Below are 72089 nucleotides of genomic sequence, written 5' to 3'. Positions count from 1 at the left end.
GCTTCAGTGTATGACTCTGCTATCAGTCATAGAGAGGTAGTACCATTTGTGCTCATTTTGTTTTCTTGTACATTTGGTTAATTTTTATTTTTAGAATAAATGAAGTTAGTAGTGCAGGTGTTGAGGGAAACAAGGGGAGTTGCAGGAAAGATACAATGAGTAGATATGATCATATTTCGATTTATATGATTATAAAGCTCTCAAAGGGTAAATTTAAAAATTCAAATATTTTAAAGCATCCTTGGGTGATTAGTATAACAAAAATTATACACTTTTGTTATCTTCTATCAAGAGCAAAACAAAAGGTGTCATATAACTCATAAATGCATTTGTAGGTTTCAATGAGTCAGTCACAGTGAGCATTCTGTTATTAATTTCTGCCATTCACTCTTTCACACATATATTTTGTGCATTACTAACATACAGAATCCTATTTATTTATATGCTACAGGATTACATTCTCAAATATTTATCGAAGTCTACTGTAACAGTGATACCGTTCATTGTGCTTTCAAGAAGTTATTTTGTGTGCGAGTTCTCTATTTAGATCATTATACACTTGCTTCCTTTAGTGCAAATGGATTTTCTTCAGTTTTTTTATCTCTCTTTCTTCCAAAGTTGATTCTATTGGTAGCAATTTATACTTGACAATATTTTTTCAGCTTTTACATTGTTTCTTGCTTTAGGAAAAGGCAATAAAGACAGTACACATTGAATCATCTTAAAATATAAAAGAATATCAGCTCTAAACATCCGTGGCATGTAAGTAGATTGCATTAACATTTCTAATTTAAAATAGAAGTAACATACCTAAATGTACATGATGGTTTATTCATTTTGTATATACCCCTATAGATGAAATGTATCTATAAGGTATGTGTTTAAAGTGCAAGTATTTAGCAGTTTCTATTTTATGGTACAAGAATTTGTGGTTACTGTTATTGGACTTTGAGTATTTTTAATATCAGTAATTTTCATAGCTACCACACTCTATTTCTTCATAACTAGTGTCTTTTTGGGGAGTATACAAATGTCTATCCATTTACTTATATATGTTTACATATTACTAAAATAGGCATAAAATGAAACATAATAATTTTCCTTAGATTAGAGTATAATTAAAACACAATCATATGAAATTAAACAATTTTCTGAAGCCATTAATATTAGATACAATTAAATTTTTTCTTTAAATTGGAAGAACTCTTTGGAGGAGAGAGCAAGAGAAAGAGATGGAAGACGAGGGAAAGCAAGAAAAAGGCAAAAAGAAAGACGAGTAGGAAAGAAACAGAGGAAAGACAGGATAATTGCCCTAATTATCACAAAATTGGGGGAGTTTTAACATGTTTTTAAGCAGGAGTTTGGGCATTTGTGCAAGGTCATAGTCAGTGTGTGAAGTAATATAGGAGAACAAGACTAGATATTGATGTAAGATAAAGACACATCAGACTTGTTTTGTGACTTGGAATTTGACCCTTTCGTGTAGCAATGAAGCTTTTTACCTTATCTTTTTAGGGCAGAGCAAATCCACTGATGGGAAAGGCACAACTGTCAGAGACGTCATGACAGAAGAGCAAAGCTCCGGCTGATCACATTTCCATCCTCATTCAGAAAGCAGAGGAGGAACATGAAATGGAGCAAGTATCCATATTCTCAAAACCCACCCAGGGTGACATGCTTTCTCCAGAAATGTTTATAATTTTCTCAACAGCACCACCGATTGGGACCTAGTGTTTAAATATATGAGTCTCAGGAAAAAATAATTATTCAAACTACCAGGTTTATCCTCCAGAAAAGGTGAATGTTCCAAATTTACTTTTCTCTTGCTCAGGTAGGTATTCCAATTTTTATTTGCCTAATTGGTAGACAAATAAAAATATTGTCTGAAAAACAAATATATAAAAATAACTATGTGCCTGTTATGGAGATACAATCAAAATTGTAAATCTTATTGTTATAGACAAGTAGAGAAAAAATATCACAACATTGACCTAAGCAGTTACTTGTACATTAATGAAATGAAAATAAGAAAACAATAATAAAAATAACATTAATTAGGAAAGGTATACCAAGAAACTGATTTTTCTGTTATAAAACAGAAAATTATGGCAAATGTGAATCTGTAATAAGAACTTCCAAAGCACAATAGGCATTGTGCTGTGACTTCCACATGTTCACTGTGACATGTGTTCTCTGACAAACAAACACATATGCACACACACACACACACACACACACACACACACACACACACACACACACACACACACACACACACGTCAGACGTTTTCTTGTGTCCTGGCTGACCGGCAGTTGGGACAAATAGGCTTATATTAATTTTAAACTATGGCAATGACAAGCTTCTTGCTAGCCAGTTCTTATATCTTAAATTAATCCATTTCTATAAATCTATACTTAGCCACGTGGCTTGTGGCTTACCTGTACTCTTACATCTTGCTTCTCATGGAGGCAGCTGGCACAGTCTCCTCTGCTCTCCATTCTCTTCTCATCTATCTGTTTGAATTTCTTGCCTTCCTCTAACCTGTCTTGCCATAGGCCAAACAGCTTTAATTATCAACCAATCTGAACAACACATATTCCCAGCATACAGAAAGATATCCACAGTGAGCACACACGTACTAACAATGTCCAATCAGCTAAAATCAGTACAGATAACCAATAATTGATAAGTACTCCAATTCTAAAAACAATAAGGGAACAGTATGAATGAACATTGTTATAAAATACATCTTTCATTTGAACACTTTATTATAGAAACCATTTTCATAATTCAAAATAACTACGCCCTGTCTTCCAGATCAAATTTTAAGAAAGGCTATAAATGATATCATTACTTTTATTTGTGCCCACAATGAATTGTTAACATCACTGAGGTCAAAGAATGCATGATAAAAGTTTACAGACTTAACTCATTGATTTTCTGTCTAACTAAGGGCAAAAAATAAATAATTTTACTCATTTAAAGTTCTCATGTCTTATACCTGGTGTTGCTTATTTTTCTTCTATGATAAAACACCTACCAAAAGTAGGCCATTATTTCAGGGAAGGATGAAGAAGAGAATAACTTCTTGATTGTGGCAGCAAGATATGAGTCTACCTGCTCACATATTGGTCAATTAAGAAGAGGAGATGGCAGAGGAGTGGAGCTGGGAAATTAATAACAAGACTGCTGTCATTAAACTCACTATCTTTATCCCAGCCCTATCTCCTAAATGATTCAGTCTCCCCAAAACGGTATCATCAAATAAAAGCTACAGGCTCAGCACAGAAGACTGTATGGCAAATTTGATATTTAAATCATAGTGCCTAATTAATAACATGCATCCCAAATTTTCTTTGTATCCACAAGCTATTTCTTTAATATGGTTGGGATTTTGACTCTAGACTATTAGGTCCTTATATGGCTTAGGTCTCGAAACCCAGACTAGTGACAATGAGTGAATGAAGAAGAAAGCTAGGATGGTGTGGACTAGGTTGTCTGATGGAGAAGCTGCAGGATGCCAATGCTCAGTTTGTTTATCATATACAGTTTAACATGGAGTCACTGTTACTTCATGCAGCTGAACAAAAATTCAAGTTTAGTTAATTTGGTAGAAGCAAAATCTATATGGAAGCAGTCTTAAGGCTGTAAACATTCAGCAGAGAAAGCTATGGTGGTCTTTTTGTGTACACAATACCAACATTTGCACTTGGACCTGAAGAAGGCATTGCTGTTCCTTTAAGCCACACAGACTAATGGGGAAGCTTTGCTAGTTTCTAATGTGTCTGAAGCTTTGGTCATTGAACTTGTTGGCTCAGGCCAAGAATTCTTCAGTGCAGGATTTCACACACTCAGCTTTTCCTCCATTCTCCACCATAGATCTGTGAATTTGCTGACCTGTGTCTTACTTTTGGTTTGTTTTCTTACTGCTATGGTAAATTGTTGCTGGAGGGCTTCTCTCCAGGTTCCACCAAGCCCCACAGTCCCACAATCCACGTATAAAATAATCACTCAGACGCTTATATTACTTATAAACTGTATGGCCATGGCAGGCTTCTTGCTAACTGTTCTTTTATCTTAAATTAACCCATATCTATAAATCTATACCTTGCCACGTGGCTGGTGCTTACTGGCATCTTTACATGTTGCTTGTCCTGGCGGTGGCTGCAGTGTCTCTCCCCACTTCTTCCTGTTTTCCCAATTCTCCTCTCTCCTTGTCCCGACTATATTTCCTGTCTGGTCACTGGCCATCAGTGTTTTATATAGAGAGAGTGATATCCACAGCAGTAAATATTTTGACAGAGCAAATGAGGCAATGGTTTACCTTACCCCTCAGTTCAGAACATAGTCCATCATGGTACAGAAGCTAGGGCAGCAAGAGCTTGAAGCACGTGATCACATTATGTCAATAACCAGTGAATGCATGTACACCAGAGCTCAGCTCTCTTTTCCATTTTGTGCAATATTACCTACAAACGGAATGGTCTTACCCACAATTAATATGAATCACTCTATACCAACTAACATAATTAATAAAATCCCTCATAGATATTCTTGATGACCTCTCTTCCAAGTGATTCTAAGTTCTGTCAGTTTGTCAATTAACACTAACAATCACAGGTTTCTACCTGGAAAATTCTTTCATAGGCTTTCTTAATTCCCTTAGCTGTTTATTCAGATATCACCTGCTATTAAAGTTTGATTCGTATCAATATCAAACAAAAATGTACTGCTGAACTCCCTCTTTCCTTTTGCAATTTTATTTTTCTTCTAACATGTATCACTGTTCATGCACCATATTTTACATCCAAAATTTTTCCTATTTTTCTGTGTCCAGGAAAAAAAAATATTAATGGAGCAAAGTTTTTTTTCTCTCTTCTTCCACTTTCTCTTCTACTTCCTCTTCTTTTTCTTCTTCATGTTGGTTTTCCTCTTGTTTTTCTCATTCCTCTTCTTACCTTTCCTAATTTTTTGTCTCTTTCTCCTCCCCCTCCTCTTCCTCTTTCTTCTGTGTAACTCTTGTTAGCCTGGAAATCTCGATGTAGGGCAGACTGGCTTGCAACACAGAGATATAGCTATCTTTTTACTTCATTTTTGGGACCAAAGCATATATCACCACGACTGGCAGATTTTTGTTTCTTAATTTTTTTTTTTGTTTTGTTTTTTTTAATATGTTCTGGATTCCTCAGTGGCACCAAGACACAAAATATAGCACATTCAGTATACATATATATTAAATCACATTACATACATTATACAAACCACTCAATCATGAAAAAATAAGTTGTAAGCAGAAGAAATTTAAAATAGTCATAAAACATCATTTTATATGTGTTTTATACATATAATTACAGAAGAAAAATTATTAAGCTAAGTGAAAAATTTCTCTGTTGAATATGTGAATTAGTGTCTCCAAATAAATGCAAAAGTACATTCTATAGATGAAAATGTTATACATAATAAAGATAATTCATTTGCAAATTGTTTTCTTTATATAATCTAATCAATGTACAAACAATGCAAGCAACTTCTTTGTAGCTATTAAAAAACTGTTTCAAGCCGGGCGATGGTGGCACATGCCTTTAATCCCAGCACTTGGGAGGCAGAGGCAGGTGGATATCTGTGAGTTCGAGGCCAAGCTGGGCTACCAAGTGAGTTCCAGGAAAGGTGCAAAGCTCCACAGAGAAACCCTGTTTCGAAAAACAAAACAAAACAAAACAAAACAAAACAAACAAACAAACAAAAAAAAAACCTGTTTCAGTTAATGCCCCATTTTATTTGAAGTCTCAAGATAACAGAAAAAAAATGCGCTGATAATGCAATATCTTGAGATGTATGAAAGTTATGAATGTCCCAGGACCCTAGAAACAAAATAACTTTCATGACATTCTGAGTTCATTTACCCAAGCACTAAAACTCAGGAAGTTGAGAGTACTTTCAAAGTTTCTTCAGCCATTGTGCCAGGCCCACATGAAGTTTAGTTTCCATTTGTCCAGGGATATTTCCAAAGCCTCTCCCTCAGCTGTCCTTGCTGCTTGTCTATGTATAATAGTCTTGTCTCATGAAACATGAATACAACAAGGTTCTTTTTTATTAAACCAGATTTATGTAGATTTGAAAACATTATATAGTCAACAATGTTCTTCCAGAACTAACATAAATGAAACCTCAAATTCATATTGATGAAAATGACATCAAGTATGATAAAACATATTTAATGTTAAAAGAATAGGGAGCACATTTGTATTTTTTTAATAAAAGAAACTCAGCATTATATTCTCTAATTAATGTGAAGTACATGGAGTAAATTTTCCTTTAAGTTCACTATTTTCTTAATTTAATTTAATTTTATTTTACAATATAATTTAGTTCTACATATCAGCCACAGATTCCCTTGTTCTTCCCCCTCCTGCTCCCCTCCCCTTCCCCCCAGCACCCCCCTTCCCACTTCCTACAGGGCAAAGCCTCTCCCAAGGATTGAGATCAAACTGGTAAAATCAGTCCAGGCAGGTCCAGTCCCTTCCTCCCAGGATGAGCCAAGTGTCCCTGCATAAGCCCCAGGTTTCAAACAGCCAACTCACGCACTGAGCACACATTTGTAATTTTTTAAATATCAATTATGGAGTACTTAAAATAAATGAGTGATACATGGGGAGAAATTGTTGAGGAAAATAATGAGCCTAGTATATTGTCATATTTTTATGGAAGCAAATATGTGGTAGAATGCAACACTGGCCCTTAAATATGCACATTTCCTAATTTCTGGAATTTGTGAATATTTCACTATGTATTCAAAGGGAAATTAGTTTACAATTGTGATTAAGTTAAGGTCTTGAGATGAGATATCATCAATAATTTTTTTTAATTTATTATAGCAGAAATAAATTTTGATGGTTATCACTAAATGTCAACTTAACACATCCTAGAATTAATTGGTAAGAGTGTTTCTCTAGAGACCTCTCTAGCACTCTGCTTCTTCCTATTCCCCTGGGATCTTCATTCATCATGGTGTCTCCCTCTCCATTCTCCCACTGCTCTGATCCAGCTGGGACCTCCCTCTCCCTTAAGCTCTCTTTCCCCTGACCCTTGCCTCCATTACCCCAACCCCCACCCCCAGTTTGCTCATGTAGATCTCATCATCTATTTCTCTGTAGTTGGGCAATTCCTGTGTCTTTCTTAGGGTCCTCTTTACTAGGTGGCCTCCCTGGAGTTGTGAGTTGCCGTCTGGTTATCCTTTGCTTTACATCTAGTATCCACTTATAAGTGAGTACATACTATGCTTGTCTTTCTGAGGATGGGTTACCTCACTCAGAATGATTTTTTCTAGTTCCATCCATTTGCCTGCAAACCTCATGATGTCATTGTTTTTCTCTGCTGAGTGGGAAGCCATACCTCCTTTGTAGACTACTGGCAATGGTCAAGAGAGTGCCTGAGCTGACCTTCTCTGGTGATCAGATGGCTGAACACCCTGGCTGTCATGATAGACCTCTTTTTCAGTGTCTGATGGAAGTGGATGAAGAGGTCCATGGCCAAGCCCCAGGTAGAGCTCCAGGAGTCCAATCAGCAAGAGAGAGGAGGGATTGCATGAGCAAGAGATGTTGAGACCATGGTTGGCAGAAGCATAGGGCCAAATAGCCAAACTAGTGGAAGCGCATGAACTGTGAATCAATGGTGGAGGAATCTCCATGGAACTGGACCAGGCCCTCTGGATAAGTGAGACAGTTGATTAGCTTGAACTGTTTGGGAGACTCCCAGGCCGTGGGCCTGGGACCTGTCCTTGGTGCATAAGTTGACTTTTTGGAGCCTGGGGCCTATGCTGAGACACTTTGCTGAGCCTTGGTATAGGGAGAAGGGGACTGGACCTGCCTTGGCTGAGTCTGATAGGCTGGACTGATTCCCCAGGGGAGACCTTGTCTTGGAGGAGGTGGGAGTAGGGGGTGGGCTGTGGGGGAGGGCTTGGGTGGAAGGAGGGAAGACAGGGGAATCCGTGGCTGATATGTGAAATTAAGTTAATTATAAAATAAAAATAAAATACTATTAAATAAATTATTAAAATGTCAATAATTAAATAATTAAAATGTCAATAAAAATAAAAATACTATTAAAAAAGTGTTTCTCTACCTTTGGTGGATCTTTGTGGGGGATTGCCTTGAATTAATTCATGGGTGACAGCCCAGTGCACTATGGGCAGCACCCCTCTTTAGGCTGTAGGTTGTGATCTGTATAAGAGTTCTGATATCAAGGCTGTGCAAGGTGTCTCACCATAGGCAGTGGCCTCCAAAAAGCCATTTCATGCATCAGGGATGGATTCTGATCCCACTGCCATGGCCCCCTTAAGCAGATCAAGCTACACATTTGTCTCCTTTATGCAGAGAGCCTAGTCCAGTCCCATGGAGGCTCCACAGCTGTTGATTTAAAGTTTGCAAGTCCCACTAGTTTGGTTTGGTTGTCTCTGTAGATTTCCCCACCAAGATCTTGATGCTTCTTGCTCATAGAATCCCTCTTTCCTCTCTTCAACTGGACTCCTGGAGCTCAGCCTGGTGCTTGGCTGTGAATCTCTGCATCTGCTTCCATCAGTTACCGAATGAAGACTCTAAGATGACAGATGTAGTGATATTTTGTAGCAGGAATCTTAAAAGTTCTTATTAATAAAATCAAACCCGAGGCCAGTTATTGGGGTGAAATGCTGGAAGGACAGAGAGACAGAACAAGCCACAGCTATCTCACCTCGCCGGATCCTCAGCTGGTCTTGTCTCCACAGACTGGAAGCTTCTGTGTCCTCATCCAGAATGGGTCTCAGCTGAATTACTGCTCAAAAGCCTGAATGCTTAACCAGCCAAAATCTTAACCAGCCAAATGCTTAACCAGCCAAATGCTGCTAGTTTCTGGTCCTCACGCCTTATATATCTTTTTGCTTTCTACCACCACTCCCTGGGAATAAAGGCTGGCTTTCTGGGATTAAAGGTGTGTGTCACCATGCTTGGCTATTTCCAATGTGGCCTTGAACTCACAGAGATCCAGAGGGATTTCTATCTCTGGAATGCTAGGATTAAAGGTGTGAATGCCACCATTTTCTAGCCTTTGTATCTAGTGGCTGTCTGTTCTCTGACCCCAGATAAATTTATTAGAGTACACAATATTTTGGGGAACACAATACCACCACAATATTTTATCTGTGTACCCCAATAAAGTTTATCTGAGGATCAGAGGAAAAAGCCAGCCACTATAGTAAACATAGAGGCCAGGCAATGGTAGTACATGCCTTTAATTCTATCACTCGGAAGCCGGAGATCCTTCTGGATCTTTGCAAGTTCAAGGCCATACTAGGAACAGAGCCAGGTATGGTGGTACGTATCTTTAATCTCAGCACTAACCCTAAAGGTCTGGAGGTCTCTACAGACAGACAGGAAGTGAGGAAGAAGAAATGGTGTAGCTGGGTGGAGAGAGGAAATACAATGGCAAAACAGAAAGACTACAGGTTGGGTATACAGGATATAAGTCTCTTTGGATAAGCATCTCCAAGTGGTGAAAACTTGGCTGGCTTCTTTCTGTTTTTCTGATCTCGGGGTTTTAACCCCAATATCTGGATCTGGGTTTTGTTTGTTTGTTTGTTTAATTAATAAGACTATTTAGCAATTTGTCCTAGAGTTGGTGTATTCACCCGACTGATTACTGGGGCAAGCCATTTCAGGCACCCTCTCCACTATTGCTAGTAATCTAAACTGGGGTCATTCTTGGGCATTCCTGGAAACTTCCCTAACACTCAGTTTCTCCCTGTCCCCATGATGTCTCCACCTATCATGGCAGCCTTGATGCAGAGGGAGGAGCTTGGACCTGCCTCTACTGAAAGTACCAGGCTCTGTGAACTCCCCATGGGAGGCCACACTTTGTTGGAAGAGGAAATGGGGGGTGGGATAAGAGGAAAAGGCTGAAGGGGCAGGAGGAGGAAAGAGGGAGATCTGTGATTGGTATGTAAAATGAATAAAAAGAGAGTGGAGATGTCAAGCTGAGCATGAACAAGGAAGCAAATAATTGTGAATTAATTCATTTCTCTCTGTTGTTTACTACATATGTGGTGGAAGAGCTGTCTCTAGCTCCTGATGCCTCGACTTCTCTGAAGTGATGGACTGCAACCTGAATTGTTAACTGCAATAAGCTGTTTTCACTCTAAATTTGAGTAATCATTCTGGAAAATAAAAGTGTTTTGATTTAGAAATTTGCAAATATTCCCTGATTCCTCAGCTATGTAGTGCTTTGAATGCTGCAAATCTCCCTAGTAGACAGACAAAATACATCATCCCCAAATATACTTTCTCCCAACACGCCTATCTGCAGTGGCATGCTTTCCAATTCACAGACCGCACAGCAGCTGCATGTGCTGCTGTAGCCTCCCATTTATTGGAATAGTGATGGCTCCTTGCTAGAATTTTCCAGAAGACAATTTATCTACTTCTGAAACATGTATATAGACAGTAAACTGATACATAATATGTGTGAAGTCAAGTATTATGCATGTGGAGAGATAGTGGTAAAGAATGCATGCATACTTCCTGTGCTAATGCAACTTGCCCCTTGGAAATTCAGTGTGAACATATAAATGTATTCATATCAATTTATCCTAAATGAATTACTGTGCCATTTACAGAGGAACTGTGCCAGTGATTCATGACTATATGGCTATACTTAAGCAGTGTCTGATGACAAATATTTACCAGAAAGGCTCTCTATCAAATAAATGAAAAAAAATTAAAGAAGGTATAGAATTAAGTGATGTTTTTAATCAGTCAGGGTTATTTTTCTAAATGGTTCTCTGTAATATATCTTCAAGGGAAAATATTCACTGTGAGGCAATATTTAGCACATATATTTCAGGTTTTCAAAATATTATCTATTTCATTATGAGTAAACAACATTTTCCAAATGCTCATAATTAAATAGAGAACCATTATAGAATAATGAATATATTTAATTAAATATGTCAAATTTATTCAGGAGCAAAATTTTGCTTTATGAATTGGAAACACTGTTTTACTCAATAAAAATGCAGTATGGGCATTTCAAGTACAGGAAATTGTTCAGTTTAGTACAGAAGAAATAAACCATTATCATGATTTTTATATAAATTATTCCCACAGGAGATCCCATAAAACTTGTATCTTCTATTTTTAATAATAGATGAATTTCATCTAGGGATCAAATCAAGATTAACTGAATGGGAATATCCAAGTTTAGGACTGTAACAGAAACATTACTTAATTAAAATCGGAATCTCTTAATGTCCTTAAAGTGACACCATAAAGAAATATCAGTAGGGAAGTAGTCAAAATTAATTAAGTGTAAGAGTGAATATAGGTCACATATACCTTTACTATAATAAGCTCTATGTTTAGCAAAACAACAAATTCAAGAATTTTGTTTCATATGGATAAGATAGGCGTTTCATATTGGTGTAAATAGTATAAATTTACACTACTGAACCACATCAATTGTTTCATTTAATTTGTGCATAATTATTTCAATAATGAACCCAGAAGTCTTAAACCACCATATTTTCTATAATTATCCACATATTTTATACCAAGGAATACTTGAGGTTAGATAGGATTAGAAAATAATACATAAATTAATTTTCAGGTGTCATTTCTCAAACTCCGGACCAACATGAGGTTATGTGAATGTATGTGCCCTTCAAAATTTTCTACAATAGACTCTAATTAAGTATGTTAATGCATGCTTGATATTGTCAAGCTTATAAAATTTTGAAAGTTTTTAAGGTTCCTCTATTTTCCTCATCAATGGAAAATATAATGTTGCTAAAATTGTAAGAAATTTATAAACAATATGAATAGATGAGCAATTGAAAAGTTTCATGTGTGTTTGCAGATAATAGGTGTGCTCTCCCTATTCTTCTTTTTCTTTTGAGATCAGTTCTCAAGACAATGTAGAGATCAATCGACTGTGGAGTGCCCAGTACCCATAGCAGTATCTTCAGCATTGCTCCAATGTCTGAGTCAGAGAACATCACAGAAGAGAAAGAAGAAAGATTAAGAGCTCAGAATATCAGGAAATTGGCTGTGAAGCTCCCTTTCTTAGAAATGACTTCATAAGCAAGACTTGAACATTAGCAAGAGTTATGCTCACACTGAAGGCAGGAGATCTCTTAGGATCTTAGACCTAGACAAAGAATTACAGCCAACTAATGACTGCTTAGAAGGGAGAAATAGCATTTCCCAGGGATGAATCTCCTGGATAGTTATCCAATGCAAAACTATCAGCACTGAAATCATGTAAAAATACACAACAAAATGGACTCAGCAGGTTATATTTATATATTTTTACATATATGTGTACAAATACACGTTCATATACAACACACATTATATATATAATATAGAACATTTATATTTGCATAAAATACTATATATATATATATTCAAATGAAAAGAGACTATCAACTTGAGAATGAGAGCACATGGAATGGATTAGAATAAGAAGACTAGTGAGGGTCTGAAGAGAGGAAAAGGATGGCTGGAAATAACATAATGATCTTGTAATTTTAAAATACTATGACAATTAAATTTTTTAAAGCTTTGACTACAGAGGTATGAGAAACACACTGATATCAACTTCTGTGTGACTTCTAAATGACAACTATTTACAACTGATGGACAATGGGATCATTAAACTCAGTAAATAGTTGGTATTGTGTTGGAGTTTGTATAGTATGTCTACAAACATACACACACATATACATATATACAAAATCATATATTCTTTCATAGTAAATTTTTCAGCACTAAAAGACATGTATATTTCTGTTTATCTTCTTTGAAAAAAATCACAATTATCAAATAATCAAAATCTTAAATTATTTGCAATTAATCATTTACACAATAATCCATATTGACTCTACTGAGTCTATCTATATTTAATATAGAGTAATACATCCTTTGTCAATGATTAAATATATATATATATTTCCTAAGAAGCTAAAGCACATGATCAAATATATAAAAGAGCTTTCAGTCTGTAAGAACATGTAATAAGCATACAGATCATTTCTCTTTTGATACTCAGCACAGTGTAAATACACCAAAAGTTCAAATTTCAACTTTATCTCCATGTCTCCATGCCCTCTTTGAAGACTCTTTAAGACAGTTGTATTCTTTCATCATGCCACATATTCATTCCCTACTCTATATTACAGACAGACATCTATGGTTATCTATTGAAACCTTCCTCATTCAGGCTCCTTTTCTTGAATCTATTTATTTATTTTCTTTTCCCATCCTGTGTAAGCAGTTAACATCTGATTCTGTCACCACTTCTGATTTTGTTATATAAATGATCCTCTATGATTACTCACTTCACTCCTTCATTGGCACTGTCTGTTTTCTGCAGACACTGACATTAAAATTTCAGACCTCTGGGTTAATTTTAAGCATTTCTCTATATTAAGCATTTCATTAAATCCTTGGGCATTAAAAACAATTCATGTTATTGTAACGCAAATTTCTATGTCTAACTAGGATATAAGAAATACTCACTTACTTAAAATCTTCCTATGGATAGTTTCTATGTAGTATTGGTTAGGGGTTTGTGTAGATGTAACCAACCTTCTTATTAAATAAGAAACAGAGAACCAATACAAAGAAGAAAGCCAAGAGAACAGAGCTAAGAGCCTTACCCATCTGCAGCTAGCCTCTCAGCCAAGAGGCCTACTTCCTGTGTTTTTGGCTTATATAGACTTTGTGTTCTGCCTTCTCATTGGTTGTAAACCCAACCATACGACTGCCTCATCACTGCCTGTCTGTACAGACTTCCAGGTCTTCTATGGTTGGTATTGAGATTAAAGGCATGTGTCTCCAATGCGGGCTGTATCCTTGAACACACAAAGATCTACCTAGCTCTGCCTACCAAGTGCTGGGATTAAAGGTGTGCACCACAACTGCCCAGCTTTTGCTATGGCTCTAATAGCTCTGACCCCGGGCAACTTTATTTATTAACATACAAATCACATTTTAGTACAAATAAAATATCACTATAGGTTTGTGATAACTTCTGTCATTAATAAAGGAACCAAGTAATGAGATTTACATCTACATAGAGTCTTACTTCAGTGGTAAGCAGAAAGCTTTGAGTAGCTTCTTTTATTTTTTGTTGGATAAAGCAAATGTTGTGACCTCTTGAAAAACTTTATCATTTTGATATCTGACTGATGCTCTACTTATCACTTATAGTAGCCTCATCATGCTGGTCTTACCAATCAGGCTTGTAGAATGTTTATGTTTTGAATATGAAAAACTATTTCATTGAAAGATTTCAGATTAATAGCAAAGAGACAAAAATGTAACACAAATCTTAAAAGGTCTTATTAATTAAAAAAAAAGAAGGAGCCAGATATGGAGATGAAAACCTGAGAGATCAGAGGAATAGGAAATGCCAAAAGCCAATCTCACCTCACTGACATCTCAGCTTCCAAAGAGACCTACTTCCTGTACACCCACACCTACATGCCTTTCTATTCTGCTTTATCATTTGTTCTCTCCGTCCAGCTATATCACTTTCTCTTCCTGCCCAGCTCTATCACTCCCTTTCTGTCTGTACCAACCTACAGACTTCCATGGTTAACTACTGTTGGAATTTAAGGCATGTACCCCCATGCCTGGCTCTGTTCCCAGTCTGGCCTTGAACTCACAGAGATCCAGTCAGATCCCTGCATTCCGAGTGATTAGGATTAAAGGCATGTGTTATCATTGCCTGACTTCTATGTTTAATATAGTAGCTAGCTTTTTCCTCTAATACTCAGATAAATTTTATTGGGGGACACAGATAAAATGTCACCACACAGAAATTACTAATTGTTGTCCCCAGTTGTGTGCATGTGTGTGTCTTCTATTTTTACCTCCTTTCTACTTTTAAGAATCACCTAATGTCAGTCTATTAATCAAATTAAACATAATTAGATTCATAGTCAATGAAATTTACTGGTGTACTAGATACATGGGAATTGATATTTAGTATTCTAAATATTTCGTTCTGATTCAAAGTAAGAGTAGTGTAGATTAAACACAGAAATAAAATGCTAAAAACATTTCACTTGGGAAGCACATCATCATATTCATAAGTCTACCTAAACTTTGATGTATTTGATATTCTCGGGACATATTTTAAAATTTCAACTCTATGTTAACAGTAAAAAGGTATTCATAGTAACATATGATTAAAAAAACATATCACTTTTTTCTAATCACTCAACTTCTGAATATATTTTTAAGAGTCATATTATGAATACATTTATAGATATTTTAATTCATCCAATGTTGATTTCTAAAACACTTGATTTTTAAGACTGAGATTCTATTAAACTTGGTATGCATAAATCCACAGTGATTCAATGACATTTGATTATTAATTGTGTAAAAAACTAAAGACTTTTTAAGGTTAAGAGTTATATATTAAATTTAATTAAAAATAAGAGTAAAGAAGTATAGATCATTGTATGGTCCTCATCACATTGTATAATTAAATAGTTTAAGGTTAATAGTACAAAAATCAATGTATTCACATCTCCAAAACATTATAGCAAAAATATTATTGTATCTTTTAAAGCTTTCTTCATGTACAATCATATGTTAATATCTATGTTAAAATGCATATATTTTGACATTGACAAGATTTGTTAATAGTAATAGTTAAGAAATATCAAACCACAAAGTATTTAAAATTGTATTAGCTAGAAAGTGTTAGCTGAAAATTCACAAACACAATAACTATGTAATTCACAACCACAGTAAGTCTGCACTTTTAAATTCTGACCTTTAATGTGTTAAGCAAGGTAAATTCTCAGGTTACTTTCCACCATTCACACATTAAACAATACAGTAGGACAATCTGGTGTAGAGCATAAAGCATTCTAGTGTATTATTTGTTTGTATTGTTTTGGGGTACATTTCATTCCTAAGCATGTTTGCCCATGCCTGTAATTGGTACCTTCATAATTATATTTTCTTGTGCCCAGTGTGCATGTGGTCAGACTATGTGAATATATTTGCAATTCTTGCTCCTTAAGAAGTTATCACCTACTTTCTTCGTATGAAAACATAAACATACAGGTATTTGAAAAGAAATACAATGTTTAAAAATTGTCCTTGTTTGATTGTCACTTAATGCATAAAAATGGGATAGCCTGAATTATGAATGTTCACATTTTAAAAAATCACTTTGAAGGGCCATGGATTATTATGGTCAGGTTATGTCTTCAGAGATTAACTAGGTGGAATAAGAGTGTATCCAAGTTACCAAAGAAGCTACTAGGATTTGAGCAGAAATTGGAAAAATTACAAATAAAAAATATTGTTAGATTTCTAATCTATCCAGTTTTATTCTTATGAAAAATTACTTAGTTTTTAAGCCTATTTTTACACAAAAAGCAATATCATGCAAAATATAATAATCTAATGATAGTAAATTTTGATAAACTACTTTATAAGCAATAGAATCAGTAAATTTCAACTACATGACCGTGTATGTTTTAAGGTCAGCATGTAGGAGAGAAGTCATGTGAACGTTTTTAGCATCCCTACAATCTAAAATCTGAGAATAATAATTTTGTCATCACTGTCTGGGCAACCTCTAACACATTTCTAGATTTTCATAAAGTTAATACTTCTGCATATTCTTCACCACTGGATGAGTGTAATTCATGTGATTTTTGAGATTCACTGTAGTTATATTATCCACGCTCTTCTGCTCTCATTATTTGTTAGTATTCTAGTGAATATATATGTCTTAATTAATGCAACTATGTGCCATTTGACATTCAGTTGTCTTATTTCTAGTTTTTACTAGTGAACAATATATGACACTACTATGCTATTAACAGTTTTGTGAATGTGTGTGTGTGTGTGACTGTGCACTGTACCGTAGAGTAGATCATTTTAAACTTTCTGAGCACTTCTAAAATTTTCATAAAGAGACACATTCTGACATCCACAAGTATTTAGATAGTTCAAGTTTTTCTATCATCTCCATAGCATTTGCTATTGTAAAGCTTTCCAACTGTAGACATTCAGAAGTTTTGGATACCTGTGAGAAGTGTTTCCCACTTGTCATTTGCATTTGCATTTTCCTCTGTACTCATAATGTTCCCCGTCATCAGGAAGATCACTGTGTGGAAAATGATAAGGAAGCATCCTGTCTTGTAGTTCTATTCCATTGTCACATTTCTTGTGAAATAATGTTGATGCTTTGTTTTTTTAAACCACTTTTTCTGTTTCTAATGAGATTGTGATTCATTTGCGTTTATACTCATTTATGCTGAATCTTATTTATTCTAACAACATTTTAATTTACTTTCAATGCAATCATAAATATTAATGCACTTTATCACAACATATTTGTAAATCTATGGTATTGATCTGTTTCTGTATTTTTCATATGTATGTATGGCATAGCTGACTATTCCAATAGTAATTAAAATAATCATATTGAATTAATATCAAGTCTTTTAAACTTTAAAATAAACGTGAGGCATTATGCTAAGAATAACTTTGGTATTATCTGTTGATATTATTAAACATATTTTTGGACATTGAAATATCATATGTTGAGACTACTCTCATATCTCACTCACCTCATTTTAGTTTCCTTTTATCACCTAAAGAATTCTACTTCTACTTTTATGTCATATGTACATTGCATGATTTTATGTATCTATATAAAATTGAAGAGCCATAAGTTAGAGAAAACATTCAGTATGTTTCTTTGGGAATTGGCATAGTTTGATTAACATTGCTGTCTCTTACCATCTTTATGCAAATGACAAAAATAATAAAAATAATTTGATATATATATATATATATATTTTTTTATATATATATATATATATATAAAATTTATCTGTTCCTCTATTTGGTTTCATAACAGCAACTGTAAATAGTACTGCAATAAACACTTGTGTGCAAGTATCACTGTAGTGTATTGACAGGAAATCCTTTAAATAAATCTTCAGGAGTGATACAGAGTTAGGCCCTATGGTGGATATATTTTACTGTTTTGAGAAAACTCTATGCTGATTTTCACAGTTGCTGGACTAATTCCCACCGCACTAATAGTGTATAAAAACTCCTTCTCCCCAGCATTCACACCAGTGTTGACTGACATTGTAACTGAATAATAGCACAGATTCTACTTGCATTTCTGTGTTTGACCGTAAGGTTGAACAGCTTTTTATGTCTTGATTATACTTGTGAGCATTATCTCTTTATCACTCTATTTATTCCTTGCTTGTTTGGTAGCTTGTTGTTTAGTTTGTCATGTTCATTTTGTAATATAGATCATTTGTCAACTGGTGAGGCTCTTCCTTCACATATTTCTTTGGTTTTGCAGATGGCTTCTCTGTTTATTTTTGCTTTTTATTTTTATTTTTTTGTTCTTTCTTGGGATACTTATTTTTAAATTTTTTTACATTTTTATTTATTTAGTTAATTTTGAAATTATCAAGGAATTAATAAAACATTTACTTGCAAAGATAATCCTTATTTCTACTATTTCATGTTACACTAAATAGTGTGTATGTAATAACAAAAAACTACAAGATTAACTTAAAAATGGCATCTTATCTAGTATCTCCTAAATGTTATAAATTTTTATCATAAATTTATTATAATGTATTGTTACAATTTACATCTAATTTTTTTCTGTTCATTGTTCTCAAACAATACATCCCGACAGCAACCTCCTCTGTCCCTAGATCCACGGCTCCTCCGTTTCCCTTCAGAAAACAACAGGCCTCCCAGTGACATGAACTGAACACAGGGTAACAAGGTGCAATAAGATGAGGCATAAACCCTCATATCAAAGCTGGATGAAGCAACCTAGTAGGAGAAAAGCAGGCAAAGGAGTCAGAGACACCCCCATTCCCACGGCTAGGAGTCCAATAAACACCCCAAGCTATAAAAAGCCCACAGCATGTATACAGAAAGCCCAGCACAGCGCCATGCAGGCTGCATGGTAGGTACTTCAGTCTCTACGAGCCCCTATGCACTTGCTTAGTTGATTCCCTGAGGCTTATTTAGTGTCCTCAACCTTTCTGGCTCCTATAATCCTCCCTCTCCTGCTCTGAAGGGTTCCTGTAATGTTTAGCTGTGGGTCTCTGTATCTGCTCCCATTAGCTGCTGGAGGAAACTTCTTTGATGATGACTGGGTTAGGCACCTATCTATGAGTATAGTTGAATATCATTAGAAATAATTTCATTCGATTTTTTTCTTTTTTTTTTTTTTTTTTTTTTTTTTTTTGCTAGTCTTGTTTGATTCTAAGCTAGGTTTCTAAAACACATAGGTTCTGGATTCTGGCTATCCTATCAGTGTCTGTCATAGTTCCCTCTAGTGGATTGTCTCATTAGACCATCCATTGGTTGGCAACTCCCACAAGCTCTGAACCACTATTGCCCCATAGCATCTAGCAGGAAGGTCAGGTTGTGGGTCCAAGGTAGGTTTTTTGGTTTGGTTGGTATCTCATTGCCATTACTGGTAGCCACGTCTGTTTACAGATGTCCTGATCCGACTTCATATGCACCATTACTAGGAGTCCTCACTAGAGTCCTCATAAGTTCCAAGAAGTTTCTACTGTACTAGGTTTCCACATAACCCCCAAAATGTCTACCTATTCCAGTTATCTCTCCCCAAACTCTCTTCCTCTGTCTCTTTCTCCTCCATCGGGTTCCCACTGTTATTATACTCACCTGCCCCTGGTCCACCAGTAGAATCTATTCTATTTCCCCTTTCCAGGGATATCCATGCATCCTCCCTAGACTTCACTTCTTTATCTAACTTCCCTGGGACTGTGGATTATAGTGTGATTATCCTGTTTACATTTGCATCTATAGGTGGGCATGAGCATTTAGTATAGGTACACTGGAAGACTTCCAAAGAGCTTCAGGTCCCTTGAAACTGGAGTTACTGTTATTTGTGAGATGCCCAATTTGATACTGGGAAATAATTCCTTTGAAAGTACCTCGTGATCTTCAGTTCCAATGTGTTCAAGTCCTATTTTCTCTTCTATCAGGTTCAGAGTAACTGGATTTATGTTGAGGTCTTTGATCCACATTAAGTTTTGTGTATGCTGACAGATATGGATCTATTTGCAATCTTCTACATGTTGACATCAAGTTATGCCAGCACCATTTGTTGAAATGCTTTCTTTTTTCCATTGTACAGTTTTGGCTTCTTTGTCAAAAATTAGGTGTTCATACGTGTGTGGATTAATGTCAGGGTCTTCAATTATATTCCATTTATCCACATGTCGGTTTTTATGCCAATACCAAGCTGTTTTTATTACTGTAGCTCTATAGTAAAGCTTGAAGTCAGAGATTGTGATACCTCAAGAGGTTGCTTTATTGTGCAAGATTCTTTTAGCTATCCTGGGTTTTTTGCTTTTCCATATGAAGTTGAGTATTATTCTTTCCAGGTCTGGGAAGAATTGTGTTGGGATTTTGATGGGGATAGCATTGAATCTATAGACTGCTTTTGGTAAGGTTGCCATTTTTACTATGTAATCCTACCTATCCCTGAGCATGGGAGATCTTTGCATCATCCTGAGTGAGGTAACCCAGACTCAGAAGGACAAACATGGTATGTACTCACTCATAAGTGGATACTAGATTGTAAAGCAAAGGATAACCAGACTCCAACCCACAGCTCCAGGGAGAGTAGCTAGTAAGGAAGACCCTAGGAAGGACACATGGATTACCCAGAGATAGAGAAATGGATGAGATCTACATGAGCAAACTAGGGATGAGGAAGGGGGTAATGGAAGGCAAGGGACAGGGAATGAGAGCTTAGGGGAGCAGGAGGTTCTAGCTTAAACAGGAACAGTGGGAGAGTAAGGAAAGAGATACCATGATAAATGAAGAAACCATGGGAATAGGGAGAAGCAGAGTGCTAGGGGAGTTCCCAGGAATCCACAAGGATGACTCCACCATAGACTACTGGCAATAGTTGAGAGGGTGCCTGAGCTGGCCTACTTTGGTGATCAGACAACTCAGTACCCTAACTGTCCTCATAGAACCCTCATCCAGTGACTAATGGAAGCAGATGCAGAGATCCATGACCCGGTCCCAGGCAGAGATCCAGGAGTCCAATTGATGAGAGAAAGGAAGGATGCTATGAGCAAGAGATATCAAGACCATGACTGGAAAAAGTACAGAGACAACTAACCAAACTAGTGGAAACACATGAACTGTGGATCAGTAGCTGAGGAGCCCCCATTGAACTGGACTAGGCCCTCTGGATAGGCAAGAGAGTTGTTTAGCTTGAACTGTTTAGGGGAACCCTAGGCAGTGGGATTGGGACCTGTCTGTAGTGCATGAGCCGGCTTTTTGAATCCTAGTGTCTATGGTGAGACACTTTGTGCAGCCTTGGTGCAGGGAGGAGGGGCTTCAACCTCCCTGAACTGAATGTACCAGACTCTGCTGACTCCCCATGGGAGACTTTGCCTTGGAGGAGATGGAAATGGGGGGGGGAGTTGTGGGGGAAGACTCAGGGGCAGGAGGAGGGAGAACAGTAGAATCTGTGGTTGGTATGTAAAATAAATAGAAAAATATCTTAATTAAAAAAAAAACTATCTTGTGTACTCTTAACTGCTGAGCCATCTTTCCAGCCTAAATATTTGAATCTTTTTATTTAATGAAGTCCCATTTTTTGATTTTTGGTATTATTTCCTGAATGCACAGAGTCCTTATTCAGAAAGTCCTTGCCTGTGATCCCAACAATGACAATTGTACCATAGCTGTGTTCATTGTAATATCAGAATTATGTTTTTCCTTGGGTCCTTGAGCAGGTATGCATTTACTTTGGATTTGTATTTCCTTACTGGGTAATAATCTTGTGTATGCTTTTGTGCTCTTATTTTCACAGGCACATACACTTTTAATTTTTGTAAACTATCCATTGGACTCTATTTCATAGTTTTTGGATATATTAAAATATCCTTCCTGGAATCACATATTCCCACAGGGTAAATTACTTAAATGTATATTATGATTGACACAACTCAAGTCTCATTTTAAATATTAAGTGATTAAATTGACCGGAGTAGGTTGAATGAGACTGTCCCCTATAGTCTTATGTTTTTGAACACATGGTCCCCAGTTTGTGGCATTATTTAGGGAGATTCAAAAGGACCAGCACTGTTGAAGTATGTCACTAAAGAGAACCCTTGAAAGGTTAAAGACCTACACAATTTCCAGTTTGCTCTTTTACTTCCTGCTTGCAGTTAAAGATGTAAGCACCTGCTTTCTGCAGCAGGAACAACAAGGGTCCATATCAAAATTAAGGGATAGCAGTCATATTACAAAGGGTACATATTGTATCATTGTTCTGTAATAAGTGGGAAAGAAAACAGTTTAGATTGTGATTTGGTAACAATGGATACTGATTGATTAAAAGAATGAAATGTAAATTTGTGGTGCTTTTCTTCATCTGTACATTTGTGTAATTTTACAATTTGCCCTTAAAAATGTGGTTAATTTAGTCTTTTTATTTAAGCAGTCATAAGCCTGCCTAAAACACGGTAAACATTTGGTCTATAAGAAAAGATATAATGAGGACAGTCAATGTTACTGGTTTTAAATATAAAATTAAATTTCCTTTATTTTGTGACAGTGAGCCACAATGTAGACAGAGGTAGGATGATATTTGATTTAATAGATGTCTTTGTTTAAGTTACTGTCCTGTAATTTCAATTCAAAGATTAAAATCAGGAAAAGATCTAAAATATATTCTTTAGGAAGACTTTCTGTAGTAAAATAAGACACATGTTATGTATGGGATAATAGTGTAAAGAATTACAATTTTAGAAGATCCTTTGTAGCATTTCGATCCTTTATCACTCTGATGCAGGACTATGAAATTAAAATATGTTAATATCTCTGCTTTCCAACTTAGCTGAGCTGACTTTCTTCTGTATCATGTAAGCAGTAGCATATTCTTTGCCAGGTTTATATATCTTCTTATTCTAGTTATTTTATAAAATTCCCATTTGCTATTAGCAACTGACTGAAGAGTGAATGTTTAAGTTTCTTCCTTAACTCATAAGACATGCTAAATCTATTTTTCTCCAAAGTTGAAAAAAATCCTAGATCTCCGGTTATGTTGATCAAGCAAAGAACATAGGATCCATAAGAACTGGAAATGAAATATGACAGAGACCTGTCACATGGACTCTGGTAAATAAACATTGCTTTTGTTATTAGAATAAACATGATATAAGCCAGGCAGTGGTGGTGCATGTCTTTAATCCCAACACTAGGGAGGCAGAGACAGGTGGATCTCTGTAAGTTTGAAGGCAACCTGGTCTACACAGTGAGTTCAAGGACAGGCTTCAAAGGCTACAGTGAAAATAAAAGAGAGATAGAGAATAAGCATGATATAGCATAGCAAGCAAAAATTCATTGATATTCCTGAATCCTTGCATGGCTTCTATGGGACTTGGACTTACTACTGGCGGCAAGAAAATTCATGAAAGACAGAAAGACACATGCACTCAGGAAAGCTGGGTTTGACTGAACTGAGCTCTCTGGTGAAGAAAAGTTAAGTACTCCAGATGGACATAGTGTTTATTCTATACAGTTCAGTAGAGGAAGTAGGGTTATTGCTGAACAAGAATGCTTAGGCTAACATACACAGATAAACAAGTAGGAAGTGTTTATGATGTGCTCTGGATGAAGGAGACAGGGTTAGCTAATCTTCGTAGGAGCATTCCTTGTAGGAGAGCAGTCCAGCCCATACATATTTGGGGGAAGTAAGCCATGGTGGACATTTTCTGCACACACTCTCAACATGCACACATGGATCAGAGACAGGCCTTGCCATTTGCCTCTGAGCCTCACTGCATATAAGACTGTCATTTTCACAAGTGCCTGAGGCTATGTTTCTTTCTCTCCCTCCCCCCTCCTTTATCTGCAGTCTATCCTGGAAAATGGAACCCAACTGTTTAACAAAAAGACATCACTTTCTCAAAGATCTTCAAGATCATTTCACTAATATCATCATTTCACTAATATCACAGTATGCTATGAGTCTAAGAAAAGGAAATAAGTTACAGGGCCATGTTTTCTATTACGATAATGTAAGGAACATGTAAGGCCTAGGGTGAATAACCCTGGTCAGGAGTGATAAGCAATAGAAAGATGTAAGTAAACCACAAATGGAGTAGTGATAAGCTATAAGCTATGTGTGGAAGTAGGGATCCTAGCTGGATCAAGAAAAAAGAGGGAGAACAAGGAATAGGAGACCATGGTAAATGAAGACCACATGAGAAGGTGAGAAGGGGAGGAAGCAGAGAGCTAGGGAGGCCCACGGAGATCCACAAAGATACCCCCGCAAAAGATTGCTGGCAATGGTCGCCAGATGGCAGGAACTGACCTACTCTGGTGATGGGATGGCCAGACACCCAGATAGTGGTGCCATAAACCCCATCCAAGGACTGAGGAATCTGAAGGCAGACATCCACGGCTGGGCCCTGGTGGAGCACTGGGAGTCTAATTAGTGAGAAAGAAGAGGGTTTATATGAGCGAGAATTGTTGAAGCCAAGGTTGGATAAAGCACAGGGACAAATAACCAAATGAATGGAAGCACAGGATCTATGAACCAAAGGCTGAGGGGCCCCCAACTGGATCAGGCCCCTGAACGGGTGAGACAGTCATTTGGCTTGATCTGTTTGGGAGGCAGCTGTGCATTGGTGCCAGGTCCTGGGCTCGTTGCATGAGTTGGCTGTTTGAATCCTGGGACTTATGCAGGGACACTTGACTCGGTCTGGGAGGGGGGAATGGACCTGCCTGGACTGAGTCTACGAGGTCAACCCCGGTCCTCGGGGGAGACCTTGATCTGGAGGAGGTAGGAATGGGGGGTGGGCTGGGGGGAGGGGTGGGCGAGAGGGGGAGAACAGGGGAATCTGTGGCTATTATGTTGAACTGAATGGTGTTGTAAAATAATAATAATAATAATAATAATAATAATAATAATGATAATAATAATAAAAGAAAACATTTAAAAAAAAAAAAAGACTAGAAACCTAGCCAGAAAAGAATATAAAAGATGAAGCCTCAGACCTGACCAACAGATCTTGTCAGGCTCTAGCATGAGATGACTCTCCTCTGTCAGAGACATGAGATCCTGTCCCCAGTGCAGATGTGTCTGACCAGAGGAAGGCTGACCCAAGATCCAGAGGAACAGACGTGGCGAGTCCGGACTTATACACCCAGAGAGGTACTCCTGGTTCCATTTGGAAGACGGGATAAATATTGCTTGTAATCTTATTGTGTGAATAAATGAGTGTTATAACAAGTCTGAATCAAGAGTGATTATTCCTCCCCTGTAACCGGGGTATGTGCTCACTACAGATAGAAAAAAACTACCATGGGCCATGGTATGGTCCTAAACATTTTCTGTTGGTGATCCATGTTCTCAAGAGTACTTACAGAGGTACTGCTGGATCACACAGGTTCTTCCTCCAAAACGCATGGTGGTGGGTATGCACTGTTCTTGCTGCTTCTGCTTGCTTTTATTTCTTAGCTGCATATAATCTCCAATATCAGGAAATCAGATAATATGTCAGCATATTATCAACATCAGGGAGATAAAGAGTTCCCTTGGTCTGTACCTGCCATTCTTTCATTCCTTATCACTTCAAGACGTTTCTTGGAACTGTATGTTTATAGGAATAGATTCAAAAGAATATTTCTTTTTTATTTAATTTTAAGGTAAATTTCAAAATTATGTGTGTTTGTAGTGCAATTAAAATATAAAACAATGACAGACACCTGTTTTTGTATTTTTCCAGTTATAAACCATGCTTTTGTTATAATGTGAGAATGATTTCATATGGGATTTGGCTCCTATGAATATCAGGCCTATTCTCCCCCACTGCAGATAACACATCAACATTTATATTTTTATTTCCCGGGAGACATGTAATGAAAAGTTAAAAAAAATGTTCTTGTTTGAACAATAAGTACACATTACTCCAGCTGGGACCATCTGCAGGAAGACAAAGTGGGTCAGCACAGTGTCTCATCAGCATTTCTTTTCTCTTGCAAATCCACCTGACTGAGCTGCAAAGAAAACAATTAGATGAGTCCTTTGGTTCACAAATGCCATCACTAAGATGACTGTTTCATTCCGTGGCCTAGTTAAGTTCTATTTTCAAATTTAATATCACCTGCATCAAAGGACTTTCAGAGGACTATTTTATCGATGATATATTTATTTCCAGAAGATAATAATATAGAATGAAGAAACAATAATGTTTAGAATCAGGCAAATCTAGATTTTAACCTGCTTTGATGCTGTGATTGGAAAGTGTTCTCCAAATTTCAGGTTGGAAACATACTTACCAATGCAATAGTCTTCGGAAGGCAGACCTATAGCAATGATTGGGCCTTCCAAAGCTGTATCCTTATGGGTGGAGTGTTTTTTTTGTTGTTGTTGTTATTGTTTTTGTTTGTTGTGTGTGTGTTGTTGTTGTTGTTTGTTCCTTTGTTGATTTTTTAATTTTAGAATTGTTTTATTCATTTTACATACCAACCACAGATCCACATGCCCCTCTCCTCCCTCCTTCCACTCCCATCAGGTACTGGATGAAGGCTCTATGATGACGGTTAGAGTATTCACTGATCTAAGAACTGGGTAAGCCAGCTCAGGCACCCTCTCCACTATTCCTAGTAGTCTAAGCTGGTGTCATCCTTGTGGATTCCTGGGATTTTCCTAGCACCAGGTTTCTTTCTATGCCCATGATGTCTCCCTCTATCACAGTATCTCTTTCATTGCTCTCCAACTCCATCCCTATTCGACCATTGCTCAACCATCCCATTCCCTGATCTTCTCATCCCCCATCCCCTACCCTCTATTGTCCCATTCATTTCAAGTTTGATCATGGAGATCTCATCTATTTCCCCTTCCCAGGGTGATCTCGTGTCCCTCTGAAGGTCCTCCTTGTTACCCAGCTTCTCTGGAGCTGTGGATTTTAGTCTGGTTATCCTTTGTTTTACATCTAGTATCCACTTACGAGTAAATACATATTGTGTTTGTCTTTCTGAGTCTGGGTTACGTCACTCAGAATGATATTTTCTAGTTCCATCCATTTGCCTGCAAATTTCATGAGGTCACTTGTTGCTGGAGAGCTTCTCTCCAGGTTCCACCAAGCCCCGCAGTCCCACAATCCATGTATAAAATAATCACTCAGACACTTATATTACTTATAAACTGTATGGACATGGCAGGCTTCTTGCTAACTGTTTTTATATCTTAAATTAACCCATTTTTATAAATCTATACCCTGCCATGTCGCTTGTGGCTTACTGGTGTCTTTACATGTTGCTTGTCCTGGCGGTGGCTGCAGTGTCTCCCCGCTTCTTCCTGTTTTTCCAATTCTCCTCTCTTCTTGTCCCGCCTATACTTCCTGTCTGGTCACTGGCCATCAGTGTTTTATTTATATAGAGCGATATCCACAGCAGTCACTGCTTTTTATGGCTATGTAATACTCCACTGTGTACATGTACCTCATGTTCTTTATCCATTATTAGGTGGAGGGGCATCTAGTTGTGTCTAGGTTCTGGCTATTATGAATAATGCTACTAAAAACATAGTTGAGTAAATGTCCTTGTGGTATGACTGAGCATGCTTTGGATATATGCCCAAGAGTGGTTCATTATCTGAAGTGCGTATGCTGTAGAAGTATCCTCAAGTTCATACTGTCTCCCTCTTCATGATCTTTTACATCTAATTTTTATCTTGGAGTGAAATAGATTGAATGAAGAACATTGTCCACTATCAATATTTTAAAATCGGAATATCCAACTCACAGAAAATAATGGATAAATTTCCTTTTATAAAGAATAAATTATGGAGCCTCTGGTACTCTATTGTAGTAACAACAGAACAAGGAGATCACCCATAGATTACCTAGGTAGCTACTCTCTTTTGTAATAGTTGCCATCTACTTATTGTTGGACAGTTGTGTTTTATGGTTTACATATTTTAAAGTCATTATCTTATCCGTAATATGATACTTTGGGTTTGCTTTTCTGAAGATGAAAATCAAACACATGAAAATGAGACATTTGAAATTAGTATGTGTGAAACATTTTTTCTGAAGAGCTAAAGCAGGTTTTGAAGTCAGTCATTGTGAATCTAATTTCTTATTAAACATTCACTGTTAGCAAATATACATCATTGAATTTCTTAACAGAAAGAAAACGAGAAACTAGTTTTAAATTTCTGTAGGAATGGTTGGTATATAGGATGGTAATGTTTATTAGTTTATTCTTTTAAAGTAATTTAGAGCAGAAGGCAAAGTACTTGATAAAAATATTATCAATGTTAAGGAGATCTTATCCTATACTCTTCAAAACAATAGTAGTTGATTTCAGAACAATGTTTCCAACATAATAATATAGCAAGTAAAAACACATGGAAAGATGATAAAAGATAATAAAGGAGTATGCCAAATATAACCAATTTAGTAGATATACAAATGAAATTGTGAGTAAAGTTTTAATATAAATAATATTTTCGAAGATAATATGTTTGTACATGTTAAATATCAGTTTGGTCAAAAGAATGAATAACTTTCTAATGTCAAACTTAAGGAATAATAAGATATTCATAAACATAAAGAAGAAAAACATTTAAATAGTCTTGAAATCCATAGCTTTACATGCTCGACGAATAGATTAGCCTGTAACTGTAGCTCTTCATGTTTACAAGGCATCTCATGAAATCAATGAACATATTCACACTCTGGAAAGGTTATAGTAGGGATGGTGTTATCTACTGGCAATATTATGAGGGTACTTATTACTGATTCTTTAGAAATCAGTTTTCCATTGAAACAATATCCTATTTAAATTTTCATGACCAAATTTGTATCTATTGAAATAGCTCCAGCCCTTTATAAAACTTGTGATTTTACTTGCTCTCAGATTGGTATTTTGAAAATGCATGCTGATTGATATTATTAAGAATCATCATCTCAGAACTCTTCATAATAAGTGTGCTCTTCTACAATTCTATATAATTTTTGTGGGCAACAGATTCATGTCATTGAATATTTTCACCCAATTTATACTATTATATGTTTGATTTCCTTCCTGCCATTTTTGGTAAATGAAAGTGATTATTCTTTCTTAAGCAGTTTGTAAAAATGTGATAGTAATTTTCTTTATTATTACCTTTGTTTTGCTTCAACAGTGAGAGAGTTATTTCTTAAAAACACTTGGTTTGTATTATGTATGGCATGACTCTATAAGAGAAAGTTTGAGGAAATTATTTTTGAAAAATAAGTATATTTCTAAATTAAATGGAAAATAATTCATTTCTTTATGACATTTTTACACAAATGAATCTTATTTTCTTTCCATCCATCCCTTTCCTCTGTCATTCTTTGTCTTATTTTTACTGGTCTCTTCCTCCTGCTTTCCTAATGCATGTAAAGTTTCTTTTTCACCACACCCCTTAATAGGTGACATTTTATGGGAAGACATGAAAACATATTTATTCAAACCAACTAGGTCACTGAGGACAGATTCATTAATAATCCTATCAAGTCCAACTTGGGATACCAATGAGTTGATTGGAATGACTCATAAAGTATGTATGTGAGAGGTGATGACACCTCGGATCCTGCTAGCTGGTCCTCCAAAAGGCCAACCACAGCCTGAGCATTGGCTTCTGACCACGAGAACAGATTCTCTGGCTGGGGTGGAGACTAAACATTTCAGCTGGATGTGGTCCAGCACTCAGGAAGGTAGTACCATCCTTAAGAAGGTAAGTTCGTCTTAAGCATCAACAGATAGGTAGAATTATCCCTTTAATGATAGACTGTACTTTTCATTCACCAAACTCCTAACCCAGTAAAGTTTCTACAAACAAAACAGCCTTGAGCCTCAGCATCAACATCTCCTTTGTCTTTTTACTCTTTTGGAGTATGCTGAAGACACCACATACTTGAGTCACAGAATGTGTAGAAATACTGGTGCTATGACCTGAATGTTTCATCCCTACTAGCTAGCTCTGCATATGGCTAAAAGTTCTTATGAGTGACATCAAAAGTATTTAATGTCTTACTCACCTGTGACATCTGCTAGCTACAATAAAGACAGGTGCAGCAATACATACTCACCTGCCATATTCGCACAAATGTTATGGAATAACCAAACATTTTCTGATTGTGTTTGCAGTCTACTGACCGAGATGGTACTCATGTCTGGTATTATTAGCTGGACCAAAATCAAATGTCTGGGTAGGTAATAGACTATACTATAGAATCTATTAATAATAATTATCTTTCTAAATGGACATAGTATCAAACTTCCTCCTCAGTACTTTTCTTTATATATTCACAGATTAGTACATAACTTTTTCAATCAGAAAAGCTTTATTTTTTAGGATATAGAAATTAATAAAGGGGTCTGCAGTAGTTTGTAATTGGCACTCATAATCTCATAGGGAGTGATACTATAAGGAGTTGTGAACTTGTTGGAGGAAGTGTGTCACTGTGGGGGATGGGCTTTGGGAATACTATCCAGTGTGTCCATCTACTTCCTGTTGCCTGCAAGATGTAGAACTTTTCAGCTATTCCTCCAGAACCACATCTGCCTACATGCTGCCATGTACCCCACTATGATAATAATGGACTGAACCTCTAAAACTATAAGTGAGCCAGCTCAATTAAATATTTTCCTTAAAAGAGTTATGGTATACTTTCATGGACAAGAAAACCCTAAGACAGAAGTTGGTACCACAGACTGGAGTATTGTTGTGACAGGCCTGATCCTGTGTCCATTTGGAGAAATTTGGACTTTGGTTTGGAACTCAGTGGAATACTTTGAGCAATGGTTATTGTGCCATACTAGTAGAAGCATGGAACACAGAGGTGCTAAGAGTTATTTGAACTGTAGGGGACTCACTCAATATGTTTCAGAGAAGAATTCTAGTATGTTGCGTAGAGATGAATCTTGTGATATTTTGGTGAAGAAAGTGGCTGCCATTTGCCCTTGTCTGAAGAGTCCACCTGAGGCTAAAGTGAAGAGTTTTGGATTAATTCCATTGGCAAAAGAAATTTCAAAACAGACTAGTATAAACCCTGTCTTTTGAATATTAGTGTTAACTGTTATGAAGGTTTATAATGAAAAGGAACAAGCTGAGCAGGGTAAATTATAAAAAAGAAACTTTGAGGAGAAAAAGAGCACCAGAAAGTGGAATGAAGCTAAATCCCTAGTCAAATGAGTTAGGTGGATTAAGAAATGGAATGAAGGGAGTGGTGACCCCAGGACAAGATTCTACCCAGAAAACTTTCCAATTTACTGAAAGAAACTAAAGAAAAGCTTAGAGCTGGCTGTTGTGGGACACCCTTAATCCCAACCCTGGGAAGGCAGAGGCTGGTAGATCTCTGAGTCTGAGGTCAGCTTTGTTTACAGAGCAAATTTCAGGACAGCAAGTCTAGGCAATAAAAGACATAAAGATGGTGAAGATATAATTGCTTGAAGGACCATGTTTTAATCCCAATTATCAGCAGAAATTGGCAACTTTGGCTTAGTGGTTCTGGCTTTATAGTTAAGAATAAAAGAAACAGATTATAGAATTTGCCTCCATGACTAAAGAAAGCCAGTGAGGGTAGGCATGTGTCAGGGATGTTCCTGAATGAAGGCTTGCGGAAAGTCCATTGTATGAAGTTATGATGTTGAAAAATGGATTGCCTTCGAGACACCAAGATGTTAGAGATGCTAGAGTCCTGAGATACCTGCTAAGGAGAGCTGCTAACAGGGAGTGAAATAGGCCCAAGAGAAAGAAGTGTGTTGTATACTTTGAAGCTGAATACAGCTGGAGATCTTAAGAGTGCTTTGACTCCACAGCTGTTAGTCTCAAGTTCATGAGTTTCCACTAGTTTGGTTTGGTTGTCTCTATAGATTTTCCCATTATAGTATTGATGTCCCTTGCTCATAGAATCCTTCAACTGGACTCCTGGACTTCTGGAGCTTGGCCTGGTACTTGGCTCTGGATCTCTGTATCTGCTTCCATCAGTTACTGGACAAAGGCTCTACTGTAGCTAAAGTTTTCCTGCCTTGCCTACAGTCAGGACAAATCTCTGTCACCCACCAGTCCCACAGCTGCTCAGACACAACCAAGTAAACACAGAGACTTTTATTGCTTACAAACTGTATGGTTGTGGCAGGCTTCTTGCTTAAATTAATCCATTTCCATAAATCTATCTTGCCACGTGGCTCATGGTTTACCGGCGTCTTCACATGCTTCTTGTCATGGCAGCAGCTGGCAGTGTCTCCCTCAGCCTTCCATTTGCCAGAATTCTCCTCTCCTTGTCCTGCCTATTTCCTGTCTGGCCACTGGCCAATCAGTGTTTTATTCATTGACCAATCAGAGCAATTTGACATACAGACCATCCCACAGCACTTCCCCCCCCCCCCGCTTTATTTTAAAGGAAGGTTTTAACTTTTACACATCTCCATAGCCAGCTTGGTATATTTGGGAATTTGGGTGTAGCTTCTCTTACTACTTCCTGCTGGAGGGGGGCACTGTATGGGGACATGTTTCTTATGGGGACACAAAGAAAATTTTAGGATTATGGAGTAGTCTGTGAGGGTGTATTTTCTGAGCAATTTGCCTTGAAACGATTCTGGATGTTGGATCATCTGGGCCTTGTTGTCATCGGAGACCTTTCAGGGAGTCTTGGCTGGTCAAACCTGATGTATCTTAATCTGGAACAAATCCATAGCCTCTGGCTTTCTGTAGAAACAGAAGCAGAGCCTCTTTTCCAAGGCAACATATCCTTATATCCAAATTTTGAAGTCAAGGTACCTTTAAAATATTCATTTTGGCCTAACTCAACAGCTTTTGCAATCAAAAGTTTTTCTTCAGTTACGAATATCAAAGAGAACATAATCTAGATTCTCTGTGTGGTAGCCATCTTTACATGGCATATTTTTTATATTACCTTGAGCCTATTGCTTTGAACTGTAGCATTCTAAGACTGAAAAGGCACTGTGACTGCTGGCTCCACCCACTTCAGCTTCCCAACGTGGTGGTACATTTGCAGCCAGCAGTCATCAACTCTCAGAAATAGTGGATCTATGCTTCTTTCAAAGCAGCGTGTAGCCCAGAAACCTCTTTTTTTTTTTTTTTTTTTTTTTTTGTACTAGCAAAGGCTAAATCCACCACAAAGCTTAATTTGCCACTTGCAGAGGCCTCATTCCCGCCAAACTGCAGGTCAAGTGCACAGGAACCCGCCATAGTAGCTCAAACATGTAGGCTGCTACTACATTGAAAGAGACAACTAGGAACTGTCTTTATCTCCATTTTAGAATCTTTTTTCTCAGGTTTTAGGTGGAAACTCTTGCCAACACGTTGGGTGCCATTTGTAGCTAGAGTTTTTCTCCCTTGCCCACAGTCAGGACAAATCTCTGTCACCCACCAGTCCCACAGCTGCTCAAACACAACCAAGTAAACACAGAGACTTTTATTGCTTACAAACTGTATGGCCGTGGCAGGCTTCTTGCTTAAATTAATCCATTTCCATAAATCTATCTTGCCACGTGGCTCATGGTTTACCGGCGTCTTCACATGCTTCTTGTCATGGCAGCAGCTGGCAGTGTCTCCCTCACTGAGCCTTCCATTTGCCAGAATTCTCCTCTCCTTGTCCTGCCTACTTCCTGCCTGGCCACTGGCCAATCAGTGTTTTATTCATTGGCCAATCAGAGCAATTTGACATACAGGCCATCCCACAGCACTCTACAATGACAATTAGCATATGGGACTGGACTAGGCCCTTTGCATAAGTGAGACAGTTGTATAGCTTGGTCTGTTCAAGGGGCCCCTGGCAGTGGGATTAGGATCTATCCCTGGTGCATGAGCTGTGATTTTGGAGGTCCTTACCTATGGTGAGACACCTTGCACAGCCTTCATGCAGGGGGGATGCATCAGCTGAATGTATCAGGCTTTGATGACTGCCTGTGGGAGGCCTTACTTTTTTTGAGAAAGGGACAGTTGTGGGGAGGTCAGGGGAAAAGGCAGGTGAAGCAGGAGGAGGGATGAGAGGGGGCTCTGTGGTTGGTATGTAAAATGAAAAAAAATTCTTAATAAGAAAAAAAAAAAAAGAGTGTGTTGACATCAGACATGGAAATGCATAGTTTGGAATTTGCCCAGTTGTTTTTGGTCTTTCTTTAGTCCTGTATTTCCTCACTATGTTTCCTTCCCTGCATTTTGGAATGTTAATGTATATCTTGTGCCATTATATTTTGGAAGTTTTTGGGTTTTTTTTTAATTTTGATTTTACAGGTGATTAGAGTTAAGAGATTACATGAATCTCTGAAAAGACTTTGCACTTTGGACTTTTAAGCATTGTTTAGACTGTGGTAGGCTATGGAGACTTTTGAAGTTGCACTAAATACATTTAGAATTATGATATTCTAACAAGCCTATGGGAGCCAGGGAATGGAATGTGGTAGTTTGAAAGGGATTGGCACCCATAATCTCATAGAGAGTGGTATTATTAAGAGGTGTGGCTTAGTTGGGAAGTAATGATGCATGCCTTTAATCCAAGCACTTGGGAGGCAGATCTCTGTGAGTTCAAGGCCAGCCTGGTCTATAGAGTGAGATCTAGGACAGAAACCAAAGCTACACAGAGAAACCTTGTCTCAAACAAACAAACAAACAAACAAAAAACAAAAACAAAAACAAAAAAGAGGTGTGGCTTTGTTGGAATAGTTATTGGTATGGCCTTGTTCGAGGAAATCTGTTACTGTGGGGGTGAGTTTTGAAGTTTCTTATACTCAGGACACTGCCAAGGCCCAGTATGTCAGTTGACTTCCTGTTACATGCAATATGTAGGACTCTTAGCTACTTCTCCAGCAACACATCTGCTTGCATGTCATGGTGTTCCCCATAATGGTGATAATGAACTGAACCTCTGAAACTATAAGCGAGCCACCCCAATTAAATATTTCCTTGTAAGAGTTTCTGTGTTCATGGTGTCTCTTTCCAGAAATAAAAACCTAAGACAAGGCAAAAGAAAAAAAAAAAAAAAAACTAGAGTGCCTAACTATAAATAAAATATTTATATAACACCACTCACTACAAGGCTTAGTAGTCATTATAGAAAGGATAAAAAAAGAATGTAAGAAAAGGTAGCAGATTTTAGCAGCAAAATAGCATTTGCCATATATAACAGGGCCAGAGTACACAGGAATTCATAGTAGCCATGACAATATCCACATAACCTATGTAAGACCAAACCAAGCAATAAACCAGCAGTGGTGGAGGAGGAGTTTTAAATTTAAAGTCCTAGCTCAGGGAATATTGGCATCTGATGGATATTTCTAAGGCCTGAATGTGGAAGATATCAAGTACTGTCTAGTTTCATGTCAATTTGACAGATGGTAGAGTCCTTTTAGAAGAGGGAACTTCAATTGAGAAAAATGCTTCAACCAGATTGCCCTATTGGCAAATTTGTAGTACATTTTCTTGATTTATAATTAATATGGGAGGAATCATTTTACTGAGGCTCATGCCAATCCTCAGGTATTAGTCCTGGATGCTATAAGAAAGAAGCTGAAGAAGCCACAAAGAATCATCCAGTAACAGCAACCTTCCATGGCTTCTTCAAATGGTTGCTGCATCTAGGTTCCTGTTTTGAATTCCTTCCCTGAATTCTCTTCATGATGGATTATGATCACCACTTGTAAGCTGAAATAAACCTTTTCTCCTCAAGTGTCTTTTAGTCAGTGTTTTATCAAAGCAATATAATCCCTGATTTATATCATCAAATATGGAGAAATATAACTGGTGCCAGACATAAAAGAAACTTCACAGTATGATTAGCAGTCATGGTGCAAGAAGGTACCTTGGACAATACTGGAGGAGAAAAATCATCATGAATATTACCTAGTTACAAACGCTTAGATGTACAAAAGTGGTATGTTGCAAGATAGATTGGCGCCCAACGTGGGGCACGAACCCACGACCCTGAGATTAAGAGTCTCATGCTCTACCGACTGAGCTAGCTGGGCTTTTTTTTTTTTTTCACAACCCCCAGACTCAAAAGGGTCTGGACTTTGCAAAAACAGACTTTAATATAACAGTTTATTACTGTTAAATGCCCTTAGCGCTCAATCACCTGTGTCTCCTGTGCTACATCTGGCGCCCAACGTGGGGCACGAACCCTGGTGCAATAGTAACTCAAATATGGGAGTAGTCAACTACATTTTTTGGGGGGAGTGGATTGTAGGCCCACTGTATGAGATGGATCCCACACTTGACAGTGCCAGAGTGGCCAAGATTCTGAGACTAGACAAGTCATGGGCTCTACCAGAAAGCCTACTACTATTAGATACATACTAGGCATCTATGAAAGAGAGGGAAACATGAGAGCCAAGAGGTATGGATGACTCCAGAGAAACATGGTCTGCTAGACATGACAGGGTTGATGTCTATATGAAGTCACAGAGAATAGGACAACACATACAACACCTGCACAGGTTTAAGCCAGTTGGGGTCCTACTCCTACCCAAGAAACTATTTGCAATTGATATCTGCTTGCAAAATGGAAATCATCTTTCTCAGATGCATTATCACTGGGTATATCAACATATTAAGAGTAAGCACCATGCCCAATAATAGTTGACCCACACAAAGTGTACTCTATGCTTTTTGTTCTTTTTTGCATGTGTTCGACTGTTTTGTTGTAATTTGTTTTTGTATTTTTGTCATTCATTTTTTTCCATTTTTGTAGGTTTATTCTTAATTTGCTTGTTTTGATTTTTTTATTTGTCTTTAGGTAGGTTGATTTTTTTTGAAAGAGAGAAAGCAAAAGCTACCCACAGTTTTAAAAACAAACTTTTCTTTTTGATATTCCAAGGTTAAGAAATAGAATACTCTTCCTACCCAAAATATTTCTTTAATCTTTAAAGAACTTCGTAACATTACAATGCATTTTGAACATATATACCCCTTCCTCTTTCAACTCCTGCTCTATCTACCTATATTTCTCCTTCAAAGTCATGTCTTTTCCCTCTACAGATGTATGTATGTATATATATATATATATATATTTATATTATGTATATATATATATATATATGCGTGTGTGTGTGTGTGTGTGTGTGTGTGTGTGTGTGTGTGTAAACTACTGAGTCCAATTGGTTTTGGTAATATAAAGATGGGAGGGTGCTGATCTTGTGGACATGAGCAGCCTATCAGAGGTCTAGTTAAACACTCAGTATCTATTGACTGCTTGTAGCTCCATAGTTTCTCAACTAAAAGTGGAATCTTGTAAACTCTTCCCTGATCCATATTGAAAAATTGAGTGGTCTTTTGTAGGCAACAATACTTAATGAGAATTAATGGTACAACATTCCCACAGTATCCAGAAGACAGTAGTTTGTAGCCATCTTTTCACTCCTTTGTATCTTATAATCTTTCTGTCCCTTCTTTTATGATATTTCCTGAACTGTGAGTGTAAAGGCTTATATAATAGATGTCTTGTTGGTGATGGGTACTCCTCATTCTGATCAATTCTGGTTCTCTGTAATTGATAGCTTCTGTCTGCTACAAAGAGATTGATGAGGAATGAGAGTTACAAAAGTCCACTAATATAAGCACAAGTACTTAGTAAGGAGTTGAGTATTATATCAACTTAGAAAAATCATAGATTAGGTTCTCCTCTAGAGTCTACAAACTTATTTAGCCATAAATAGGTTTAGCTATGTTTATTTTACCAGACCTGAATTTCTTCTTATTTACTAGACATGAAGTCCAATCAGACACATATTCATGACTCATTATTCCCAATATAGAAGTGCCCCGATTGCATCATTGGGTATGGTTTGTTAGCCTAGTCATTATTGTAATTTGCAAAATTAACAAAAGCACAGGACTATTAATAACTTTTTTTCACTCAGGATCCTTCACAGAAACTTCCAACACTTTGTGAGTTAGACATTTGGAGGAATCCCCCAAAATAGTAACAATTTGATTTCTCCAAGTCCTGTGCTCAAGTGTATTGTATCTTCTTCAGCAGTACAGTCTTAATGTCTTAGTAAGGATATCTATTGTTGTGACAAAAATACCATGACCAAAAGCAAGTCAGGTAGGAAAGGTTTGTCCATTTAGCTTATACTTCCACAGCACTGGTTATCATTGGTGGAAGTCAGGACACGAATATAAACAGTTCAGGAGCCTGGAGGCAGGAGCTGATGCAGAGGGCATAGAGAGGATGTTGCTTACAGGCTTGCTTCCCCTGACTTGTTCAGCCTGCTTTCTTATAGAACCCAGAACCACCAGCCTAAGGGTGGCACCACCCACATTGGCTAAGCCTTCTCCAATCAACCATTAAGAAAATACTTTACAGGTGGAGGCATTTCTCTCATTTGAGGTTTCCTCCTTTTAGATAACTCTAGCTTGTGTCAAGTTGACACAGGACTAGCCAGCACATTTACTTTCAAGTTCTGAAAGGTAACTGTCAAGAGTTATAATTTCTATTGCTGTGAAGAGACACCATGACCATGGCAACACTTATAAATGAAAACATTTAATCAGGGTTGGCTTATGGTTTCAGAGGTTTAGTCCATTCTTGTCATGGCAGTAACCCTGGCGACTTGAAAGCACACATGGTGCTATAGAGGAACTGAGAGTTCTACATATGGATCTGCAGGCAGAAGGAAGAGATTGCTACACTAGGTGTGGCTTGAGCATCTGAGATACCAAAGCCTGCCAACAATGACATGCTTCCTCCAACAATGCCACACCTACTCCAACCAGGTCACACATCCTCATGGTGTCATTACCTATGGGCCTATGGTGGCCATTTTTATTCAAAACACTGCAGCAACCAAGGACTATAACAACAGTCCATATTATTTTGTATCATCAAATACACTTGAATGTCCTTGATAAACAACTTTAAAGGAGATATCCTTTGCCTGACACTGGGCATTTTGTTTGGTAGTTTGTGGCTTAATGAGGGAACATTTTCTTTCCAGTGTAGATAATCCCAATTAGTCTCTCTCTCTCTCTCTCTCTCTCTCTCTCTCTCTCTCTCTCTCTCTCTCTCTGTCCATCTTCAATATGCATATGTATAAATTATTTTATATAATATATCATTGATATATTACATATACTATATTATATCTGTATATAATATTAAAAATTTTCATCTGTGAGACTTCAATCTTGAGATATTTCATAATGTCACAGAGTTTCCAGAACTCATACAGACATACAGATAAGAATTTGAATGTCATCTCATTGGAAGTTTCCCTATTCCTCTCCAATAGACAATGCTTCTCTTTAATATGACAAAGAAAACCAAACCACACAATCAATTACTTTAAAAATATTTAGGGAATTCAAGAATGTGAGAAGGAGTAATGGAAGCTGAAATTTGAAAATTCACATGTTTTCTGCTCAGATAAAGGAAACGTGGGCTAAATTATACAGAAAAGTCCTAGATATATTTAAAACAGGATTGCTATATACAAGTAAACCCAGAAACAATTCTGTTATATGTAATGATCCATTTTAAGCTTAATGTAGAATTTCAATTTTGGGTGAAATTTCAGGATTAAGTCACAGGCATAACTATGAATGATGTTTCTTGCTACACTAAATAGAATCTCACAAAGATATTCAGTTGGCTATATTTCAATTTCTAGATATGCTTTCTACACAAAGTACACTGGCTGACTAACTTAGTAAGAATACCCCATGCAGAACTACTTTTGTTCTCTTGATCACTTTCCCATTTCATTCATATATATCTTCCATTTCACTGGCTCAATGAGATGGTTGCCATTTTATCTGATCTTGTAGGACATAATATAGATGTGAAAGTAGATTTAAAAACTTTCTTACTCAGCCTTGATGCAAGGGAGAGGGCCTTGGTACTATCCCAACTTGATATGCCAGACTTTCTGATTCTCCATGGGAGGCCTCAACCTCTCTGGGAAATGGATGGGGGTTTGGATGGGGGGGGGGAAGCAGGAGAAGGGGAGGGAGGACTGTGGTTGGTATGTCATTTCAATAAAATATTTGAAATTAAAAAAAGAGACACAATTCTATTTCATCTTTGGCTTATTTTAACCTTATGAATTGTAACTGGTTTGTTCCATGTGCAAACTGCTCATTTAGTGAGATCTTAGTTAGGAAATACATTGTGGAATGCTACAGATTTCTAACCCTGCTAAGTGGCATGAGTGAATTTAAGTGTTGTGGTCATAATCACCTGAAGTTATGTGTATCTGTTACTTAATCATAAATTGATTAAAACTGATTTTTATATTTATTTTCTTGTATCTCTAAACCCAATATTCATTAGTACAAATTGAACCACATTAGTTTAACCATAATATTTACTACATATAGTTTTTTTTTTTTTTTTTTTTGGTTTTTCGAGACAGGGTTTCTCTGTGTAGCTTTGCGCCTTTTCCTGGAACTCACTTGGTAGCCCAGGCTGGCTACATATAGTTTTAATGTTAGAATTTTATATACTATTTACAAATTATAATAGTTTTAATGCATATGAAATTACTGATTAAATAAATGATTGGTATACCAAAGATCATCAACAATTTTAATGTTAGGATATGTGTCTATATAGAGATAAAGGTAACATAGTGGAGTTTACTAACTGTGTGCATAATTTGATATTCAAGTGATAGTTGGGAAAATGGGGTAATGAGTAAAAGTTTGATGTTTAATACCATGCATAAATAACACAGAATAAAAAATAATTCTTTTGTTTATAAATAACTGATGAACTGTGAAAGCTAGAAAATTAGTTTATCTTCACAATGAATAAGAGGCTAATAATACCTCTGTAGGTTTATGACTAGGATGCATAAAGATACCCATACCAAAGAAAATTATAATTTCACATATAGGATGTACTTGAAGTTTCTCTGTGGTCTCAAGGTAAAATACACTTAGTTTTGCTTAACACTTACAGCTCACAAAAGTAAAAATAATTTTGGGTTCAATGTATATAGTTACCTAGCCTTTAACAAATAGATTTTGAGTCTTAGATGACTCAAAATATTTTATATCCTCAACTCATTTTTTCCCAGTTGCATTCAATGTAGTCTGAGGAAAATTGTGTGAACTATTTGCCCTCTGCCCTGGCAACTTGCATTCTGAGTCAGTACATGATGAAATCCAGCCAGAAAAGTCAGAGTCCACTCGAAATAACCGTGGAAATACTTTATAAACTGTCGAGTATGATCCCGTGGTCATTTATAACTTTATTAGCCTTCTTCAGAGAGACTGCAGTTATGTACCGTTCATAAACTGTGGAAAGAAGACAGCAGCATGGAGCAGCATTGTTTTCCTTGACAGTTGACCAGCAGTAGCCATACAGGTTTTTAAATGTTAGATGGTTAGAGTGTGGAGGACAAATTAGAACACTGATGGACTATTTCTTCATCTTTTTAAATCCTCTATAAACATGGAATGAAGAAATATCAAATATTATTTGATTATGTAATCTGTATAAGTCTATACTATTGTTTCCATAAATAATAAAAGATTAAATGACATGACCAGTAGAATTACTTACTCACCATGCCCCTAATTTACCCCAGTGAATAAATGACAGCCTTCTTTTTTTTAGAATACATCAAGTAGAAAATCAAATGTGTTTTCTACATTTCATGTATCAAGAAATAATATGTGTCCTATAAACACTACTGTCAGAAATGGACTCTCTTCCCTGGAGAGTTCATTCATAATCAGTGAACCAATATTTTGATTGCTTTGAATTGGCAAGTAGGCTATCATATTTTACTTCTGTACTTTCTACCAGAATAAATTTTAAGTTGAAATTAATTTTCCATTTACATATATTTATCCATGTAATAATAATTTATTTTGGAAAAATACAGACCATAAGTAATTTAATTCTTTTAAAATGTTAATTCAGTAGCAGATGTTATGCTATTTCAGGCTGATAGCCACTATATGATTACAATCTTTTAAAATCTACCAAAGTAACTTTCTTCTTAAAATTATTAATAGTACAAATAATTTAAGCTTTTTAAGTAAAGAAATTACTCATAGGAAATAAAATTTGTTTATTTTTTGAAAACACTAAATCTGAAAATCCAATAATAACATATAAAGGGTATTTGATAACTTGGATATTAATTCAATTTATAAAAAAATAATTGATTGTTATTACTGATCCTCTCAACTTTATGTAAATTTATGTTTGAAGAGTTTAAAACCAGTTTAAAAGAGTTTAAATTTATTACAGTTAATATTAGCTAATATTATACATATGGATCAATGTTCAACATACTTCAGCACTGTTTTCTTTCCCATTGAAGAGGAAACAGTTGGTCTGACTAAGCTGCTTTTGTCGAGTGAAAACTGTTTCACTGCCATCACAGCTCTTCAGTGGGGAACCAATGACCTCAGATGCTCAGATATTTTATAGGATGGCACATAAAATTGTCTTTCAAATTCTGTCCATTATGTCATATATACTAAATGATTATAATGATAAATAATAAATGCTGTACCAATAATTGTTGTACTCTAGCATTTATAGAAATTTTTGTTCATGTTCAGAAGAAAACAAAGGATTTTTGCAAGTATTTGCAATCCAAGGTTGAGTTTATGGATGCAAAAGTTACAGGTTGATGAGTAAATACTGGTTCATGATAAATTTTTAGAAGTCTTAAATATGCTTTTTCATTTTCCAGTAAAGAAAAAATAGCAAATTAATAATTGATATAAAACAATGAGTAATATTTCTATACAAATTAAAGCATTTAGTACATATAAATATATGTAAGATAAAAGAAAGTGCTGTTGTTTATTGATTGAGAGAACTTCACAAAGAGACTGTCTCAAGTGATTTCCTTAAAGTGTAACAGATAATACAATAGAAATGCAATTAGAAACCCATACTTCTTTATAGTAATTAAAAAATTACATTCTTATCAGTGAATTAGTAATTGTAAAAACAATAAAAGTAAAACAAAATAATTCTGTGAAATTACATTATGTCTGTATTTACGTTTTTCCATGGGTATATTCTGCTTCTCCTTGTATCATGGCTAACACAACACTTATACATCTGGTTTATCAATCATCACTCACTTTAGCTTGCAGATTAATTGTATATACAGTCTCAGTTACCTATGAACAACCATTATTGAATAAAATTGAAATGAAATTTCAAAAAAAATCAAAATTCACAAATTTAAAAATTATATTTTACTGCATTGTAATTGTACAATATGGCTAAGATTTTGAACCTAAATGAATACAGCATTTGAACTGAAAATTCAGTCAAAAAGCAGTACTTGGGGAGGAGTTGTCAATGATGGAAAATTACTAATAAGGAATATCAAAAATTAGAGAGATTATGCCAAAACCCACCTCACATGTTTCTTGCTGAAAACAGTCTACTGTAATATTACCTAGAAGTTCATGGAGAACCCAATTGGATCAATAGATTAATCCAATATCCATAGTGGAGGATACTTACTTGAAGAGAATTAGAATCTCCTTTTCTTTTATCTTACTGCAGTTCACAGGTTGTGCATGTATGGAATGAAGAAAAGATTTAAGGACTTGATCGAAATTTAGTTAATCAAAGCAATTGTCAGTGGACTTGCTTCGGATGCATAAGGCCCAAGGTGTCAGTGATTGCCCTGTTAGTAAGTACATTGTATGAAACAGAATATAGGATTTTCATGAAGTCCACATAAGAGAAAATTGATGTAAGATTCATGACATAGTCATTTTCATAACTTCAGTTCTTATTTGAGAATCAACAGGAGACTCTTAAAAATATTTGGGGGAGTGTTACCCTGAATAACATAGTCATAGAAATGTTGACTAATCCAATGAATAGATTGAAGCTTTGAACCCCAGAATAATGAACTTCATCAAAGATAAAAATGTAATTAATTGTTGGTAATTTTTTTCCTTACCAGTTTAATTAAATTAAATTAAACTGGTAAGGAATATATATATATAATATATATATATATATATATATATATATATATATATATATATATATCTGGTAACTCTTTCCAGGACTATCTTATTTCCTTCTTACCACTTCTAGTCCTCTGCTTCTGTACAAATTTATTGCCAATATTTCTGACTTTTTATATTGTTTTCTGTACCACAGATTTTAACTAAGGTCATCTGTGTGACTTTGATTTTGGAAAAATGCAAACTCTAGTTACCCCCTCAGTTCCAGAATTTGTTAATTCCCAATAGGTATACAGTAATACAGGATGAATAATCCCTTTCCCAACGTCAATAGCTGACTGTGGTCCAAAATCTGGTGGCCAGCACAGTTCCTGTGAGCTCATGGTTGCTATCCTATTGTGCTTAGAAGAAGCCATTTCACAGTTCTACTCTCTATCTCCCCTGTATTCTGCAACACTTCCTATGGCTTCAACGAAAGGGTAATACAAGTGTCTTGTTTAGGGCTGAGCACACAACTGTCCTTTTATTCTTCTTCATCTTGTGCTGCCATGGATCTTGGCATCTACCAAAATTCACTTCAGTGAGATGCTTCTTTGATTAGGGCTGAAAGTCGCCTCTGCTTATGGGTTTCAAACAGATGTTTAGAAAACTTTTCTCATTTAAAAAAATACCTGCACTTTCTTCACATAGAGTAGATTTACTTGTATATATGTGATAGAAAGAAATCACACACAGGTTTCAAAATAGAAAGAAAACATTCCTAAGGACAGGCACAAACACCAGGGCCTTGCAATGCTGCCAGCGGAGAGCAGAATTTATTGACTCAACGTTTCTCAGAACCAATGTTTAATTGAACTCCTCCTACTAACTCCATTTCCTGGAACGAACAGAATGAACAGTCCCCAGTTCTAAATGACCATTATCTAAATGATGTGCTATTATTTGGCATTGCTTGTAAATCCTTTATTGATAGTGCTCATACTTATATTTTTTATATGTCATTTTCATTTATGGAGCAAGGCACTGCAATATAATCTACCGTCAGTATAATAAAAGTTTAGTAAGCAGTAAAACTACGTTTTTCATGGAAAATACTAGATAAGGACCTGAGTATCATTTACTGTTGATGCCAGGACATATGGTCATGTTGAAGAAATTTCAATTGTACTTTCCATATTAAATAAGACATGTCTGTTAGCAACCTCTATGACAAAATGACTCGAGTCATCAGCAATATACAATTTGTAAATCTGCAAATATCTTTTTCTAAACAAAAAAGATGATTTCAGTATCGTTTACAACGACTTTGTAAACCAGAAACTTTCAAGTGGGGTTGTTTTCTGGTTAGTGATATTGCTAGTTCTGTGTTGTTGAATGTTATTTCTATTAACTTATCCAATGTTTATTATTTAAGTAATATCTGAGTTTTTGAAATTATCAGTTGGTGAGAAAAATGTTTCAATTCTTGACTGTTTGTAGTTTTCCCAATACATGCACTTATGTAAAGAAAGACATGTTGACAAAGAAATAATATTAAAGGTTAAAACAAAATGCTCTAAAAAGCTTGGAAGAGTACTGAGCATACAATAGATATGTAAACATTAGCAAATAGAAGCAATAATGATGGTTTTTGTGGGTGTGGAGTGCTTAAATGCTGACTGATAATGGTGCAAGGAGATCATAATGTTTGCATGAATATCAAGCAATGTAACAATGGCGGCAAAATACTCAAGATCACATTTTGATTACAGAGGTACAATTTAGATGAAATGTATTCTATATACTTGGAAGCTAAACTTAATTTCTGTTCTTTATAAAATTTTATCTACAAAAATGGTATTAATGATATCTTAGCATTTTAAGATTCTGAAATCTAGTAGAGCTCAAAGCAGCAGCATACCATGGTGTCTTTCTCACATTTTTTCTTGTCTTTTGGCTTCTACTTCCTGTTTGAAATTGCATTTAAAATTTTAAAATTTTTTATATATTTTAGCTCCCATCAATTTGACTTCAGATTTTTACACAGTTGTTAGCATATGCTGCCCATGTAATTCTCCATCACAGCTTTGGTAGGTAGCAGAAAAACAGAGAAAAAGGGTGTAAGAATAGGTACTCTCTCTTCACTGTGAATATTTTAGTTCATTAGAAAATAAAGTGATTTCAAGAAGTGGTGGCACATGCCTTTAAACCCAGAAGCAGACAGATGTCTAAGTTTGAGACCAGCCTAGCCTATACATTGAGTTCAAGGCCAGCCAGCGCTGTACAGAGAACCCCTGTCTGTGTCTCCAAAAGCCAAAGGGGAAAAGAAAGCAAGGAAGGAAGGAAGAAAAGAATGAGGGAGGGAGGGAAGGAGGAAGGAAGGCATGAAGAAATAAAGGAAGAAAGAAAGAAGGAAGGGAGGGAGGGAGGGAGGAAGGAAGGAAGGAAGGAAGGAAGGAAGGAAAGAAAGAAAGAAAGAAAGAAAGAAAGAAAGAAAGAAAGAAAGAAAGAAAGAAAGAAAGAAAGAAAGAAAGAAAGAAAGAAAGAAAGAAAGAAAGGAAAATGTAGTGCTATCCTGAGCTAGTGAGAAGAGTTTTGGTGTAGGATCAATATGAATCAATCCCTTACAATACATGCAATACCCAAACTCTGGGTTTTTGGTAAATATTAAGATATGCTATGGGAAATATGTATTTCAAGAAATCCATATTTTGGTCAGTATCTTTTATCAGGTAACTAAGTGCAAATACAGAATTATATTAGCAAGCACCAAATACCCAAATGCATACACAAATATAAATATGCGTATTTGAGGTGTCAGGGCAATAACAGTGTGGGAGGCAAGACAAGTTTACTAATGAATATTTGTTGTTATAAGAGCTACAGATTTAAAATATTTATAAAAGGTAATTCATTATTATTACAATTAAAATACGTTGTTAACTTCCAGGCATTAGTTGGGATTTTAAATATTGTCCAACTAAAATCTCTCTCATCTGCTCTGGGGTGTTCTGAATGCTGTGAATATGTGTTGCTTTGATTAGTTGATAAATAAAATGCTGATTGGCCAGAAGACAGGCAGGATGTATAGGTGGGATAAGAAACAATGAGAATTCTGGGAAGGGGAAGGCTGAGTCAGAAGATGGCCACCCACTGTCCAGGGAGCAGCATGTAATAGCACACAAGTAAAGCCACAGAACATATGACAACATACAGATTAACAAAAATGTGCTAAGTTTAAGTGTAATAGCTAGTTAGTAGTAAGCCTGAGCTAATGGCCTACCAGTTTTAATTAATATAAGCCTCTGTGTGTTTATTTGTGTCTGAGTGACTGTGGGACCAGGAAAACTTCAGCTACACTCATCTCCTATGAAACAGTTTCTTAAACATCAAGTATCTGTTTAATTTCTCTTCTCCTCTATTACAGATACATTTTGCCGGAATGGAGTTTATTCTAAGTTCAATTTTTTTGTTATACTCAGCATGGGAGTTTAAAATATAGTGTGATATACAATCCTTATCTTTTCATTTATGTATATCTTGAAAATAATGAATATTCTCTTCCTTTTTATGTATAACTTCTCCAGTCCTGACTAGTTCCATGGGTTTCTTGCAAATTAAATCTAAATAATAAAGTGATACTAATACACATTATAACTTCAACTACTTTTCTTAGAGCAAAAAGTGACAAGTACTATCATTCAGCATACTATGGCTAACAATTTTAATCAAAGTTGTGACATGTCACGTGATGGATTTCCATCACTTCAGTCTGTTTTTATCTATTGTCTATCTATCTATCTATCTATCTATCTATCTATCTATCTATCTATCTATCATGTAATCTATGTATCTATGAATGTGTGCTGTATGTATGTATCTGTCTATCTGTTTATCTATATCACAAATTATATAGATACTACATGAGCATTTACTCCTTTCAATACATTCATAAATCCCATGCCATATGATGTAAAAATTAATGTTTAAAGATATTATATTTACTTAATATTTAAATATCTTTGTTGTTATAGTTATTTAAGTGTGTTTGTCTGTTATAGTTTATATATACTATGTGTATATTGGAGCTTGCAGAGGGCTGGAGAGAGTTATAGGCAAAGATGAACTGAAATGTGTGTGCTAGGTACTAAATACACATCCTCTTCAAGGACATTAAGCACTCTCTTCTACTGAGTCATCTTTCTTTGTCCAGAATTATGGTTGCAAGGTTCATCACATCTTTTTTGGTGCAAGTTGAAGTAATTTTAATTGAGTGAGATCTAAGGTCAGGCATTTCTATCACTGTTTTTGCAGAACTGTATTTTGCTCTCACATAAACAGCCAGAGAACACTTCTGGTTAGCATATTGAGGTCTTCAGGGCAGTAGTACATGATCTCCAGTTAGCTAAATTCTCACTGAGAATCCAGTGCCCTTAGGCCTGGTGATTTTCAGTGGAAAGAGAAGAAAGTGAAAACTATGGAAGGGAGATAAAACTGGGTCTTGTTAGCTATAAAGAATCACATTTACTCTCACTTTCTATGCCTATTCCCAGTCACATGCTCATGCTCATGCAAAATGCAGTTGCATTTAAGGATAAGGGACACTGATGAATGTAGATTTACTATTTGTGAAAGGAAAAGACAAATGTATTTGGTGAGTTCGTTAGTACATCTCTTCTACAGTAGGCTAAGACATAAGACTTCATAAATCCATTTGCGATTTTTATGTTTTCCTGGTGGTAATATCAATAGATATAATTTCTTTAAAATGCAAAAATCATATTTCACTTATATTATTTTAATTCCAGCAACTACCAAATACTTGGTTGTATGTTGAAAAATGTTTAACTCTTGGTTCTTTAGTAGTAGTTAATTGCAGATTAAAAAGAAATCTTAATCATGAAATATCATTATCACCATCATTATTATTACAGTTATAGAAAACTTTAAATGGCTATTATAGGGAAAGAGTTTCTTGATATGAAAAGGCTAAGAAACCAAAATGGATATGATGAAGCATCCCCCTAACATGAGATTACAGATAGCATTAAGAGTAGTAGGATGATAAATCTTTCTCTGCCATGGATTAAGAATTTAAGTAGGTAAGAAAAACTTTTTAAAGAGGAGAAATTAATGTTAAAGAACATTCATCTGTTTATTTAAATTAATATGTAAATGTATAACTAGGGATATATTCATAAACTTTATTCATATTTATAATACATTTGTTCTTACTATTTTAATACTTGCCTACATCTAATACATTATTGAAATGCTAGTGGTTAAAAATAGTATTTTGAACATATCATTTAATCATAATGTTAATCTCAGGTAGCTGATTGAATGCCTAGAGATAACAGAGAATTTAAGAAAAAAATAAAGATTATAGGAAAATATAGTATGTGTTATACCAGAAACACCTATACAAGTATGTAATAATTCATAATCATTCTATTCTGAAAACTATTTTAAATGTTGAAAAAAATGGAGAAATTATAATGTGTAACATAAAGCTTATATCTTCTATTTTCCAACATTCATAAGACAATCCTGAAACTACATAGTACCATAAAGCATTTAATGAACAGGGACAGTAGAACCCAATGAACAGGGACGAGGCAATTTACTGAGTGACACTCAATTTTCTTTCTAATAAAAAAGGAAAGCAGTAATTTCATAGTTTTAAGACATTTTGTTGCATGAAGCATCTGCTATTACATTTTTATCTGACACATTTTAGCATAACTTAGCAGAACACAGAGGTTTGCATCACAAGTCCTTTGGAGGGGTAGACTTCAGCACAATGGAAGAGAAAAACATATCTGGAAGCCATCATGTCTGCATTATACTTGGTTTCCTTGCTGCTCAGTGGTAGGAGGTGAAATTATAGCTTCTGTATTTGCTGAATCAGCCTTTCTAGTTCAACCTTCATATTAATATGACTAATCTTTCTCTTTCCTTGGCAAGGCACAGTCTCTTGAGACTTCTCAATCTCGAATCTCGATAAAGGATGGAAACATCACCATATGGCTGTGAAAATAGATTGTGAAATGGGCTATTGGTAAGAACATGCAAGGCAAAGGAGGAATAATAGAATCTGTCCATTCAAATGATAAAATTTAAATGATAATATAGAAAAAATATGAAGCAAGGCTTTGTTTTGAGTGCTACAACTTACCCTATATTTAAAATTTATTCTAAATTAGAGAATAAATTTAACTTGGGTTTTTCAGGAAAATAAAAGAAAACAGAACAAATACTCTTAACTTCATTTTTTTGTTAATGTCAAAATCTTACCAATAATAAAAAAATAGCTAATATAGGTATTTCAATTTTTTAATGTGTTCTGAGAGTATTTTGGTAAAGTATTATGGCAACTTGACTAAGTGAAGAGTTACAGATGTAGAGCAATAATTTGAAGCTGAATTTGCAAATTAGATTTTGGAGGAGAAGAAAAACATCAAAGTATATTGTATTACAAATTTTAAATGAAATTAAAATTTCAGTGTTCATAAATTAATTCTATTAGAATAGAATATCTTTCTATTAATAATTTTCTAATATAAATTGATAGATAAAAATAATTATCTATTTAAGAAAATATTAAAATAAAGTAATACATATAATAAAATTTGACATTAACCACTCATCACTGTAATTGTTTGACATGCAACAAGCATTATGTTTATTTTAATACTCCTGTGAGACTTGAAATTGCATGGGAATCACTGTAGCCCATTATCTAACTTTGTTCCTAGGTTGGTCAGGACTATTTTTATCTACAATTCTCCTTCTAAGCACAGCAATTTTATGAAGTGACAGCTATCTGCTGTGGGATGTTCTCTCTATGCTGTGAATGTGTTGCTCTGATTGATTAATAAATAAAATGCTGATTGGCCAGTAGCCAGGCAGGAAGTAGATGTGGGATAAGCAGAGAATGGAATTCTGGAAACAGGAAGGCTGAATCAGGAGACACTGCCAGCCACTGCCATGAGTACCAACGTGTAAGATATTGGTAAGGCACGAGCCACGTGGCAAAGTTTAGATTAATAGAAATGGGTTAATTTAAGATATAAGAACTAGAAAACAAGAAGCCTGCCATGGCCATATAGTTTGTAAGCAATATAAGTCTCTGTGTGTTTACTCAGTTGGGTCTGAGTAGCTGCGGGACTTTCGGGTGAGAGAGATTTGTCCTGACTATGGGCCAGGCAGGACTAGAGAAAAATTCAGCTACATCTGTGTGGTAATTTGGAAGTGGCTTCTGAGTTTTGGGGAGTTGCTGGCTGGACAGAAACTTCATTTATATATGGCACCAACTATCTGACATACATGCACATAAAATCTGAGGGCTTAAAAATAGCTTTCTAAATATACAAAAGAACAGAGTCAAACATGGTTTCTTGATAGTGGTATTTTCTTGGGTGAGTTCTGTTTGCTGGCAGTAAGCAGAGGCAGAGCTCCTTTAGGGGCAGTTTCTTGGTTCATGCTGGCAGCACAGATGCTTCTTTGGGAGGTCCTACCACTGAACACTTAAATGGGGTTTATGAGCAGTGAGAAGTGCTCTATGTAAAGACAGCCTGGATCCAAAAACTCATAGGAATTTGGGCTTTAAACTTGGTTCCTTCCAGTGCTCCCACTATGAAGCTAGACCCTCAGACAGCCAAGGAATGGGGTGAAACCAGATTAAAGACTCATCTGGTTAGAAAAAGAAAAGAAAAGGATATTCAGTAAAAACAGATTCAGTTGAAAAAAAAAAAAACAACAAACCTCTAAATGGTTTATAAGCTGTTTAAAAACATACATATGCTTCAGAGAGTAAAGAGAAGGTGTAGACACTCATAAAAATAAATATATAAATTTAAAATAATAAAGTGTATGGTGATATATTGTATATCGTAATAAAATTTGCCTGAAGATCAGAGAACAGAACAAGCCATAAACATAGTGGCCAGGCTGTGGTGGCACACACCTTTAATCCCAGCTTTTGGGAATCATGTGCCTTTAATCCCAGAACTTTAGATCTCATGCCTTTGCTTGGAAAACACATAAACCTTTAATCTCAGGAAGTAATGGTTGGGTGGACAAAGGTGTATAAGGCATGAGGAGACATGAACTAGAGGTTATTTTCAGGCTGAAGAGTCTTAGAAGTAAGACATGGCAGTGGCTTGCTCTTTTGTCTCTCTGATTTTTCAGCATTTACTCCAATATCTGTATCTGGGTTTTTTATGAATAAGATCTTTTAGAAATTTGTGTTACATCTGGTGTCCAACATTTGGGGTATGAATTCACAAAAAAAGCCACAGGCTAGGCCAGAGCTTCAGGTGTCCAGAATCTCCACCCTGCCTGGGCTGGGAGTCCCTACCCTCCCTGGGCTGGGAGTCCCTACCCCTCTGGCTAAGTTTTTGTTGCAGCCTCTCTGAAGCAAATTCTGTAGGTTTTTGGGGTCCCAAAACTGCAGGAGTTAGCCACTTTCTCACACTTCCTGCTTGCAGATGGCTGGATCTTTTACCTCTTTTCTCTCCTGGTGGGTTTTTGGCTTTTTCTGGGCCCCTTCCTCATGTTGCTGCCATACCACCATCTGAATCGCCATTGTCAACAGATTTGGTGAGTCAATGGAGATTTCTTTAAGGAAGAAATTAGTTAAAAGAGAGTTTTGTCCCTGATTAAGAAATGATAACATTTTACAATGGAGGGTGTTTGGTCTCTGTTTGATAATAGGATTGATGGTTTAAAAACTGAACAATTAAATGAGAAGATAATTAATGTTGATGGGATTTATGTAATGTCAATTATAAATATTATTTGTTTGATCATTTCTGTTTTATTATTAAAACATTGGTTAATATGAGTGCCAAGATAAAAGTTTTAGAAAAACTTATTAAAATTGATCATAGAGATAGTCAAACCATACGGAAGAATTAAAGAGTGGACCAGTCTTAACATTGCATTGTAAGATTACAAAGAAACAGCTTAAGGCTTTCAAATAGCCAACCTTAATTTATCCAGTAACCTTACAGGAACTACCAAATTATAAATAGATGTCCCCAAGGCTGTGTATGAGTTGTATGGACTCCTGTGCAAATGTTAGATTTGAGGAGATTCAAAGAAGCAATAGTCTCATATAGCATCCTCTCATCTTTCATGAAGCAGATGTTAAACTCATGGTCAACTTGTCATAGAATGATGCCTCAAGACTGGAGAAATTTGGTTACAGCAGTCCAAAGAGACTAATCCACAATTGTAATGAAGGACCTGGTGGAAGGATAAGGCTGAGACCATTGAATAGCAAAGTAGGGCTAGAGGTATGGAAATCTCCCAAGATCAACTTCTTGGCAAACACGAGTATGCTGATATACAAAGACAGTCTTTATATGATGACCATACAATAGCTTTATGCTACGTGGCAGCCTTGAATGCTTAGGACAGAATTGAAGAAGTAGGAAAAAAAATTGAATAATTTACTAAAGTTATACACGGCCCAAAAGAAAACTTCACTGATTTCTTACCAAGACTGACTTTAGCAGTAAATAGAATGATACCAAATTCAGAAACTAGACAGATAATAATTGAATCTCTGCCTTTTGAAAAATGCTACTGCACAATGCAAAAAATGTAATTAGGCCTTTAAAGGCAAGATCATCTTCTTGTAGGAATGGATCCAACATACAATACATATTGAATTTCATGATCATGTTGATGTTTGGATAGGAGAGGTGATTTCCAGAGGTTTGAAGAAAAATTGTAGTGTCAAATGTTTCAATTGCTGTAAACAAGGTCACTTATAAAAGGGACTGTAAACAGGACATTCCTAGAAACAATGCTTTTTCAAGGAATAATGCCAACAGAATGCTCCTCCCTTCTGGATTATGCGGAAGGTGTGGCAAAGGCAGACATTAGACTAATGAATGTAGATCAATAAGAGATAGACAAGGTAATCCTTTGCCTTTGCCTTTGCCTTAGGGAAACTTCCTGAAGGGCCTCTTGTAGGCCCCCATGTCAAATTCTGCCCAGTCTTTTTCTGTCATTGTGGAAGAAACTCCTTTTCATAGCAATTAAAAAAGACTACATAGCTATAATTTATAATTTTCCTTAGTCAATTAGAAAGTACCTTAGATACAAAACTTCAGACTCAACAAGATAAGCTAGATAATAAGTATTTTTTTCTCTAATTTTGTTAAATGCCAGTGGATCAGATGTTACTGTATTTCTTATGTAATAACTATTTTTGTTGTATATAATCTTACTATGTAAAGTTAAAATCTTCTTTTTTAATTAGACAAAAAGGGAAATGCTGTGGAATAATCCTCTCATACACTGTAAAGATTTGTCACTCAAATTGGTTTAATAAAACTCTGATTGGCCATTAGCCAGACAGGAAGTACAGGCAGGGTGACTAAAGGGCATAGTAAGAGAGATACCAGCCAGATGCAGAAGAAGCAAGATAAGAAAGCTGTATGGAGATAAGGTACCAAGCCATGTGGCTAAACATAGATAAGAATTATGGGTTGATTTATGTGTAAGAGTTAGTTAGTAATAAGCTTGAGCTACTGGATGAGTATTTATAATCAATATATGCCTCTGTGTAGTAATTTGGGAACCAGCAGTTATTGGGTATTTGGGAGATGCTGGTGGGATAGAAATTTCTGTCTACAGGCCTGTATTGTTTTTAAGTTTTGCAATGATAAGAGAATTTCATTGACAAACTATTTTTAGTGAAACATTTCACATCTTATTTCCAAATATCAGTAATAATTCTCCCATTTCTTCTGTTAGTAAAATATTCTAAGGACAACTAAAACATTTCATGACATTGCAATGAAATTAAGATGTGCATTTGCATAGGTATAGCTCTTAAGAATGCATTCAGCAATAAATGCCCCATATATATGACATCTTCTACTGATGTTGATAATGGAAATGTCACTGGAAAAAACAAATCAGTCAATCCCACATGTTGTTCATCACTCACCTAATAATAAATGAATAAATGTTAAATTAATTGATAATGTTCAAAGTTTGTTCATCTGCATCAGTATGATGAGAAGGCTTGCCTTGCAGACATGGAAGAAATCAGAGGAAGAAGATAAGTTTACTTCAGCCTTGATATTCATTTTTTAAAGCAAGTAGAAATAAAATAGCAAGGTTAATTGAATATACTGTGATCTATTCTCAGGCAGTTGAATTCAATTCATGGGAGAATTGAGCAGAAAGAGAAAAAAATGTTCAGACCATCTCTTCCTTCTGCCTGGGGCACTGAGGGTGCGGAAGCTAGCCAAGCATATGTTTCTGTACATAAAATACAGAAGAAAATAAATAGGTGCAGGGGAAATGCAGCAAATTCAATGAGCATTTTACTGCAACATGAAATTAGCCCTAACTACCAATAAGTACTGTTTGGAAGTGACACATTGCCCTATTGATCTGGAAGTGGGGAAAATGATAAGCTTCATGGGCAAATGAATTCTTGATTAAAATCATCAGTCATGAATACCACTCAAACATTTTGTTTCAAATAATATCAACTCTTTGAAGGTTGTCTTTATGAGAGGAATAAACATTTCTATAATAAATTCAATAGGTTTTATTGACTTCATTTAAATAACAGTTTGATTTACTTTAAAAGCTTTCCTGAATAAAATTAAGGTACTCTCCCTTATTGAGCTCATATTTCTTAGACTTACTGAATGAGGTTGTCAATACCTTCCTTTTAGGCTCCATAAATGTGCTGTTAACAGTCTAGGTATCGGCATAAAATAATAGAACATATAAAAGGTAAGATGATTTGATACACTGTTCCTAAAGCATTTAGAAAGGAAATATACTTCATAATCCAAGCAGACCTGGAATTCACTTTCTAAAGTACCTATGATCCTTTTAAAACCTTCTGAACATAGTAGAATGTGATATTGCTTCGTTTCATTGCTAAGATTTTGTGTCTAAAGAACATACTTTGAATAATAGTTGGTTCTATATCTTTTCTACACCATGCTTTGATTTATTCATTTAATATATAATTTTGTATGTCTGGTGTTTGCATACTTAGGTCTAGGATTCCACCTAAATATATATTATGCCACATAGTTTTATCTGCTACATCTCCTAGCCTGGACCTGGCCTGTTAATATCAACAAAGTTTTCTCTCTGCTTAAACTGATGATGGATCAACTGAGATCCTAAAAGTTATGATTAAATTTGGATTGCACACAGCATTTCCATGTTGCAGTTTCTTCACACTTAATGTTTTTCTGTGATTCTCAATGTTCATTTCTGGACCAAACACGATGGTATTTTGTAGGTAATCCTGGCCCAGGTGAGACTGGGTCAGCAGAATTACTTTATGCTCAAGACCATAAGAATTATTTAGCATGAATTTGTTCATTAAAATAATCCTTGTTTTTGGTCATCATTATTATAAAATTATAAAATATCAGAAAATAGTAATATTTCGAAGTCTGTTTTTTCTCCATTATTGTTGGATTTTCCATAGTGTTTAATATCATTACACATGCCACTTTTGTGTCCGATGTGTGTTTTGACCCTGTTGAGTAATGTGTGTGGGCTGAGAATAGAAACATTGTAATAACAAATGACATGACTATATTTCAAAAAGGATACACATTTAATCTTTGCCTTCTTATTGGGAGGTTTAAAAATTGAACAACAACAACAACAAAAAAAGCAACCAAACAAACAATAGTCCATTTAGTAGATGTACTGGATACAGCTGGCCTAAGAACCCCTCAGGACATATATTTCTGTTTATTCCATTTTCCTAGTTGGACACTTTTACATCTCAACCTGCAACTATACTATGTTTCTTTATATCTCAGTATCAAAATTAAAATTCTTCCTATCTCCTTTTAAATAGCAATATCAAGAATCAACATTTATCTCTAAAGAATAAACCAAACTATGACTTAATTTTCTCTACATTTGTCTAGCCTTGCATTTGGCCTTTGTAATTTCTCACAGTGCCATTGGTTCTTAGACCTCAAAAATATAGTTTTTACATGTTTGTCCTTGTTCTTTTTATATTTTTCTCTCTTTTATATATGTTTTCCATACAATATATCCTGATCATTATTTTCCTCCCCCAAATGATCCAAGATTGACATCATCTTCTGCATTGAGACCACACCCTTTTTGTCTCTTGTTAGAAAACAGTCATCTAAAGAATAATAATCAAATAAAACAAATGAACCAAAATAGGGCAAAAGAAAGAAAAAGAAAAAGAAGAAAAAGCCAATGAGATACACATCAGACACAGAAATACTCTTGTTCATATATACAGGAATACCCTAAAAACTCAAAAATGGAAGCCATAATATATACAAAGGATCTGGAAGCTTAAAAATAATATCCTAGCAAAACCACAGGAGACAAAGAACCTCCAAAGATGCCATATCGTGTTGGTCATCTACTTCTGGGCGTGAGGTCTGGCCTTAAGGATGGTTTATATCCCCAGTGATACTCCCTTAGAGAGAACTCATGTTTTCATTTGCCAGTGGTTATCAATTGGACAGAGCTGCTTGCTTAGGGATGGGAGGTTGTGTCCACTTCTCCTCTCAGTACTGAGATCCAGTCTGGGGCATTTCCATGCAGGCTGTGTGCATACTGCCACTGTCATGATGAATTCACATTTGTGTTTATCTTTCTGTGTTTAGAAAGACTAGTTTTCTTAATCTTTTCCCCTGGATAATCTGTTATAACACCTATTGGAGTTCTCCTTCTTTGATATATAACTTTTATTGGCATGTATAGACTAATTTTATTTTAGACTTAAGAGCCTTACCAAAAAAAATGAGAAGGTATATCAGGGATGCTTTTTAGTTTATCTCCTTTCCCTTTTTTTATTTTGATACAATAATATCGGTTGCAATTAATGAGTGAATTTGACACATTATGACTTAATGATTTTAATATTTAGTCCCTCCATAGATTTACTGAAATCCCTGCTTTGTTATTCTAGAATCTGATTAGAATAGTACATTATAAGTGGTAGGTCAGCTAATGGGTTTGACAATAGTGCTAGAATACTGCATTGCAGTTGGCTGACCTACCTCCATAAGCAGCTCTACTATAATACTTTCACAAATTTCATTGTCTTGCAATCATTCCGAATTTTTTGTTGTTGTTTTTTTTGATACAGGGTTTCTTTGGGTAGTTTTGGTGCCTGTTCTGGATATCACTCTGTAGACCAGGCTGGCCTCGAACTCACAGAGATCCACCTGGCTCTGCCTCCCGAGTGCTGGAATTAAAGGCGTGTGCCACCACTGCCGGCTCAAGCATTCAGAATTTTAACAGGACACAATCTCACAAGCTCTTGCTCTCACAAATCATTGTGCCTCTTCTTAAACAGTGTTCTCTGAGCCTTAGATCGTTATGTTTTAGATGCGTCAGAGCTTGGGCACCACATGATCATCTGTTCATTACATCTTGACAAGTGGTAGTTTTCTGTAATGGTCTTTATGTGCTGTGAAGAGAAGTTTAGGAAAGGTAAATCTACTGTGAGATTGTGTTTCCTAGAAATGTCAGAGAACCTACATCTGTAAGTCTCAGCAACATGACTGCTGTTGCAAGACTGGTATAAGAATAACATCACCAGACATTCAAATGTGCAATGAGGATATTAGGTGGGGTTCCAAAGATAGATAAAGAATACAGGTAACTAAGAAATGCTAAGAGATGAAGAAACATTCTTCTCCAGTGAAGAGACCCTCAACAAGTTATCCAATACCAAGTGGTTAGCTGTGCAATCACATAACTTTATATGAACTGAGCAGGTTATGTATGTTGTGTGTTTGTGTGTATATAAGAATAATTAAAGACAAAGATGCCATTAATTTGACAGAAAGCAAAGAGCATATGGGAGAAGTGGGATTGGAGAAGGGAAATTGAGTAAAATGTATAATTACATTTTAAATTTCAAAAAATAAAAATAATTTTAAAGAATAATTGTCAAATATTTCTTGAGGTAATACATGACATTTAAGTTAATTATCTGCTTGTAGTAATTTTATTTTTTATGTGTGAATTAAATATAATTGTTCTCTTTACAGTATATTAACATCCATTGTTCTCCCACTATTTTGAGAATATTGCACATCTTTACTAAGTTATGTTGAGGTAGGAAAGTTTTTACTGTAGATGATGCAAAGTATGAGAGTGTTGACAGATTAAGACTGTTGGGCTGTCCAGAACTCAATAAACCAATGATCCTTGCAAATAATTCTGGGTATTGCCTTTTATGTTGCCCCCATCAAATATTTCTCTGAATCTTATATATGTTCCTTTTGGAACGCCAATCCAACTTCTTTTCTTTAAAAGCAAAACCATTCTATTTTCTATAAATTTAAGTTTCTAGAAAGTTAAGTGTAGCAAGTATCTTAAAAGGTCTTATTAATAAAATCAAACTTGAACCCAGGTATTGGGGTGAATGCTGGAAGATCAGAGAAGCAGAACAAGCCACAGCCACCTCACATTGCCAATTCCTCAGCTCATCCTGTTTCCTCAGACTGGAAGCCTCTGTGTCCTTATCCAAATGAATCTCAGCTGAACTGCTTCTCAAAAGCCTGAAAGCTTAACCAGGCTAAAAGCTTAACCAGCTCTAGTTCCTGGTCCTCACGCCTTATATACCTTTCTGTTTTCTGCCATCACTTCCTGGAATTAAAGGGATGAGTCACGATGCCTGGCTGTTTCCAGTGTGGCTTTAAACTCACAGAGATCCAGATGGATCTCTGCCTGTGGAATTCTAGGATTAAAGGTGTGTGTGCCACCATTTTCTGGCCTCTATATCTAGTGGCTGTTCTGTTCTCTGACCCCAGATAAATTTATTAGGGTGCACGATATATTGGGGAATACAATATCACCAAAGGTAAGACTTTCCTTTAGCACCTGGGGGAAAAAAAAAAAACAGATTTGAGACTAAATTCTGAAAATGTCTCTCATGGGTTTCAGTGCCCTACAGCCATGCGAATGTCAAGCAAGGCTCTTCTTCTCTCTCTCTCTCTCTCTCTCTCTCTCTCTCTCTCTCTCTCTCTCTCTCTCTCTCTCTCCCTCTCCTAAATTCTTCAATTCTTTGTTGTTCATTGCTTGTGTTCTGGGATTTGCTATTATTAAAGACAGAGGCTTAACTGAATATATCATTTGTACTAGAAGTAGCTCCATTTCTTTCCCTTGATTTATTTTTAACCTAAATACTGTTAATTTCAGGCATTCATCATAAATCATGTCAATGTATACTCTAGGTAACTGTAAAAAGACAAGTAGCTTCATTTCTGTTGGCCAACAGTCATACTCTACACCCCAAATATTGTCGTTTTATATTCTTCATTTTTGAATGAACATACTATTCCTGTTCATCAATTTGACTTAGAAATCCCAGTGCATTCACATTTCAAATATGTCTCTATGTCTTCCTACAAGTTGGGTAGCCTTCAACAAGCTAACCGGCCTCTTGGAAATAACCTGCAGCACTTCTGCCACATATCTCACAACACCTTTTCCCTTGAATGAAGCTAGCTATGTATTCCATGCCTTTTCCTTCCAGCCTTTTCTCCTCAGGTCCATATTTCATTGAATCTGTCTACTGCAGTGCTATGAGCCTGAGAACAGAGATGTTTGAGGACATTAAAAGAAAGAAAAACTGCCAGGTGATGGTGATGCACAACTTTAATCCTAGCACTTCAGGAGGCATAGGCAGGCAGATCTCTGAGATTGAGACTACTAGACTGGTCTACAAAGCGAGTTCCAGGAAATGCGCACAGCTACACAGAGAAACCCTGTCTCAAAAAACAAACAAAACAAACAAAAACACAAACAAACAAACAAAAAACCCAACAAACAAAATTACAGTTCATTCTTTTGCTAAAGTACCTAGGTAAGATATATCAAAGCATACTAGACTTATAAAAAATTTTCCCAGCATTAAATTGCTACAGAATGTTTTTTGGTCATGTTTGTTATTACCTCATTCATCATTCTTAGTATTAACTATGATTTATCTGCTGATCTCTACCCTCAATAGAAGGACTCAATGATGTTTGTGTATCTTTCTCACCTTGCCCAACATTTTTCATAGTTTATTTCACCCAACCCCATGCAGTCCAGCCTAGCCTTAAAGTCTCAGAGAATGACCTCGCTCCTTATTCCAATGCTGGACTTATTATTTGTTTTAAGCATCCTGATAACTCTATGAGTTACAAATAACTTTTATTCTTGTTAAAAAGAAACTGAAGAGTGAGGATTTCTCAATAAACTTTTGTAAGGTTAAATAAATAATAAAGGGCAGGGATGGGGGTCTATGCACTGGCCACTGCTCAGTATGTTTTCACTCTAGTTCATCCAGTCACTAATAGGAATTCAAATCTGATTCATGGACCAAGGAAAATACAGTACCCACTACTATGATTTTCAGTGAATATGCATATGCAACATGTCACTAAAATATGATTGAAACAACTACTCAAGTATTTAAATCAAATGCAGGATAAAATCATCCTATATTTACAAAGACAGGAAAATGAACATCACATTAAAATACTCTACCTGATCTGCTGTATTGTGCTCTAATCCTTAAGAGAAGGGCTCTTCTTGGCTGCATGCAAGGAGAAGCCATTCTCAAGGATCTTCCCTTTTCTCTAGCTGAAAGCTAAGGGAAATACCCAGAGAAAGTTTTGGGATCCCCTCCAGGGCATGGTATGCCTTGCTTCCCTTTGCAAGATTTAATCAGAAGCATGATCTGTTACCTTTCTCTGTTGTTATCTTTTCTATAGCTGTGAGTATTTATTAAAAGTTTTAACAACTTTAGACAGCAACTAGGAAGGCCTTCTTATAAATGTTCTATTATTATGCTTCCCCAGCTGCATATTAAAATCTTTGTGGTCCACAGAGGTATCTGTGCTCCAGCTGTACTATGTAACAACTGCGGCAAATTTTGAGGTTTAATTAAAGAATACTTATCATAGCTGCATGGCATGGGGATGTTGGATGACAAAACCCTCGTGTTGTGAAATTAATTATATCACCATACTGGGCCCAGCGCATGTGGAAAACTTGAACCCAAAGAAATAACTCATTAATCTTCACCAGCTCTCCTATGTTAGAGCAGTGGTTATTATTATTATTATTTGAATTTACAACAAGTCTTCAGAAGGGAACCTCTGAGAGATCTTCCCCTTTTTATAGCCATTGTTTATCCAGCAGAAATAAATGAAACCCAAGAAATATTAAATCTTAACAAATGCAAATAATTCTGGTGATTCTGTTTTTTCTCAACCACCTGAAAAAAATATCTTTCATTGAAAGCCTTAAAAATTTTAGCAATTTCTTACTCAGTGCTTACTATGGTTGATTTATGTATTCACAACTTTACAATGGTGGGTATATTTACATCACTTTAAATTTTCAACACTGCTGTACTTGTTTGTTGGGGTAAAATGGGAAGTTAAGTTCTCTTAGTTAGACATCACTGTACATATTTTATCAAGCAAATGAAAAACATGAAAAAAAGAACCTAGTAACCTTTTTGTAAGAGAGATTGCAATGCCATTTCAATGAAAAAAATGATGGTTAATATGTTAAAATTTCAATTTAATAGACTAATGCTGAAATTACAGCTTTGTTTTTTCATTTACAAATTCTTAAAAGTCTTTAATTAATTTGAGAACTCAGTAGAATCATGGTATTTATTCAGAATCTATGGAATGAACTGCAAATGGCCACTTTAAATTTTTTACTACTGTGACATAATACATTTTCTTTCAATAACTGTTAGTACATAAGGAAGAATAGAAAATAAGAAGCATGTCTTGACAATGAGAGATGTACTTTCACATGAAAATTGAATTATACGAATTTAAATGCCATTCAGTTTTTGGCAGTTCAACTAAGGGGGTAAAGGGAACTTGTGATATTTTCTCTACCCATCTTGGCATGTCAGAAGGTACACATTATGCAGATCTTATTTAGACACACTATTTTTGAGATTTCATGGATACATTATGTTTGTCCTACATAGATGACACTATTGAGCTTCAGACAACCTGTTCTTCTGGCTTGGACAATCATTCTGCCCCTCCTCCATGATGTTTACTGATCTTTAGCTATTTGTTGTAGATATATTTGCTAGAGCTGGTCATAGTTAGTTGTTCTCTGCATTTTGACCATTTCTGTTTATCTGTGATAATCTCTGCTGAAAAGGAGAAGCGTCTTTGATGACAGGTGAGAGCTACAGTTGCATTCTAGCCAAAGAAGACTTTTATAAAAAGTGTATAGTATACAAAACAGAAATGAGCAGACATCAACTTCTGCTTCATGGAAAAATGAAATGTGATCAGATTAAAAACTAAAAAATTGTGAAAGTAATAGTCATCTAACTGTATAGTATAGCTGAAAAAGGTTGCCTTCTGGTATTTTTTTAAGAATATTTTTAAAATAATTTTACATAACAACCACAGATCCCCCTCTTATCGTTCCTCCCTATGGGAGCCCTTACCCATTCTCCTGAGGGAAGTTGGGGAGGGTAGAGAGGCTGGGAGGATTCTCAACAGAAGAATCTCAAATGGCCAAAACACATTAAAGGAACTGGTCAACATCCGTAGTCATCAAAGAAATGAAAATCAAAATGACTCTGAAATACTATCCTACACCTGTCAGAATGCTAAGATCAAAAACACTGATGATGGCTTATGTTGGAAAGGATGTTCAGCAAGGGGAACACTCCTGCACTGCTAGTGGGAATGCAAACTTGTACAGACACTTTGGAAATCACTTCTCAGAAAATTGGGAATCAATCTATCTCAAGACCCAACGATACCATTCTTTGGCATATACCCAAAGAATGCTCAATCATACCACAAGAACACTTGCTCGCAGCATTATTCATAATAGCTAGAACCTGCAAACAATCTAGATGCCCCTCAACTGAAAAATGGATAAAGAAAATGTGGTACTTATACCCAATGGAATATTACTCACCTTCTAACTGTTGAGTGCAATTGAAACCCTCCCTGTGCTTGGAATCCTTCTTGACCCTGATATACGATTATCTCTTGGGAAGTACAAAAAGAAAAGCTAAAAAACATTTTTCCATATACATACCCCTAGTTACTTTATAATAGTTTCACTGTTTTCCCAATTACATTACAAGATAGGCAGATTTTACAGGAACATTCTTCTTAACTTCTGTTACAGAAAAAACAATATCTCATTTGAAGACACGTGTAAACTACAACGAACCATCAACCATTTCTATCCATTTTGAGTTTGTATCACATCTTTGACGATTCAATTTCCTACACAAATTTCTGTAAAGTAAAACTCATAGGTGCAAAGATTGGTGCTGAACAGACAATAACTAGTTTTTTGCATAGTAATATTTGCTTTTCTGGTGGCAGTCATGTAGTACCTCATTCACAATTCCTCTTAAACAAGTCCATTATTACCTTTCAAATTTTTGCAACTTCGAATCTGATTGAACATTCAAATTCAGATTTCTCCTTACCAATGAATGGGTTATCAGATGTATATATTCCTAACCAGTATGAGTTTTGTTTAAAGAAAACTCTTGGTTTCTTATCTCTATTCATTTTGGGAAAATTTTGCTTAAAGCCTAGCAACAGCCTAAGATACTTCCTGCTGAATTTGCCATAATTTCTTTCAGTCCTGATTATAATCCTCACCTATTTTCATATTTTTTTTTCTTTCACATTCACTGACACATTGTTCAAGAAATAACTTGCAAAATACTTTTTGTTTGTTTGTTTGTTTGTTTTTTGGAGACAGGGTTTCTCTGTGTACCTTTGTGCCTTTCCTGGAACTCACTTGGTAGCCCAGGCTGGCCTCAAACTCATAGAGATCTGCCTGCCTCTGCCTCCGGAGTGCTGGGATTAAAGGCATGTGCTACCACCACCTGGCTGCAAAGTAATTTTTAATGTATCTTTTCCAAACAGTCAAACAACCAAACCTTGTTATATTTTCATATTAGACAATAGTCAAGGTATTATGCATATGTATGTATGTATGTATAGATATATAGATTGAAAACAAGAATTGAATTAGAAGCTTATTTTGTCTTTTCTTAGCTTTCCATGTTACCATAGGTTTCTTCATGCATAACTGTTTCAAAACAAAATTTCATCACTCTCTCAGCTAATACAATTTCAATAAAAGCATATGTGATTCTGATTTCATTGTTTTGTCATCTAAAATTTAAATTTTGACTTTTTGGTGGAACTTTGAATATTTTATAATGGTTAGGCCATAAGTGCTCTTTATAATTTAAAATCCCTCTAATTTTTAAAAAAGGCACCATATACTTCTTACCATGGCTTTGCTGAAAATCTGTTATCTTTTCATGTTCATGACATTGTCTTATTCTTTTTTTCTATTTTATTAGCCTTCACTAAGATATTCAAATATTTGACTCTATGTACTAAAATATTTGAGTCTTTAGTAAAACAAAATATATATTGTGAAATTTATATATTATTCCAGTTTACATTCTTTCAAAGTAATCAGAACATTAGTAAGGAAGCAAGCAATAGAACACATTGAATATGAAAGTGATATGTTATTATGTAAGCAAAAGGATATTTACATTTTTATTGGGCTTTTGAATATGTTCAGTTGAGACTCTCGTGTCAAAAGAGTGAGACCTGCATAGTTCAGCACAATGACAATTCAACAGATAAGTACCACTTTTCAAAAATGTGCCAGATATTTTTTTACTGAAATGTGGGAGATATAAAATAAATACTCAAAGCTATCATCAACCATTTACAATATAGCAGTAACAACATGTAAACTGAAGGCAGAGATGTAAGGAAATCACTCACTGAATTTTAAATGTATCTTTGAAGCTCAAATTCAAGAGCATCTGAGGATACTTGGGAGTCTATGGTAGCAAACTATCAAGGATACAGTTTCAGTGGAGTGGGATAATTCAAATTGCCTCAGATGAGAACAAATGAATATAGAAAAAACTGCAGTGATAAATTCCGACAATTCCTGAGTAAAACAGTGCAGAAGCAAATTCATAAATCACAGTACTATGCAATGCAAAGGGAAAAATGAGAATATAAGAACTAAGAATTTAGGAATCAGAATTTACCGATTCTTTCACCAGACTCATTGCCAACTTCAAGTTATATCCTGTAGCCAGAAGTTTCTTGGTCCCGCCCAGCCCAGTGGTCTTGCAGCTACTTATAAAATAATCACTCAGAGGCTTATATTAATTACAAACTGTATGGCCTATGGCTCCAGCTTCTGGCCAGCTAACTCTTTCATCTTTAATTAACCCATTCCTATTAATCTATATGTTGTCATGTGCCCATGGCATTGATGGTCTGCTGGCATCTTGCTCCTTAGGCAGTGACTCTGCCCTTTTCTCTGTATGTCTCTGGATTTCCTGTCTAGCTGTAAGTTTTCTTGCCATAGGCCAAAATAGCTTTATTTATTATCCAATGGGAGCCACACATAATCACAGCATACAGATATACACCCTACAGCAAGAGTTTACCAAGATGAAGTGACTTTCTGTGTGAGCTTAGACTGGAAATAGAATCTGTTTCTCTCATTTTATCTTAGTACTTTTTTTAAAATATATACTCTTGAGTCCTAAATTAATACTATACTCAAAAGTTTTCATTTTTCTTATAATTCTCATGGTGCTCACGGCAGATTGTTGAGAATAATTTTGCATCATCAATTAAGTGTCTAGAACTAGATTATACATATTCCAAAATTAAATTTTGTAACTCAATATCATTTTGTAATATATTTTTCTTCTCTTCCTATATTACCTTACCCAATAATCAAACTTAACTTTCACATTTCCCTGTTTGACTTCAACATTCTTGTTGCTTTAGAGAAAACAATTATATTGGGATATACATGAACATGATTTATGTAAAATCAGTTGCTGAAAGGGTCTTGAATAGCTTCCCATTTCCTACCCCACCCCCACTTTTTTCTTGCACATACATCAAACTTCCGTTATATACTCTGAGAATACATTATCCTCAGATAGTAGGAATCTTCTAAAAGAGTCCACATTTTTTTTTCATGTCCCTCCATGACAATATGATACCTTGAGATAGGCAGGAATAGCTCAGAGCTGTCAGGGATAGTTACTGTCTCCTCAAGAAGCAGGTCATACTTCAAAGCTTACCCCAGTGATAATGTTGCTTTTCAGTTGTTGATCCTGGCAGAAGCGGTTGCTCCATCTTCGATCATTGCCAGTGGGGCACAGTTTCTTGAGTCCACTACTATTTTGTGAAGCTTTCTGGGCCTCTGGGAACTAGCTCATCACAAATCCTGAACTTTTCTCATCCCCCTGTTGCCTATCTGAAAGCAATGAACCTGTTGATATAAGTGTTCTGTCTCACTGGACTCAGACAAATAGTAACAAAGGATACATACCAGCTGATGAAGTATATAAATCCATTTCATATAAAATGCTGACGAATGTAAATCTACACTACCTGGTAATGAATATAAATCTCATTTCAACAATGCTGGATAGGCAGAAGGATCAGAGGCAAGTAATTCGCAGTGGGATTATAATTTTTCCATATCCTTCCCAAAATGTTCCTCTCAACATTAACTCATGTTTGGCAATAACTGGGTCAAAACATACACCTTGGAAACTAATTTGTCTTATAAAGTGTTTAATTACCTGTTAATTTGCTTGATCATTACATGTGGACATGAAATCACGACAGCTTTTCCTTCAACAGTTGTTAATTTTACTAATAATAGCCCCAGGGAGAATGACTGACCTGCCTGTGTCTGAAATCCAGAATGCATAAAATATTTGTAATTTTAAAAATTAACATTTTTTCCCTTCATGAAAAACTTATAGAATAAGAAAGTAGTAAGTGGAAATGGAAATTAGAATATAAAATAGTAAGTTTGACTATAGAATTGCTATGTTCATTTGAAATTTTAAAAACAACTGATCAAATAAGCAGTTGGTCCTTTGCTGAAAGTATAATTTATTTTAGAAATATGGCTTTATTTATGTACCATTAGTAAAGATCGGGGATACAATTTTGAAAGAATAAGCCAACAATGGAAAATTTAGATAAATGCTTGATAAAAGGAGATGAAGGTTCCTTTCAGGAAGTTCACTGTGAATTTTATGTCTGAGAAATCTATTTCATGTTCTACACCCACATTCTTCTAAACCACATCTGCATTCAATACACAAGAACTGAAGAGTTCTCTGAAAGACCTAAAGAGAAAGTACTGCATGTATATAACCACTACTGATTAATGACAGAGTATCCTTGATTCAAGTACATATCTTGTACTTGTGTATGAAATACACATTTATATCTTTATAAGTTGTAAATATAGTCAATACTTTAAAATTCAAGGAAAATATGTGTTATTTTAGCTTCCACTCTGGCATATGTCACAACATAAGATTCAATAATTTTGGTATTTGTATTAGAAATATAAAATGGTAAATGACAATCTCAGACAATATTAATATCTTAAACTTAGCAAAAGTCTGCTTTCTGTACATGATAAAATAGAAATGCTGTAAATTCAAAGGAATAGACAGACTTTTCAATATGATACATTTTTATTTATTTATTTATTTATTATTTATTTATTTATTTTGTTTTTGAAACAGGATTTCCTCTGTGTAGCTTTGGAATCTGTCCTGGAACTCACTTTGTAGCCCGGGCTGGCCTCGAACTCACAGAGATCTGCCTGCCTCTGCCTCCAGAGTGCTGGGATTAAAGGTGTGCACCACCATTGCACGTCTACAATTCCTTAATTTTCCATGAATCAATCCGACAATCATTAGGTATTGCAGAGATAGACTATATTGTGGCAGCCATACTCTCGCTACAAAATATGGGCTCTGATGATAAAAGTTAGTTACCATGCATTTATATGGCCCCTTAATTAACAAGGCACAGGTTTATAAATGTGTTTCTTCTAAGCCTTATAACAATACTGTGGCTTAGTGAGAGAAAAAAAATAATTAGGTATTTGTAAAATCAGGATATTGTGCTACGTGTTCTGAATCTCTTCTCAATATTATTTTCACTATATTATGATGAAGAAAATAGCAATGTATTATATTAACCACCAGAAAGAAAGTATAGACCATATAAATTTAAACATCATAAATTTATACATGAATTAACCATCATTGCAATATTAATATATTTCTTATTAACTAAACTGATATAATTCTGTGGAATATGCCATTCTAATACTCCTTTGCTTTAATGGTCAACATTGTATAAAACTATTTGATTCGTTCAACTATTTGTTAGCTATAGCAACATCTATATTGCTTTTCTTGGTTAATTTTTCCTCTATGGCAGAGAGCAAACTAAAATTTATGCATAATGTGTAGGTGCTGACTTACACCACTAGTCTCTTACCTACTTTAGACAGGACTTTAAACACTTCATTACTTCACTCAATGTAATAAATGTGATTTCATCTAATGAATATGATCTTTAAGCTCAATGATCTGGCTTTTGTAATGAAAGTTGTATCTGTTGCTTTCATCTTAGATTTTTCTTAAATCACTCTTTTCTGTTTCATGTTCTTTATTGTTGATAGACTGAAATTTTTAAAGTGTCATGATTCAGTAGGTACATACCAGAAGTTCCTTAACAATTACAGATTTTAATATATTAATATGATACAAATCTAGGCTTTAAAAATATGGGTTGGATGTATAATGTTACCAGCAGCCCAATGGGCCTGGTTATAACTATTCCAGGTCTCTCACATCTCTGTTCTCCTTGTATCAAATATAACCACCATACTGATTTGCAAAATTTAACTTTAGCTCATTTACATTCAAACATGAAATAGTTACAAAATATTTTTGCTTGTTATTTGTGCTGAGTATTGTGTTTGTACAGTATATCTGTGTGCTTTGTAAACAATTTTAATATCAATTTATTTATGAAATGCTGCTTTAATATCATACACAATTATTTACCTCTTCAAATTTTATAATTATTGGAATTATAATAAAGTGAAGCTTATAAATTACTAGTATCTATGTGAAAATAGATATGTTATCTGTTGTATGAATTTATTCAATTTCATGAATGTTTTCTTTTAAAAGGTGAATATTTAAATTAAATTAAATGTTTAAAAGGTGAACACCTACACTTATCAAGGATGATTTGGTAATGTCTGGTTGTATTCATATATAGGTCACTGGGAAGTATAGTTACAATTGTTAAACAATGGAGAAAAAGGATATGTTAAAGCATCCTCCAGTTGCATAGCATTCCAATAAGGAAAGACAAATCTTGAAGAATTCAATCCAGACACGACTGAGAAGACTTCTGTAAGGTGTGTAGTTATTAAATCTTGATGTCTTGATGATTAAGTCCAGATATTGTAATAGTACTTTTTCATCAGGACCACCACTCTGCAAATAATGACGTGGAGACATTATTATTTATGAAAGTTAGACCTTAGCTTAGGCTTGTTCCTAATTAGTTTTTTATAACTTAAATTGACCCGTATTTTTTAATGTATGTTCTTCCACATGGCATTTTTCCTCATCTCAGTACTGCCCGTCCTACTTGCTTTATGTCTGGCTGGTGACTCCCTGTCTCTCATCTCCCTTGACTTCTCTCTTTCCTTGGAAACCTCACCTATTCTCTCCTGCCTAGCTATTAGCCATTCGGCTCTTCCTTAAAAGAATCACATTGACACACTTTCATACAGGGTAAAGACATATTTTGTAATATCATATACAACTTTTCTTTCACCGTACCCAAGTATTACTGCTCTTTGTATTTCTACATAAAATTTGAATATATTTTTATATTAATATTGAATATCTAGAAATTTTTATTATTACAATGTTGAATCCATAGATCAGCTCGAATGACTTGGTGTCTTTAAATATGAATTATCAAATATATAGCACTATGGAGTGTTTCAAATTCAATTAAGAAAATCCCAATAAAAACTCAAATGTTTCCTAGAGATATCTTATATATTTATATTTAAGTTTTGCTAATGTAGTTCATGATTTATAATATTCTGAACTTTTTATTAAATTCTATGTTATTCTTTCATCACTGTGCAATTTGACCTTGCAGAGATTATTATTTTAAGTATATTAATGCAAATGTCTGAACTACTGGTTCTTCACAATATCTGCGGATGTTAGTGTCATATATGAAAATGGCAGGTCTATTACACTTGATCTTAGCCAAAAGGCCGAGAAGCGATGAGGTCTATTATTTCTCAATCTTTGGTAAGACCTTATTGGCTCAAAGTATTGATGAATTCAGAAGACAAACATTTTACTCTTAGTATTGAAATTTGTGCTATAAATTTGCTCAGTTCTAATTATTATTTCTGAAGTCCTTAATTGAGCTGGTTTAAAAGTCATAACTCTTTTTATCACTAACTGTATACGTATGAGGATTCTCTTGTCTTTGATTTCTCTTTTCCTTTTAGTTATGCTTAAGTTCATCTTCTTGCATGCTTAGAATATCTTTATTTCCAGATAAAGTGACATTCCAAAATTTGAAATTAGAGGTAATTGAATTTATATACAGTGTAGCCTTCCTCAGAACTTTAATTAAATCAATTTTGCCAGGCAATTAGCCTAAGGCCCATGCACATTTTAAACAATAAGGAATTAAGAAATTGAATATGGAGCCTCAGTTGTTTGAGGGAAGATCTGTTTCTAGTCCCTACAGATTTCTAGTGTTTACCAAAAATCAAAATGTTATCAGAAAACCATCTGTATAAATATATAAATCTACTTTGGTTCTTTTAGCTTTATCAGTAGAAAAAGAAAGAAATAACACATGTTTTATGAATATAAAATAGCTACATAGTTTATGACTGTTCTTAGCAAAGCTTGTGCTAATATCAATAAGGAAGATTTCACAGGTACTTGCATTACCATTCCTAAACAAGAAAATGGTATGATCTTGCTGTAAGACTAACTCTAGCCTGTGCTTACTGACACATTATGTGTTCCCTGCTCCAGAAAAGATTATCTCAATATTGATAGAAGTGAATCTGCATTTGACAGGCACCATAGACCTTTGAAAGATTCAAGCAAGCAGAACCT

General features: G+C 35.5%; 1 non-coding gene across 1 annotated transcript; it reads right to left on the bottom strand.

Annotated features, from left to right (window-relative positions):
* Positions 1-36008: 36008 nt before the first annotated feature.
* Trnak-cuu lies at positions 36009-36081 on the bottom strand. Its single transcript has one exon. It is a non-coding gene; the product is annotated as a tRNA-Lys (tRNA).
* Positions 36082-72089: the final 36008 nt, after the last annotated feature.

The sequence above is a fragment of the Peromyscus leucopus genome, chromosome 10, assembly GCF_004664715.2.
Source record: "Peromyscus leucopus breed LL Stock chromosome 10, UCI_PerLeu_2.1, whole genome shotgun sequence".
Lineage (NCBI taxonomy): Eukaryota > Metazoa > Chordata > Mammalia > Rodentia > Cricetidae > Peromyscus > Peromyscus leucopus.
Note: the sequence above shows the minus strand (reverse complement) of the source record. Positions and strands in the feature narration are given on the sequence as shown.